General features: G+C 37.7%; 3 protein-coding genes across 5 annotated transcripts; 1 reads left to right on the top strand and 2 right to left on the bottom strand.

The window, feature by feature from the left end:
• Positions 1–5,048: 5,048 nt before the first annotated feature.
• LOC113092137 (transcription factor MafK) lies at positions 5,049–19,255 on the top strand. Its single transcript, XM_026257742.1, has 3 exons — positions 5,049–5,204; positions 13,864–13,942; positions 14,628–19,255. Exons 2-3 carry the CDS (start codon positions 13,898–13,900, stop codon positions 15,054–15,056), a joined length of 474 nt encoding a protein of 157 aa, XP_026113527.1. The 5' UTR covers positions 5,049–5,204; positions 13,864–13,897; the 3' UTR covers positions 15,057–19,255.
• A 219-nt stretch (positions 19,256–19,474) lies between these two features.
• On the bottom strand, positions 19,475–36,946 carry LOC113092134 (transmembrane protein 184A-like). The gene is made up of 9 exons (XM_026257739.1): positions 36,508–36,946; positions 34,402–34,656; positions 29,391–29,556; positions 28,145–28,235; positions 27,420–27,495; positions 26,331–26,422; positions 26,061–26,230; positions 25,251–25,448; positions 19,475–21,072 (listed from the first exon to the last, which is right to left on the bottom strand). The coding sequence occupies exons 2-9, from the start codon at positions 34,654–34,656 to the stop codon at positions 20,840–20,842; spliced, it is 1,281 nt and encodes a 426-aa protein (XP_026113524.1). The 5' UTR covers positions 36,508–36,946; the 3' UTR covers positions 19,475–20,839.
• Positions 36,947–38,277: 1,331 nt separating this feature from the next.
• On the bottom strand, positions 38,278–39,502 carry psmg3 (proteasome (prosome, macropain) assembly chaperone 3). Of its 3 annotated transcripts, none has more exons than XM_026257743.1 (3): positions 39,363–39,502; positions 38,751–38,979; positions 38,278–38,663 (listed from the first exon to the last, which is right to left on the bottom strand). In XM_026257743.1, the coding sequence occupies exons 2-3, from the start codon at positions 38,964–38,966 to the stop codon at positions 38,511–38,513; spliced, it is 369 nt and encodes a 122-aa protein (XP_026113528.1). In that variant the 5' UTR covers positions 38,967–38,979; positions 39,363–39,502; the 3' UTR covers positions 38,278–38,510. The 3 variants fall into 3 exon arrangements, with proteins under 3 accessions (XP_026113528.1, XP_026113529.1, XP_026113530.1); XM_026257744.1 differs by lacking the exon at positions 39,363–39,502 and adding an exon at positions 39,083–39,332; XM_026257745.1 differs by lacking the exon at positions 39,363–39,502 and adding an exon at positions 39,092–39,332.
• Positions 39,503–63,941: the final 24,439 nt, after the last annotated feature.

Here is a 63,941-nt window from a genome sequence, read left to right as displayed (position 1 = left end):
TATAAATTCAGTGTCACAGGGGAAATTTGAAACCTGCAAAAAAATGACCTTTTTTAAGTATTTCAGGCACTTTAAATTTAAGAAATCATCAGGATTCTTTATAGTATCAGAAATTATATAGAATATGGCTAAAGTGCCATAAAGATAGTTTAAACATATTTTCAGTCTTGGAAGATTAACGCAGGTCTGTCTAATGTTTGTCTTAAGCCAGCATGGGTTTAAGGATGTGTTTCCACTTTTTTTTTTTTTTTTTTTTACATCCACATGGTGGTTTCCCACAAGTCTCATGGGAAGCAGAATGGCAGCCCATCACTTCTTTTATGTTATTTGAGCTACATTTGTCTTTTTCTCTTTGGAGGTGTGTATATGGATGCTTTGCTGCCATAAGAATGCTCCAAAGATCAGGTGGGGGGTTCTGGTAAAGTGATATTTTTCACCTGTTTGTGAGTATTCATAATGGAGACTGATTTTCATCAAACTTTAATTAGTTTTTTTAATTACTTGAAGATATTTCACTTTGAATTAGTTTTCTTAACAGATTTCTTAACAATCTTTAGAAATGATGTTGTGCACTAATTTGTGAGAATACACACACACACACACACACACACACACACACACACACACACACAAGATTTAATGGCAAAAAAAATAGAAGAAAAGAAAAAAAAAAAACATGTTTTCAGTTGTCTTACGTTAAAATTCAATACTGATGATACAGATCATAGAATACATTAAATGCCACCCAGAATTCTGGGCATGAAAAAATAAAGATGTCAGAAGCCCAGAGTGATATCAAACCCATATGTTTTCTCGATAGTGAATGTGTTTGTGTTGAGTCACTCTCTGGTAGAAAAAGTGAAAGAATTCTGTAAATGGTAATGGTCCACATTTCTAATATATATATATATGCCCTACATATATATATATTCCCCTATATATATATATATATATATATATATATATATATATATATATATATATATATATATATATATATATATATATATATATATATATATTTAATTGATTTTATTATATATATATATATATATATATATATATATATATATATATATATATATATATATATATATATATATATATATATAATAAAATCAATTAAATATGAATAAATCATTATCCACATTATATTATATCACAATATATTACATTATATACTTTGCATTTACCCTACAGCAGGGTAATATATTATATTTAAGTGAAACTCAAACTAAAACCATAAAAGATTTTTGTTACACACACAAAACCCCAAAAAAAAAAAAATTCTAAAATTACAATTAAAATAAATTAATGTATAGAAATTGAAAGGCAACATTCCTTGTTTTCATTTGTTTATTTTAATGTATTCAAATAATTAAAACTATTAAAAAACTAATAAAAATAAACAAAAACACACAAAAATTTACTGAAACCGTAACATTAAAATGAAAACAGAAAATATAAAAATAAACACTAATTGAAAAATAAAAGTCAATTATGCTAAGATGATTTTTTAAAAACCATTGGCTATGTAGATTTATGCATACAATTAGTCAAATCATCTAGACTCTCAGTGGAACGTTAACACAGCGGTTCCCCTCCATGTGGAAGCAAGCAAGTATCCCAGAGTGCAGTCTGGACGATGGGGCGGGGCGACACGTTGGGGCGGAGCGACACGTGTCGCCCCGCCCACCTCAGCGGTTATTGGTTTATGATTAAGATGAGCTTATTGGTGTACAGATGAGTGACGATTTTACAGCTTATTGGTATAGAGAATTATGACGCTATTAGCAGGATTGGAATGCGGAAATAGACACTAAGATGAATAAACTTTTAATAAAATTAAAAAGTGAATATACATGTTGTGTTTTTGCATTTATTGTTGCATTTCCACAACATCCCGTATAAATACAAAGAGTTTTGGATTACGACGAACAGAATAAAAATAAATGGTTTACTCCCTCAATGGCTGTAGTGTAGACGCTACCTCGGCATTACTCGCTGGTTTGAAAATGACACGGCAATATTATGCGAAGTATGGTTACGTAGATAGTCATGGAGTACCTTGATTTATATATTCAAATAATATATACATACATATATATATGTGTGTGTGTGTGTGTGTGTATATATATATATATATATATATGTGTGTGTGTGTGTGTCGTGTGTGTAACAAATTGTCACCAGTCTCTGAACGTCACCAATAATATTCTGAACATTCCCTTGGCCCCTACGAAAATTTACTATGGTTCTGCTACAGTAACTATAGTAAAACTATGGTGTTTTTATAATTACAGCTCACAGTAATTAATGTGCCAACAAATATTTTTACTACAATAAATCCATGGTTACTTTTTGCAAGGAAGGAACAATACAGGTTCTAAAGAACTTGCCCAAAAACACTTGTTACTTTCTGTTATTTGTTTTCTGAACTGCACTACTGAAAACCTCATTAATCCTCACAATCCTGTCACAGCTACACTAAGAATCCATTATGAGCAATGCATAGCAAATCATGTTATCATCAAATATGAGAAACCTTAAAGAATGATAGACTGATGTAAATGACTGAAACCTGTTGTCATGCACGTGTTTTCCATAGCTTTTTTATTAAAACATTATACAGTGCAAAGTTTAACTTTAAATTACATCAATTAATAATCAAAACCAGTTGATCTCAGCCCATTCTCTATTTCCCTTCAATGAACTTAACACACAAATGTGTTTCATGCCGCAAAAAAAAAAAAAAACAGTCCTTGGAACAAAATCCTGTGTAAACAAAAGCCCAGAAGATCACCACGCCGGTCTCTTCCCTGTACCCTGGGTTAAACTTGAAAAGGGCTCTGCACTGCAAGTGTTCCCTGATGCTGTACATCCGTCTGAACTCGTTCCGGTCAGGAGACAGGAGGACAATTCTTCCAGTTGGCCACAACTTATAGTGTAAAGACAAAATACATGAAAGATAATAATAATAATACAAAAAAAGTTTAACAGCCTTCTACTACAAAATTCAATTGGAGAATGAGCATTAAACGGGGAAATCTTACTCTCTAGCCAGGCAAACTGTGCCGCTTTCCAAAAAACTTCGGAGCACATCCCTAAACCATCTGCAAACCAGAGAAAGTGTCAAATATGCAGAGTCACCCGCCGACAAAATAACTTCCCTGAGGATTTCCAGTGGAAGCTGTTGAATCAAAAACATACATAGGTTTATTTATACATGTATATAAAAGTTATTAAACATTATATAAACACTGAATACAGACAACCTTGCTTTAAACAAACTCTCATTAAAAACTCTATAGATTGTTGTCACAACTGCATACTCATTCTTTTATAATAACACTAATAAAATGTTAATATATACAGTACTGTGCAGAAGTATTAGTGTTAGTATTTTCACATTGAAAAAAAACTGTTTTAAGCCAATTATTTATATATTTTGCTGTTGTGTGTCAGTAGGATATATTAGTTTACATTTCCACACATTCATTTTGCCATTAATTGTAATAATCCAGTGAGATATTTGTATATATTTGTATGCATGATCCACATGAAGATCTTTTACATTGAATATAAATATTTCTATCTTATATGGTGAACAAAATCCACATTAGATCGCAAACAGAAGTTATTTAAAAAACTTGCTGCTGTCTGAAAATGAATTAAGCTGAAATGTTTTTAAATGTCTTTGATGCTGATGTTAACTGATAGTTATATATTAAATAATCCACAGTATTGACCAATATAGTACTTGTACATAATACCAATTTCACATCTGAACAACTATGTAGCTGTAATAACTAAAATACCTCTGCATGTACACACATATGTAATTATTAGTTCTTAATGAATGTATGTGCACAAATAACCTGCTTTGCTGGACTCTGCCTGAAGACATGGTGAATGGTGAAGTTCCTCCCCTCAGTGGTTGAGCTCTAAAAGAACAAATGTCAAGAGGTAGGTATATTGCTAGATATAGTACAGAGTAATGTTTCATGTAGCAACATTCAAACAGCTACATACATTTGCGGAGTAAAGCTGTCCAGGAGAACAGAACACCACCACCTCCTGATCATGATATCCTGAAAAATAATAATAATAATAATATACACACAAAAATCATGCATGTCTGTTCAAATAACTTGACAAATGTGATGCCATACCTCTGTAAAATCGAACCTATGAACTAAAGCCATGTACAGAGTGTACTGTTACAATCCACAAAGAACAATAAAATGAGCAATTTATAACAATTATTAACAATAATTATTCAAATTGAACGTACCATGGATAAATAAATGATCGAACATCGCATTTCATATTATAAGATATTTACACAACCACCTTTACTCACCTCAAGCAATCAACGGAATAGCGTTATTACTCTGCTGCTGTAGTTGCCACCGTTCTGTTTGTTTCAACGCAAACTGCCCCCTGCTGGCTCGGAGGAAAATGTCAAAGGCGGGGAAAACAAATATGGGCGGGGCGACACGTGTCGCTCCGCCTCGAAGTGTCGCCCCGCCCCATCGTCCAGACTGCACTCTGGGGTTACTCGAAGCAAGAGCACAGTGACAGAAGCTGTTTGCAACTGCTTATTTTCAACAACTGTAAAGCAGAGTCTTGTATGGCAGACAGAGGGCGCTTTGGATTCCCTTCACTGACATGTGCATTTTGCAGATTGTTTTCATAAATACTGACGTTACAGAAAGAGATATAAATGGGTGTACGAGTTCATATAACAGTCATGTCATACAACAACTATATTTTAGGGCACTGACCCGCAATAATGTCACCTTTTGACTTTTGACAATATCTAGCTCAAGATCATTCAACCAAGTGCTAAAATACCCTTTCGTTTCTTGTACACATAATTTGACCTACAAATGCTAAATTTTAGCATTAAGTACAGCAAACCTTCCCAAAGTATTCAGTTGTGTCTATTTCTGGCCTCCCTAGTTTCCCGCCTGACTGACGTCAGCATAAAGTTATTTTCATGAATGGAGGGGGCGGTGACGTCAGTGCTTGCGGAAGCACAGAGTGGAATGTTGATACATTGTTGTTGTTTTGTAGTTAATTTAGTTCACAGGGAAACATTTCGCTTCGGTTGCAGGACGCGAGGCAGGGCTCGACCTGTTGATTCCAGGACACCCCTCAGACACTCTGCGCGTCCCGGACACAGATTCCCCGTTCACAAGGTACAGTGCGCGAGCTTTTCTGGGAAATGTTTTGAAATTCCTCTCGAAATTGCTGGTGTTCTCACGATGACGGAGACGATTTCAGCCTGTCCGTGATATTTGTGTAGTCGGTCGATGCGTAGCGTAATGTTTTCTTCTCTAAAATTATAAAGTTCAGTAAGCAATTGCATTCATTTTGAAGATGAAACATAAGTAGAAATGTAATACTTGAAATATTTGTGTATTAAAAACAAAAATGTATCGGTCTGGTCTGGACACGTGTTAAAGGTTGCAACTCGGAATTCAGCCTACAAATACTTGTTGGGATTTTTTTTCCTTTTATATAAAGGATCACTTTTATAAAAAAAAAAATACTACTCTTACTGACACTCTTTAATGTTGCGTAAATTGGAAGTTTGCTAAATTTTAAACGGAATACACTAAGTGTATCACATCTTTAACTAAGTAAACAACTGCGTCTTGTAACTTTTTGAAGCAACTTGGCGAGACGATCCCAACTTTTGTCTCTTTTCAAAGCGGGCATGTTTCAAAAGAATTCATATTACGACACAAGGAAATAACACGTGGTGGGCATTTAGGAATTCTGGGACAAAGGGCATATTTGTGGCTGGCGCACTATTGGAAGTTTTAAAGCGATGGAATGGAATGATTGTTATAACGATCCCGATTCATCCGAGCCGCGCGGAAAGATTCGGTTTTCTCCATAGACTCGCGCTCTTTAATCAACACGAGGGTTCAAGAACAGGGTGACGTTATGTCAGATTCTCAGTGCACGCGCACCGCGTGATGAATAGCCTATTACTTAAAGAATGCACTGTAATTATCTTCTATAAAAGACTTGCTTGCCCTTATGTCTTTGTTACAGGCGATTTTTTCGTTGCGCAGTGCAAAAACATAATAATATTCTTCATAATAAAGGAGCATGTGTCACCTTCAGCGTGTCTACTAAAACCTAGGACACTTTATTCGACTTAATAACAAGCTAGCGATTGAATATTCTCATGATTTTGTATGAAGGGCACATATGGAATGGAATGTATATGAGTTTGTGATGTGTAGGTGATTGGAAATATCTATGAACACATTGTTTAAGAATGATTGTGTCCACTGTATTCTGGCAGGTTAGCATTAGAGCAACGCCTTCACAGGAAAAATGAGTCATTACTGGATAATGTGATTCATTTCCACATTGGATGATAAAATAGCAGATCTGAATCTGATTATAATGTGATAAAACCACATCAAAGTGAAGTCCGTTCGTTGTAACTAGAAGAATGCATGTCCTGTGCTCAAAGAGTGGCTACGTGTTGGACTACAGTCGGACAGTTTAAGGACATTCAGGGTGGGAAATTAACTTTCCACCTATTACTCACAGTGGATCATTGAATAAGTACAATAACTATATATCTGATATACATGCAAAGACCCTTTAAATGGTCCAACAATGTACATTTATGTCACGTTATTCCACTTTTTTGTAATTTACCTTCAACTTCAAAAGGTGCTGTATTGTGTAGAACTTTGTACAGCCACAAACATTTGGGATTACAAAATGTTTCACGTCAATTTCGAGATCTATGAATGTACATCGATAGAAGTGATCAAGTCAAGGAAACTTATTTACAGTGCTTTTAATAATGCACATTATTTCAAAACAGCTTTAAAGAGTTTCATAATATTAATACCTAATTGTCTGTTTTTAGGAGTTTAGAGCTAGATGACAAAGTTTGATGACCTAAACAATCAAGCAGCTGAGATTTGTTATATAGTCTAATTTGTGGCATAGTGTACTGTGTGGATCAAATTGTATATACTTATAGTAGTTGTAAGTTTAAGCTTTGTTATGGAGGATTATGAATATATGAGGTTTTTTTCTCAATGTGTAACAAACAAACCCCAGATTTAAAGTGAATTGTACCTGAAGCACGTCTTAAGATTATTAATTAAGAGTGTTTACATGTAAGGCAAAATCCTTCGGGTGTAAGGTATAGAAATTCATGTGTGCTACATGGAAAGACTTCGTATAGTACGCATGAAGGTCATCAAAACAAGTATGCACACTGAAAGCATGTCTTTCATCTGTTCCTCAAAATAAAATCGAATGTGTGCATCGCCCTTTTCGTATGTAACAGCATTTGGAGACATTCTATACATCCTCCGCCACACATGTAGATGAGCAAAAATATCCACCACTGTGTAAAACAGTATCAGCATTTGGCTGGGAACGGGTGTTGATTTCACACCCTGGAACATATAAAAAGGCCACCATCCACTTGTGAGGGGCTGCTGTGTTCTAATCTGATAATTTGGCTTAGTTTTTCCAGAGTCAGCAGAAGATCAGTTGTTGAGGCTGCTAGATCAGCACCAGTCATTGCCCAGGAAGAGTTGTGTGAGCAGAGCTAAGGGGAAACTGCATCGAGTGCCTGTCATTACACCCAAACAGTTGCTAGGATCAGATTACATTTGGTTTAAGAGTGTATTGGGGAAGATGGCACAGAGAATAGAGCAACTATTAGATTCTGTGGTGACCTTTTTCCCATCTTGATCTCTATGGAAAATCATGGAGGAGGGCCACCTTGCCATGTCTCCTTATTCCTACTATATGTGGGGTTGTGTGACCTTGTCTGAGAGGTAGTCTGACTCAGAGTTGCTGAGGTATCTGTGGTGATGGCCTCCCACATCTTGCATGTTGTCTACTTGCTGCATTTAGAAACCCAGGGGAAGTGAACTGCACACACTGCACTGTCATGAGACACACACATGGGATCACTTGAAGGGGGCAGCCACTCGTGTCTTGTCACTAAGCGATGCTCTATGAGTAAACAGTTTACCCATCAGCATTATGTTAGTCGCATGGTGTCAATTTTAGTTCACGATTATTGTTGTAGCATCAAGTGTCTCACACCTCTAAAGACAGAGTAGTCTAGAATAACTGGAAAAATAAATCCTGTGGTTTAGATGGTGCATTTGGAGAACAGGAACCCTTACAGTACTCTCTGTGGTTAGGACCGTGGGTTTTGAAAGTGAATGAGACAGCGGTAGTTGGTGAGTTAATGACTCAAAATGAAACACAGGGGAACTCCAAACCCAATTCTCACGTCAAGCGCACCCGTCGCTTTCTCTCTGAGCACCACGTCTTGACCTAGTCTGCGACATTATCACCAGTCATCATGAATCAATGCCTTATTGATTTGAATGGGTTTCTGTGAGACATGCAAGGTTACTGTGTTATCACTAGAAATATTGCAGGTAAACAATGAGCCAGAGAGTGTTTTATCTGCCCATTGCCAGGATTGGGAAATATGTCATTCGTGCCAAGTTTTTAGAAATGTTGGTTTCATATGGTTTGGCTCTTAGACTATTTTTACCAGAAGTTTTAAACTGAATGCTTTATTATATATATATATATATATATATATATATATATATATATATATATATATATATAAGTATATTTATATATATATTTATATGTGTGTGTGTGTGTGTGTGTGTATAAAAAATGTTTAAAAAGTCATATAATTCAAAAATATCATTGGTTTTGGGGGTGTTTGTTCCACATGACCTTTTTTAATCTTAAAATAGTGTTGCCATGTCATAAAAAGGTCAGATTATCTGACATTTTAAGAGACTTGTTGTCATCGTGACACAGTCATGAGAGGGTCCTCTATGTGATATCATTTCCTGTTTTATTTTTCTTTCTGTTTTAACAGAAATTTTATTAGGAATAGTCTAAACATTTGAAATATTTTATATAATTTTCATATAATTTATATAAATTTAATAAAATTATATAAAATTAATAATAATAAAAGATCATGCTAAACTACTTTTCAAATATTTATTATTAAAATATTTTCTTTTCAATTATTTAATCATTTTAATAAGGCCATGCTGATATATATATATATTTTTCATTTTGCAACCCAAAATATCTAATAGAATTTTATTTCAGAAATGTAAAAAACATTTTTACATATAGAACAGGTTATTATTATTATTATTATTATTAATAAGTCACTCTATGTATAAATAGCCTTTTAATGTTTTTATAAAGTTGTATGCATGAGAAACCGGAAACAATGGCGCTGCCCCCAAGGCTACAACATCGTTGAATAAATGAACAGATCCAGAAATAAGAAAAATTAAGGTCATGCTATTGATCCGTGTATTACAGAACAAGACTTTATTGGCCTATTGGGTGTCTAGACCACAAAGCAACACCCTGCCCTTTTCTTGTTGGCCTTTTCCAGTTTCTGGATCGGACAGGACTGACTTCACCACACTGTGGTCAGGTCTGTGGAAGAGCTGTCTGGTACTTATTTCTCAAGAGCTTGAGTAACTGGATGTTTATAAGGCTATGATGTGTTGATGCCGCATTGTGCAATCACCCAGCTTGTCCTGTTTGCTGTAGACCATTAGTTAAGCGTAGATGTTTAATGGCATGAGGGTGGAGAACCCATGTTACATCAGAAATGAGTTAAGAAGAGTGAGTGTTGTTGGTTAAAACCAAGTTGGTCAAGTTACGATTTTCCAGTGCAGAACTGTGCTTGTTGTTCTTCACTTATTAACCACGTTGCACTGGCTTCCCTGTTGTACATACTGGGCGGGTTTGTCTTTGGTTAGCGCATACTTAACATTCCTTTGAATCCCTGCGTCCCCAGTTGGAAAGGAGCTTTGCTCTCGCTACCTCTCCTCCCAATCCGCAGAAAGTTCTGGCGGCCCTGCCAACCGTTCCCAAGGTTCCACGTACTTTTCCTTCCACCCCTGCGAAACAACAGGATTTTCCAGGAAACGTCAAGTCGGGAGGGTGTGATTCCCTGCCGATCGTCCTCGCTCTTACCAGTAAACAGCATGACTCAAGGCTCTGCTATGCTCTCCATTTCCTTTACATAATATCCCTGCGAATGCAGCGCTGTGGAGAAGAGTGGGCTGGGACCAAAGGAAACAGAGCTCTCCACCTCCCTGTGAAAAACCGAGAGTGGCTCGCTCGCGCAGAAACGCAGCAGCCGGCCGCCAAGCAGAGCGGCCTATCTGTTCGCTGCTTAACTAGTGGAGCAAAAGAGGAAAAACAAACAGCCAAGACAAGCCAAGCCTCCATTTATCATGGGAACACAAGCACACATGGCTTTGAAGTGGTGTTCGGCTTTGCCCTAGGCCTTGTCACAATTCTCTACCTTTCATAAGTGGTCAAAACAAGAGAATCTCACATTCTCACATGTGTTGACATGGCAATGCTGGCGTCAAATTCCATAAGAGGAGAGGTCCTTTGAGGCCTGTTTCTGAGAAAGCTCACAATCTCAAGACCCAAATATGCGGTTACCCAGCCATATTGCTCAGGGAGCCTAGAAAGAACGTCATCCCTGCATCAGCCAAAGCATGCAGTGCTGTACCAGACGTTATCCGTGCGGTCCAGAGGTTTAGTCAGTAATAATCCACCTCGTTGGGTTTATTGGGATCAGATGTCATGTAAGTAATCACTTGAAATGTAAGTTATGTGACGCCAAACTAGTTTACATCATGGTTTGTAGTTCGTGGGAAATGATTGCGATGTTTGGCGGAGCACCTTGACGCAGACAGTCCTTTCCATTGTAATCTACAACTGCCGAATCATGAGATAACTAATGTACAATAAAGGCTGACCCTTGAAGGTTGTTGATGGGCTTAATACCATGACCAACGTCCTTGTGATGCCAGTGACATGTCTGAACAGCTTCACCTTGTGATTACTGAATACTTTCAGTTCTGCATGCGCCCACATATTAAAGCAACGCAAATCAGGCATGTGATTGTGTAAGCACCGCCGTATTAATTGGACAAACCAGTATATGGTTGATGCAAAATAATATGGCAGATCTACCACAATAATCTGTCTTTGTCAGAGAGATCTGCAGTTTTATAATTGTTGTCCCTTACATCCGTCGGAAGATGTACAGTAATTGTAGCTTTACTACAGTGAGGCATAAACTATCAAATTTTTAAAAATATGGTCTTCTCAACCAAAATGCAGTGCTTGCAGAAACTTGAAGTATTAAGTAGTAAAATTTAGCGACATGACTTGTTCTATACAATTTTAATGCACATGTGCAAAGATTTTGGGCTTTCTGCTGGGATCGTACCCACAAAAAGTGTTCTTTCTGCATTATTTACCCCTAAAAGTAAATTTATAGTAGTATTGCATTAGCGTAAACATTATAGTTACTAATATAAAGTCACATGCACTTATATGCCATTACCATTTTTTTTTTCACTGTTAGCACACTGCAACAAGTGACGCTAAATATAACATGGAATGCATCTGGATATATTTAGTGGATTGCAGTCATGTAGTATAATTATTATGCATAGTGTTAAGTATGCAGTTCTCTGAATGAAAGTGGGGCCCCTTCTCATTGTGAGTGTGTGTGGAATGTCTCGGTTATCCTCACTTTACACACCCTTTGTGGCTTCCTTCACAGGGCCTTGTGTTGTAACATAAATTCATTATTATTATTTTTGTTCTCTTTTGTTTCCTGGCCTTAGAATCCACGATAAGAAGAATAGTGTTCATGTGGACTATCAAATGTTTAGCATCAAAGGCGGCGTTCAGTCTTATAATTTATGTCCAGGAAACTATGAAACCCCCGCTCTGGCCTTGGGGCATTTGGGCTTTTCCTCTCTGTGAGGGCTGAGCAGGAAAGAGGGGCCCCCTGTCAGTTCACCCCAGTTCTCAGCACAAATGGAAAAGGGGGACCATGTGCTCAAGGAATTTCAAGGAAGTTTGTGTGTGTGAGAAAGAGCTGAAAGCCTGGAGGCCCTATGAATGGAGAGGGAAGCATTTTTTTTTTTTTTTTAAATGTGACTCCATGGTCCTAGTTGGAAAGAAAGGCAGGGTCTCCCTGTCACAGCCATTTTAAAATCAGCCATGCTGAGCCAACTATCTAGGAAAACTCTTCTTGTCAGATCTCGTCTTAAGTTGTTTGTTATACAGCTTTAGATGAACATGCATGGCACATTGCAGATTTGATAATCTGTTAATTCTGATTCAATTGATTATTTCAATGAGTGCCATTGCAGTTTCACTTATGCTTGGCTTTTTCAAATATAAAGCGATATTGTTTTTTTGGCTGCCAGTTTGATTGTAGCCAAATGAGTTGAGGGGCCCTTAATGTAGCCCTCACATCAAGGGCCAGATGGAACGAATCAAGCCTTAAGTGATTTTTCTTTTCTTTCATGGTGGTATTTGGTTTCAGCTTCTCAGTTCATACCAAATCTATACTCTTTTGTCCTGTCATAACTGAAACATTTAAACCAGCAACTGATGCACGTCCGGTGTGGTTTACTAGGACTGAATCAAAAGAATGACTCAGAATTTACCAAACATGCCAAAGGCAGTGAATCTGCTCTCTGGTCAGATATACTTAATGTAACCATTACTCAAGAATTCTCACCAAGACAAGGCAATCACTTAAAATGGTTGAGGTATGCAGAGGGTTGAAGGCCAGATGACTGGACTGGAGAAATAAACAGCGCAAGTTGGAACATGGGCTTTCTGTTCTACAAAAAACAAAACTGCAAATAGTTGCAGGTGAAAGTGAAGCGATTCCACAATGATTCTTAATGAGTTGCTTGTAATATTTCCACTCAAAATTGTGTGACTGGCAACTGGAGTTTTGTGTCAGCGTGCTGTGCTAAATATAACAAGCACAGTTAAATAAGGCCATGGAACGAGCCAGGAAAGCCTAGTGTAACAGGATCCAGTCTTTCAGCCACAGTTCTAAACCTGATAAAGAACATTGTCTAAAAGATATAACTGTATAAGGGAAACTATTCCCATGTGACTGACAGCCTCCTAGAATATTCCATTTACTAAACAGAGATCTATCTATCTATCTATACATCTGTCTGTCTATCTATCAACACTTTGCATATCAGTGCCTATAGGGTGTCACTTTCTTAACACTTTAGTTTAATGTTTATCCTCCCTACGTGATATTTTGGTTTTATTCACTCCTTACATCGTTCAGAGGGTCTACTCGAATTTTTTGGTAGTTTTGAGAGTGGTACTCCTGTGTGGCGAGTTTATGAATGAAGCTTGTTTACCATTTTTTTCTGGTCACGTGGCATGCACTCCCACATCTATTAGCAGCGTGTCTCCATGGCAGCTATCTTGAACAGGGTTCACGCATTCTGACGCTCCTGACATGAACCCCGAGGAGCGCGTGTCACACGCGGGTTTTTAATGTCGTCTTCTTTCTAATTTGGTGGTGGCGGGTGTCTCGAGGCCTTGAGTTCAGATGCACAGAGGGGCCTTTTTAAAAATAGCGCAGTGGCCAAAATAGCTTTGCATGAACGGCTGAGCAGAGAGATCAGACAAAGCCTCATGCCGAGAGCTGACCTGCTTCTATTACTGCACTCTGGTAACGGTCTAGTGAGCTCCATCGTGAGAACGCGAGATCAGCAAGTAAACAGGGTAACCCTTGTCTCGCAGATATTGTGCAGAGTTGTGGTGACCTCTGCTGGTTGCTTTAGGTAGCTTCATTCAACTCAGCAGTTTTAATGCAGTTTACCTGACTGAGACTGACACGTGCAACCACAAAAAAAGTTCCTTAATAGTAAGATGCACATTTTATGCACATTTATATAATATATGTTTATTCCTTTCTTTTGTTTTCTTTAGACACATTTTTGAGGAGTTCTGACTAGCTGCTTGTATGCAGGGCATGACGACTCATTTTAAAGCAGGCAAAGCTTTAAAGGTAAGAACTTTTCCCTGTGACTATATAATATTTATTTACTTTTAATTGTCTGTGTATATTGATAATTGTAACTGTGTGGGAGATTTAGAAAAAGAGCATGCTGTTCTTCTGTTCAAAAGTTTTTTAATGTTCTTCAAAGTCTCTTATGCTCACCAAGGCTGGATTTTTATTTCTTTATTATTTCAAATACTGTAAAATCAGTATTATTGTGAAATACCTTATGGTAAAAACAACCAACTTTCTGTTGTAATATACTTTAAAGTGTAATTCATTCCTGTGATGCAAAGCTGGATTTCCAGCATCATCACTCCAGTCTTCAGTGGCACACAATCTTTCAGAAATCATACTATTGTCCTGATTTGCTGCATCAGAAACTTTTTTTTATTACCACTGTTAAAAAGAGTTGTGCTCCTTAATATTGTAGTTAACTTTTTTTCAGGACTCCTTGATTAATAGTAAACTCTAAAAAACTGAATATTTTTGAAATATAAATCTTTTGTAACATTATAGTGACCTTTATTGTCACTTTTGATGAATTGAATGCATCCTTCATGAATCTGAATAAGTATTATTATACTGTAGTGTATTTATTATCTGATTTAAAAACCTTCCTTTTGTTTCTCTGTTGAATGGCAAGGTGAAACATGATGGTAATGTGCCAGAACTCTCTCTTGTGTTGTTTCAGGTCAAGAAGGAGGTGGGTGAGAATGCCCCGGCGCTCAGTGATGACGAGCTGGTGGCCATGTCGGTGCGGGAGCTCAACCAGCACCTGCGCGGGCTGACGAAGGAAGACGTGGTCCGGCTGAAGCAGCGGCGGCGCACGCTGAAGAACCGCGGGTACGCGGCCAGCTGCCGCATCAAGCGCGTCACGCAGAAAGAGGAGCTTGAACGCCAAAAAACAGAGCTGCAACAAGAGGTGGACAAACTGGCTCGTGAAAACGCCAGCATGCGGCTGGAGCTTGACGCGCTTCGTGCCAAGTACGAGGCCCTGCAGTGCTTTGCCCGGACTGTCACACGCGGGCCTCCCGGTAAGGTGGCCACCACCAGCGTCATCACTATTGTCAAGTCTGCCAATCACAGCGCCGGCTCCGCCCCTTTTTCAGCGCACTCGTAGTGCTGATTGACAGCGCCTGCTCAGCTCCTTCTGGTCCAATCCAGCTCTGAACCTATACTGGCCCGCGGGCCACCGCTCGATCCACACTGAGAGGAAGCTCAGTGGTCAGGCTGAGGGGAGGGTGGGGGCCTTAATATGCGTAACTACAACAGGCAGCATCTTTTTTTTTTTTTTCTCACTTCTCTCTTTTTTTTTTTTTTTACACACTCACAAAACACATACATAAAAAAACACGTCTATATTGTCTGTGCACTGTGCTATAACCTCCGGCACCGGCAGGGCACATCGACCCTTCTCTCAGCTTCACCACAGGCTGAGACTTAGCAGAGATGAGCACTTGTTAAAGTGTGAGATAGTACTTGACTTAACCTGCCATGGCAGCACTGTTCGACAGCTAGGATGCCCGTGACTTATTGCATATGCACCAGAAACGAAAATGAATAATGTATCATTATAAGACGTAATTATTATTCATATTAGGCCAATATTGTAAACTTACACTACCGTTCAATAGTTTATGGACAGTACATTTTTCTTTAAAAAAATCATACTTTTATTCATCAAAGACACATTAAATTGTGACCCTGGACCACAAAACCAGTCATAAGGGTCCATTTAAAAATTGTATTTTAAATTATGAATTGAGATCATCTGAAAGTTTAATAAATAAGCTTCCCATTGGTGTTTGGGTCGTATAGAACAATATTTGATACAACTATTTGGAAATCTGAGGGTGCAAAAAGAAAAATAATTAAATATTGAGAAAATCACCTCAAAAGTTGTCTAAATTAAGTTCTTGGCAATGCATATTAGTAATCAATAATTAAGTTTTGATATATTTATGGTAGGACATTTACAAAATATCTTCATGGAACATGATCTTTACTTAATATCCTAATGATTTTTGGCTTAAAAGAATAATCAATATTTTTTTTTTATACATATAATGTATTTTGGCTATTGCTACAAATAGACCTGTGCTACTTATGACTGCTTTTGTGCTCCAGGGTCACAATTGATCATACGTATCAGTAAAGACAGTATTCATCAAAAGAATCCTGAAATTCCGGTTTTCCACAAAAATATGAATCAGCACAACCGTTTTCAACACTGATAATTGGAAGAAAGTAGTAGTTTCTTGAGCAGCAAATTAGAATGATTTCCAAAGGATCATGTGACACTGAAAATTCGGCTTTGCGTCACAGAAATCATAAAAGTATATTAAAATAGAAATGATTTTCATTTGTAATTATATTCCACTATGTGAATGTTTTTACTGTATTTTTGATCAAGTAGACTTGGTGAGCAAAAGCATAAAAAATATAACAGACCCCAAACTTTTGAATGGGAGCAGTTTTTTGACACAGTTTATGTGATGTCATCTGGCATCATGAAATACGTCGGCATAAACTCATACATTGCTACCAATCATTGTGAAAGACCAGAGGTCAGAAATCAGGTTTGACCAACACAGTCCAAAGTTGAGGATGATGTTATCGGCATCAAGGGCAAATCCTTATCCTGAAGCGTTACAATAACTGATAAACAATGCTAATTATCCAATGGGAAATGAGCCAATTCTTCTTAGTCAGCAGTTTAAACATAATAATCCCAAATGGGAAAACAGCACTTACCGTATTTTAACTGCTGAATTACAGTATAATACTATGAAGCACTTGCAAAGCAGACTGACGTATGTGAACATTCAAGACTGAAATTACAGAGTAACTGAGTTTCTAGAAAAGGGCACTTCATGGAGTTTTTTTTTTATTGTTGTATTTGTTTCATTAGAGGTTAGTTAGTATAAAGTTAATTATCCTCAAAGTGAAACGTGTTGATGATAACATCCAAGCGGCACATCTGTGTTGTCCGTTATCTCAAAGATATACCGTTTTTCATGACCTGTCTCTATACGACGCCATAAAATGGTAGGTAATCCATATTGGATATTGTGATAACAGGAGCTGTCTTGGCAAAACAAACAAAGAAAAAAATGCAGTTCAGTTATAACCTGTATATTACAGAACTGAGTTAATGTCAAAAAAGTAATGTCAAAGTTAAGCTCCCAACTTCGTATAGAGAATTCCGTCCGCTCCGAACGCATTCCCACTGCTAAGGTGCCACTGCCGGTGTTGGTGACCCTGATTAAAATGTACATAAAATGCCAATATTTGATATTTCGACACAGACACTTTGGGTAAGGAGAATCCTGGGGTCCTTGAAACCAGCTCAACCGTTCATCCCTAAAACATTAACACACCGTCCGTATTTGGATTAAACTGAAGCTGGCTGAAATCAGGATTGTCTCTTACCTAAGTGGCTATGACTGTTCGTGTGAGCCCTTCCACCACTGCAGGAAGCATTAGAGGGGTGTTGTGCTGCTTGGATGCCCACTGTTTGACCCACATCTGTCCTGTTATGCTCTAAGCATTTTTACATCTTATTTTACATTTATGTTTCTTTATCTGATGTTCCCAATTGTTTCTGTAGTTTATATGTATCCAGGACACGAAATACCTTCAGAGTGGTGTGATTTGGTTACAGTGGTTTATTTAACTGATTTAAGTTCAGATGTCCAATAGAAGAAAGCCCCACTCTCAATTCCTATGTGTCAGTACATAAACCCAACACACTATTGGTTTTACGGTGAATGGTAGTGTTCAGATGATATTGTGGATCTTTATTTTAAGCGTGCAGATTTTAAGAACCTGTAATTACAGTATTCATCATTTATTTGCCATTGTTTTTGGTCCTACAGTCAGCATTTCAGACCTCCGTTTGTGAAAGCGTCCGGTGCAGTTCTTTTAAATGTGACCACAGATGGTTGGCAGATCCTCTTTTCTGGAATCATGGGTTTTAAATTGCTGTCTATATTTTCCCTTTAGGCCACAAAAGCATTTTAGGGTGAAATAACTCTGGAATTTTTCATTCGTCATGTTGTGGCCAATTTTTGTTGTTCCTCTAAGACTTAATACGTTACATAATATTAGAATTTATCAGAGTTAACCCTTGGTAGGAAGTGCGATGTGTCACTTCTTCTTTATGGAAATAGTATTTTTATTGTTTGAGAAACTGACAAAACAGCTCATTCTGTGCTTTACACTGACATCTGGTGGCGATTTGTTCTTTTCTGTTTTTCCAAAATGCTGTGATCGAATGCGGATGACACCAAGAGCCATCATTTCTTCTGACTAGTGAGGCGTTGCTGTTTTGCTTTGTGTTCATTTCAGCTGCCACCAAAGCCATAACCCATCAGTGCGCTTTCTTTAAAGCTCACTTCGTTTCTATTCTTTTATTAATATTTTTTTTAGTGTGAGTTAAATAAAACTACACCCTCTAGTAACTAGATTGTGATGCCCTAATTCAGACTAATGAGAACCCAACATGCCATCACAAAACTATTCTGTAATTTTAAAGGGATGCCAGTGGTTTTGGCCAGTTCGTTGAAGTTATTTGTGTAGATTTAATTAGATCAAAAACGAAATCAGTACCGACAGAGGCATTTCAGGTCATCTTGTGACTGAGGCCTGTAGATATTTCTCTATTTTGAAGCAGTTTTGTACAGTAAATGTTCCTCCCGACACAGTTAGATGGTGAAAATGGTCTTTAAACTAAGTGGGTACTTTTTCTGTCTTTTTTTAATTCTATATATGCTGTATGTGGCCTTTTGGGCGGAATAGGATAAATTATTCTATATTTTACATATGAATATATCTATTTTTTAAAGTATATATACTATGTGCTCAGTCAGTCTTTAAAAGCTATTTACGCCATACCATGAACGCACATAGGAATTCTAACCAATGCTCTTTAAAACACACTTGCCTATAAAAATCTTAGTGAGACTCCATGACATATAAAGTATGCTGCTCCAAATTATTACTTTATATTCGTCAACGTTAAGATGAAACTGTAAGGTATTGGGGGAAGTAGTCATGTCATTTGTAGTTAAAGTAGTGCCTTTAACATTGAGCTTGTCATCATTTAAGTACTGTATGAATGGGTGTGGTTGTTTGTAAAATCTTATTTCCATGTGCAGCCACAGATTTGCCTGTTTGATAGGTTTAGTAGGAGTAATTGTGCTATATATAACATAGCGGTTGTAAATACGGACACCATAAAAAGGCAGCAAAAAAAGGTTTAGATTAATCATTAATCTGCTTGTATCACATTGATCTTTGATATTTATTTTGTTTTTGTTTTTTATTTTCAACATCTAAATTATTTTGTTTACATTCTTCTGTGTCCTTTTTAATGAACTACCCTCATGTACAAATTAAATCATTCTTCTTTTTTTTCTCCTTTCTGGCTAAATTTGAGGTGGTAAATTATTCCTGTACAAAGTCTGCAGTGTTTATTTTGTACTTTTAAATAAAGCTTTTCCCATGTAACTAACCTTGTTTGATTCACAAGTCTTGTGAGAGAGAAAAAAAAGAATTTATTTAATATGAGAACAGATTTTGTCCTCAAAACCAACTGCACAAGTAGCTAAAATATCAGTATCTGTTTAGAGATCATTTCTGATTCACACTATATATTAAACACTATCACTTCATTATCCACAACTGTAAGGCAGCAATCATTGGCACAAGTCATACTCGCATAATGCTGCTTCTTAACATTCATTTTACAAAGATGACAGACATGGCTACAATTTAGACAGAACAAGTCAACTTATTTTGTCTATAAAGTGAAGACAGCAACTTTGTATCACAAAACATAGGTAGTTTCATTTTGAAGCCATCTTTGATGATAGTATTTGCAAAACGTGATCCAATGAACTACAAGAGTAGATTAAGAAATACATCAACAAACATTTAGAAAACAATTCTCGATCAAGACAATACATGGCGCCTTCAGAAACTTTAAAAGACAGGACTTTCAAATCTTTTAACTGAATTACTTTTAACTCACTTACTTTGTGGTAAGTTGTAGTAGTAAATAAATATTCCAATAGCTTTGTCTGATAATTACCTAAATTATATTTCATGTCGGACTGTTTACAAACAATTTAGGCACACCACCTTTGAACGGCAAACAGTAGAGAACTAAACAACATAATTTAACATTAACAAATTAACACCTGTGCCATTATAAACTTGTCACAGGTTAAAGCTTTAACCAACCAACTAATAATGCTGAATACAAACGATTTAAAATTAAAATACACCATGACGGCTGAGACTTGCATTTTTTTGCATCAGCTCTCACACTCTTTGAAGGCCTGGTGTGAAAATTAATGAACCTCCAAATCAAGTGGAGGCAGTGCTCAGAGTGGCATGATTGATACAAAGGTTTCAAAGAGCAGCAGACAACAGTTTGAAGTGCGATCTCCAAAGCCAGGGCATCTCTGAGAGCCAGTTCAGTTCATCCTGAGACCCAGCAGAGGGCTGCTGAGCAAATACTTCAAACGACCAGATGCAAGAATGGCTCCCTAAAGCGTTGGTCTCTGGTTCATTCCATCTGAACAGCTCCCTGTGCCTCATGTTTATCGGCCATGCCTCAGAACAGGTCGGAGAAGAGAAGGGGACTCTTCATTACGAGACTACTACGGAGTATCAGAAGAAAGGATGAGCTCCAGGACTACGAAGAGGAAAACAAAACAACCCCAGCTCGACACGGTCTACTTGTCAGGAAACAGTTCAGATCACTTTATTGAGCTCTCTTTAAAAAATGTAAATAAAAAAAATCAGGAGCGATTTACATGATTAGGGTCCTCAAAGTTCTTCAGAGTCGGATTCGTTTCGGATTAAATAAATAGACCGATCAGGACAGACGGGGCACTAGAACTCATCATCCGTGTCGATCAGCATCACTTTATCAGATTTCTTGGAACTCTTGGAGGTGCTGGTCCCTGGTTTGCCATTCATGTTGGGTTGCACCACTTCCTGGGTGGACTGCTGTGTGTACTGTTGGTAAGCTGGAGAGAAGTTGTGGATCGCATCCTGAACCATGTCTCCATGGTTAATGGTCTCCTTCAGGCCACTGGATATGCTGTGCATAGGTGCTACATTCTCTACAAAAACAAAATGAAACAACAGATTAAAGCGTCAAATATCACATGACATATTTCCGATGACATCAGAGACTTGAGCAAATACGAATGTTTTTGTACTACCAGGACTGGGAAAGGCAAGAAACTTGAGATTGATGCAACCAAAAGGCAAAGGAGGTAACAGGTACAGTAGTTTCACACACAGCCTCGTTATTAAAACGCATGACATTATAACAATATAAAGAGGTCAACATTTGAGCCCCTGTCTAATGTAAAGGTGTGTACTCCTGTGGGACCTGGCCAGTACGGGTCAAGTTTTGAATAAGGAGAAAAAAAAATATTCATCTTTGAGCAGAAAGCAAGAGAAAGAAATTACTTGTGGGACTCAAAAACTTAAGCCCTAATCAGACAGGACTAGTTTTCCAGGGCATCATTTTGACTTTCTGAACCTGAATTGGCAGCAACACAACTGACACATTCAAGGCCCAGAAAGGTAGAAAGGACATAGTTAAAATATTCCTTGCAACAGTTCAATTGTAATGTTATGAAGCTACAGAAATACTTTTAGTGCGCAAAGAAAACAAAATAACTTTATTCAACAATTCTTCTCTGCTGTGTCAGTCTTTGCCATGCTTTCACAAGAGTACCACGATGCATGCATGTGGTGCTGCTGGTGCAGGAGCCGGCGTTCTGGCGTAGAACCCAGATGCGCTGAGGCTTGTTTACAAAGAGAGGAGTGCACACGCACGCCTTGTGGTACTGTCATGAAAGTGACAGTACCACATGAACCGGAGTTCACTGAAAGAACTGAATGTTTCTCTTTGTAGTGTATTTTCTAGGTTAGATAACTTGAAAAGTAAAGTAAACTTGAAAAAGTAAAAAGTAATTAATAATCTGATTACTTTTTAAATGCAGTAATCATTCAAATGTAATCAAATTAAAATTTTAAAGAAGTAAATAGTAATTTGTAGTGAATCACTTTTTTTTGAGTACCGTATTTTCCGGACTATAAGTCACACTTTTTTTCCATAGTTTGGCTGGTCCTGCGACTTATAGTCAGGTGCGACTTATTTATCAAAATTAATTTGACATGAACCAAGAGAAATGAACCAAGAGAAAACATTACCGTCTCCAGTCGCTAGAGGGCGCTCTATGCTGCTCAGTGCTCCTGTAGTCTACACTGAAGACATAGAGTGCCCTCTCGTGGCTGTAGACGGTAATGTTTTCTCTTGGTTCTAAATAAATGTGACTTATAGTCCAATGCGACTTAAAATTTTTTTTCCTCATCATGACGTATTTTTGGACTGATGCGACTTATACTCAGGTGCGACTAATAGTCCGGAAAATATGGTAATTTACCCAACACTGCTGAATAAAAATCATTACTGTTGTTTTCATTGCATACAAAAAGTATTCTCGTAGCTTCATAAAATCAAGGTTGAACCACTGATTTCACACTGACTATTTTAACAAAGTCCTTGCTAACTCATCCCAAATATCTGTGTTCGAAAACGAACAACGGTCTTATGGTTTTGGAACAACATATGAAGGTGAGTTATTAATGACAGAATTTTCATTTTTGGGTGAACTATACCTTAAATCCTGACCAAATCTGCCAAGACTGTGTTTTCCCCTCACACAACCTCTATAATAATTCCAGAGCAAAATACCTACTTGCCATTATCCTCACTCTTGTGAGCACATCACCACGGGCACCGCCAAGGTCCAATCCAGCTGTTCGCAAAATAGAAACCAGGATGAAAACACTAGCAATGTGGTGCTCTCCGCTCCACTGATGTGGTTGCCAAATCACTCTTCCGCTTCATTTATCTACTACAGGCTGGAGAGGCCAGGAAAGAAATTCAAAATCCCACTGTTCCCAGATTTGTCTCAGCTGTGGATGCATTAAACGAGGTTACAGTGTACAGCCTGATGCACTGCAGAATGATGAGTTCTAGCTAACTGCATCTTGCCTTGTGGCTGATGGATGAGAGCTTGGATAAAGGTGACGGCAGGCTGCCACAAGAGGGGTGCATGTTTCTGACCTCCAATTCGAGAAATACTTGAACTGTGCTTGTAGGTCTCCAGCTGCTGGCTTGAGAACTACTGTGTGTTAACAGATAGACGTTTTGGGATGTTTCTGCCCTCATGGGTGGAGGGTGAAAACTCAGGATGAGAAAACTGTCCTGAACGTCTTCACAGCTGGGCCGCTTGGGAGAAAAGGCCATCCTAGAAGGTTGCTCTGCCTAACAGGCTTCACGACAGTCGTGACCTTTTTTCACCAGTGAAAGGTTATGAAACCAGCAGTGACTTCACCCTTTGAGCTCGGTGTTAAACTATGGAAAATACCACCATGCCTCCATATGCCAGTAAGGGGAAGGGTTCTTAACACATGTGTAGGTTTTCTCACATATCCATGCCAACAACTGTTAAGCAGTGTGCTTCAAAAACGCTTTCTGTGAAAAAGGAATTCTTTCTTAGAATATTAACATTCGAACTGACACAAGGCTTGAAACATGCATATCTGACTGACAGTCGAGTTATATTTCACGGAGGCCTCTTGAAGTCAGAACTCAAATCTAATGCAGCTCTTAACATTCAGCAGCTGAACTGACATTACAGCTTAAATCGGTGGAAATTGAAACAGAACTATTCTTCACCACCTCGAAAAGCACAAGCGGCAGATTATGACTAATCCGTTAAGAGTGAAGAGGCTTTTGTAGGCCTGAGGATATGATCAGAATGATATACAAGCATACTGCTTTCTGCACAGCACATACTTTTAAAGTTAAAATAAAGAGAAGTATGTAAATGTGTATGATATGCAATATTAAATGTTTCCATCTGTATTGTTAAAGGAGTTAAAGGAGTAGTTCATAAAAGCATGAGAATTCCGTCATAAGGCCTGTTAACACCTGGTCACTTGTTTTTTTGTTTTTTTTTGGAGGGCATTTACAAAAGGTCTTTTCAAAACGGCATAGTTATCGGATCATAAAGTGACAAGAATGTAAACAGGCAACGACTCATGTTTGTTCCCAGCCTGTATGACTTGGTTAAAGAAGGGATTTTACAAGTGACGTCATTTACCCTGTCATTTAAGTCCTAACCATCATTTGGAGAGTTTTTAGCAAATTACTTAAATCTAAGTCCTTTTGTTGCACAGAGCAAACGTATGGTTTGGGAAGACTTAGAATATAGTGCAGTAGACATTTGGATTACTTTCAAGGAATAGTTTTTTTATTTTTTTTTCGCTGATAATGGTCCCTGTTACTTTCATTGCGTTAGAAAGAGCTGCAAAAACATTCTTTTAAATTTCTCCTATTATGTTCTGTGCACTATGGGTGTTGTAATTTACAGCAGTTGATGATAACCGTGATATTTAATAAAAGGAGTTATTGATTTCATGTTAGGATTACAATAAATATTCCAGTGGCAGTAACTGGCAGTTTGTCTGGTTGACACCTACACAGTAGGTGGTGTTATTGAAACTTAACACTGGTTGCCACTTAACATTAAATGTCAAAAAAGGAGTGATTAACAACAACAGTGTTACAACTGCCACACAAAATAATGTCAGAGGAGGTCACAGACTCTTGTGAGTGTGATTCTCTCAAAATCAAGTCTTCTGAGTGATATTAAGTGGGGGGAAAAAAGAAGAAAACATAAGAAGAATTTGACTGATAGCATTTTTGTCCCTCCAAAATTTCTACAGGTATTGTGGTGATATGAATTCTTTAAGCCACAATAATTGTGTAGTGAAAATCTGATATCATGACACCTATGCTACGAACAAACAACATAAGCACGAATGTCAGAATTGTCACTATTCTTTGAAATTGTCGTCAGTTTGACCTTATTATACTGCAACTGAAATTCCCAAAAGAAAGTTTTGCTACCAGAAAACACCTACTGAAAATTTAATTTCCTATTTTTTCAAGTGAAACGGCATCATTCGACCTGCCACAGGTCTGAGTTTCTCAGCACACAGGAGTTATGATGATGATCTGAGTCTATGAAGGGAGCTTTCCAGCAGTCCTCTGAACCGTGAGTCATAACCCTCCTGAGGAGGAAAACTTCAGGTTGCCTCATAAAAGCTTGCTGTGGCATGTTTCTAAGATCCTCTAAACTTTTGCTCTAAAATAACAAGTTAAAAAGTTCTGCTTTGTTTTTCCGAAGTGTCACATTCATGAGCATCTAACCTGGTGCTTCACTCTTCTTCTCGCGGTACACACTGGAGGTGAAGGCGTAGCGGAGGGCGATGGAGGCGAAGAACATTTCGATGGAGATGATGAAGTTCTGCCAACCAGCTGCCACTGAACCAGCCCCCACTTCATGACCATCAATGACCAGAGCTTTCGGGATCACACCACATCGCTCCAGAATGGCCAATAACATACCTAAATAAAGACAAACCAAAACATTTGCAGTGAGAACCTTGACTCTAAGTTTCTGTCTCTTCCACAACGATATAAAAAGAAAATGTTTCATGTGTCAATGAACAGCTTGAGATGAATACTGAACAGTCGAATTTCTAATAGCAATTACAATTATGGATGCCACAATTACGTAACTGTTCAAAGTGGCCATTAATCATCCACTTATGTTATTCTACATACTCAAGATGCATTTTTTTTCTTTCTACATGTTTTCTTAAGGGTTTTTCCATTGGTTTAGATTTAGCATAACATCATAATAGCATTCATATTTGTACTTTTTTATAATTTGAAGAAGAAATCAATCAAATGTATATTTTACATTTGGGACTTAATACTATAGTAAACCACACACACACACACACAAAAAATCAGTTAGTGTTTTCCGCCTATTTCATGTAAAAAAATTAAATATGGCATGCAGTTGCATCAAACAATGGCATAAACACCTTTCAGTGTAAATAGTGATAATCGTAATTAATAATCGTAATTACAACTTCAAGGAAATAATTGACAATTATGATTTTTGTCTTAATCATGCAGCCCTAACTGAACATATAACACAATGTAACCAACCTTGCCAGAATGAGAGGAAGATGACAGATTTGATGGTGAGGAATTTGAGCACAGGCTCAAAAGGTCTCAGAAGGTCACTGGTGGCGAAGTAGAAGAGGAATAGGGCATACAGAGCCAAACTGACAGAGATGTTGTAGATGATGGTGATGTAAAGGTAACCTCCCGTTACACTATATGAAAAGACACACGACAGAGTCAAACAGGTCATGTAAAAAGTCGGATGTTATTATGGAACGTTGATATGAGATGATTGATCACTGGATGGCTCACTTAAAATCTCCATCGTGATATTTGCCGAAAGCCTGCAGAAGGATGGTGATGACAGCCATGATGGGCTTCACGACACAGAACTGAAGTGTGGCCTAGATAATGTAACAGAAGCAGATGAGTAACAGTGATGGTTTAGTTTGTACGCCGGTTCCATTTAGTTAACATATATAGTCTGAGTGATAGAGAACTTCCAGTCCTCATCATTTTCAAAGGCATGGTAATGTCGCATGCTTATTTTTGACAGGAAGTGCTTATTTCTTACATAATCAACACATAGTTTGACATGACTGACAAATCCACTCATTGAGAATGACACAAAGGAGAATTTTCCCCCAATCTCGCTACGTGCAAGCCGGAATCGACTGCTTGAAACATCAACGTGGAATTCAAGTTTTAAATCGAAGCTGTCTGGGAGAAAAGCCGTCGCAAAATAATCAAAGCACGCTCCGTCTCCACTACAGTCTGGCATAGCGCGAGTTGATGCTTTGAAAAGTCCTACATGTAGGTGTCTGGTCAGACAGATCTATGAGATTTGAAATTCTACTTGCTATTAAAAAAGTTCAAATGACATTCTTTTTTGGGCACGGGGCTCTCAAATCCAATTTTCATCAGTAAGTGCGAGCGGGTTCCTCAGCTGCCGCGCAGACAGCATCAGGCTGGCGGCAATAGCTATTTTCTGCGTTTATTATCGAGTGACTTGCACCTGCTTCCTACTGTTTTTAATCCTGCTTTAACCATTGGAGCACAACAGTACACAGATAACAGCTGCCACTTCATGACAATTCAGGTAGAAAGGGTAGATATAGGTCGAGGAGAAAAAAAGTCAAAGAAATTCAGACCCTCTTATTAACATATTCATATCATTTACATGTAGCCATTTGTACTTAAAACAGAATCGAATAGGAGACATCATAAAATCCTAAAATGTTCAGCTGATTTCCAGATTTTACATTTCAGGTTGTCAGTTTGGTCTAACACTTATAAGCAAATTAATTTAGGGTTTTTAGAATGTTTAAACAAAGAAATGTTATGACATACATTGATGTTAAGGAAAAGTGATTTTAATATGAAAGAAAATCGGCAGCAAACCTGCTTGCAGAATCTCAGGAAGCCAATTGAGTAACTCATTCCTACCAAACAGCATGTCCCATACAGGCAACTAGACCTGTTAAAGGAAAATGAAAAGTAACATTTGAAAGTTGATGCTATTCTTGAGGGTACATGAAATCATCTTTCAAAGAAAAAAAAAAGTTATTTTGCACAAACACTTTAGACATTTTGTTTCTTAACCTAGAGATTAGCATGTATTCTCGAACACATTGAATCATGGTGGTCATGTGAGTGATGACGACCATCATTCTTCCAGGGGCTTCATGAGAATAGAGTTTAATTATGATCTGTGCATGTTAATGAACATTTTGCCAATGTTGAATGCACTTATTTGTTAACATGCACACCAAAGAAATAAATGTAACCATGCACAGAATGCAACCAATGTGTTTCCACAATTCACATGTGCATATACTGGCTCTATAGTTTTAAAGTTTGGCACTATCGGTCCAACATGCTGCATTTATATTCCCTTTATTGTAGGACTTCCTTCTCCAAGCTGGATTTATGTGATGCTGTCTAAATGAGTTACAGAGTGGCTGCATACATATTAAATTGGTAGCATAATTTAATTGTCTACAATTTGGGACAGCCTTTACAACAGAGACACACTTATCATGCCTTAAAATGCTGCTTATTAGGTTCATTAACTTCACAGTTGTTTAAAAAAAAAAAAAAGAAAAAGAAAATGTAAAGACACTCACTGAATAGGCTTTCCTCTTATTTCTGACATGATGGCACTTTCTCCTCCAAGGTACTCAAAGGACAGACTCAGGAAGTTGTATATCACAAATGCTAGAATGATAAAAGAAAGAAAAAACAGCCAAGTCAATCATATATGAGAGCCTAACGCAAACATGTTGCTGAATTTGCAGTGAGAGTTTTAAATAAGCAGACAAAAAAAAAACAAACAAACAAAAAAATCCTGTCACTTTGTGCAGAAAATAGCTCAAGATTGAGGAGTTTATGTCTAGGAAATCCATCTTAACATGAGAGGTCTATTTAAAGACAGATTAGACGGTTTGATCTCATTGTCTCTCATTGTGTGCAACCATTACTTGTGGTAGGATTTTCCTGATGGTCTCTATGACTTGACCACTTTGAAAATCACAATTAGATTACATGACCTATATTTTATTAAGGGAAATTCTTGCAAACCCCCAAACTTTTAAAGGGTAGTTTATTACAGACAACAAAATAATCACTGTAAACTTCATAGCACACTAATTTATATAAAAGTATTATTCCATACAGTACAAAGATATGGAAGCATATGGGTAGCATTATTCAATTTGGGATGTAATATGCAAAATGACAATGCAATATGTAAATTCATTTTAATTTTGCCACTTATAAAGCATTAAAATTAATATTCATTTAACATATTAAAACTGGTGTAGGAAATGGCAAATGAAAATTATGTAATTTAATTTTCATTTCGCACCAAACGTTGCACAAATGTACTGGAAAATGTAAATGTAAATACAGAAATGCATTTCCATTTTACATATTGCATTGTCATTTTGCATATTACATCCCAAATTGAATAATGCTACCCATATGCTTCCATACAAAGATGGATTGTGCCAAACAAAAAATGTTCCCATGTAACTTGAATAACGCAGGAAGAACTGTGTTTCAAATCTTCACTGTCTAGGAGTAGTGGGATAGGCCCGAAAAGATGATAACAGAGACATTTGGCCGCCCTCCTTTCTGGCTGCAACATGACAAACTGGTTTGTTCAGTTACAATGAGCATTTCTCTGTTTCCCCTCTGTGAAACCTGCCACCCCACACCTGTAAAGCAGGCTCTCCTCCCTCACTGCAGGCCAGACTTCCAAACAACAAAAACACACGTCATTCCTCCACTGTGATCTCTGCAGCGAATAATATCATGCCTCGGGGGTTAGGAGGGAATGTAAGAGCAGAGAACAGCTCAGATTTACCGTACCTTCATAACAGTCACGAACAGAGTCGAAATACACATAATACTGGTCATTACTGATGAACAGCAGGCTGAGCCAGGAGTCGAAAGCATAGATGGGGACGATGAAAAGGATGCGGATGATGTAGCGCTGCTCATTTGGCACCGTGTACGACTTTAGGTGCAGGTATATCTATAAAGACAAAGATTTTGTTTAGCAAGAAGCTCGACTACAAAAATTTAGACAGCAAAAACAGTCAAATGCAAATGATTAGTGAGTGCAGTGGATCAATACACTGCAGTGCAAACCAAAAAAATGACAAGAACAAGTATCATTCTTAAACACTAGTATGAGGAAAAGTGAGGTGGACGAACAGGAACTTGAAGGCAGTAGTACCAGTGACGTTGAAGAACAGTAAACGGGTAACTGTAGAGGTCTATAACACTTCATAGAACAAATCTATGTTTAACCAAACTGACGCTGACAGGATATTAACAGCTATATACTTCATATAGCTATAACATCACTAGCTGTTAACACATAATACATGCATTTTCTTGGCAGTATATTAGCTACAGCGTCATCGTCTTTTTTTAAGGTTCAATACCACCACCTAATATGATTTTGAAGTGCTTATGTAGGAATTTTTGCCCATTTATTCATAGCATTTCTGAGGTCAGGCTGTGATGTTGGACAAGGCGGCCTGGATCGTAAACTCAGTTCCAGTTCATCCCAGATGTTTGATATAGTTGTGGTCAATTTTTTCCACACCAAACTCACCTAACCGTGTCTTTTTGGACCTTGCTTTGTGCACTGTGGCACAGTCATGCTGAAATAGAAAAGGGCTTTCGTCAAATTGTTCCCACAAAGTCAGAAGCAATGCATTGTCCAAAATGTCTTGGTTTGCTGAAGCACTGATTTCCCTTCACTGGAACTAAGCAGCCCCATACAGTTGGCACAATACAGAAAACAGGTAACATTCTCCTGGCATTGGCCAAACCCAGACTCAGCCATCAGACTGCCAAACAGATTAATCATAGGACAGGTTCCCACTGCTCCAGAGTCCAGTGGCAGTGTGCTTTATGCATGTTTCACATCGCAAGCTTGAGCTTCACATCAACATAACTACATCATCACTGCAGCTGCAGACTTGAGAGGGCATTCACACTGGAAGTGTTTGTACAGCATCAGTATCAAAACTACATATTTCTTTACACAGACAACTATACATTTGCATTTACAAGCTGGTCATTTATAAACTTGAAAGTTTTAAAGTCTTGATAGTTTAACATGGGGATTTGCATGTTAAGACGGGGATTCACATGTAAATGGTACTCAATAAAAACAGCTCTGATCATGTCGTTTCAACAAACTGAACAATTAAAAACAAGTTTAAATGGGTAAATATTCTATACATATTTATATTATATTTTTGATTCTTAATTTTCTTCACTGACATACTCCAATTGTTGTTCAAACACATTAGACATGCTTATTTTGTGATTTTTTTGTTGTTGCATGAAATCATACTTATTTTTACCACCAAAAGTGTGCGGTCATTTTAATTGTGCACGAACAGCACAGCAAAAAATAGACTAGGCGTCAAGACTATCCCATCAGTGCTGCTCCTTGTGAATGCACTTATTTGTTAACATGCACGCCAAAGAAATAAATGTAACCATGCACAGAATGCAACCAATGTGTTTCCACAATTCACATGTGCATATACTGGCTCTATAGTTTTAAAGTTTGGCACTATCGGTATTTTAACATATCTTTGAAAAATACTATGGAGGGCATGTGCGTGTCCTTGCAGTCCCTTTGAACTTCACAATATTACTGAGGGGGCTCAATATTTGCTGGGTTCTTTAAACTCTTGGACACTCAATCATTTGAAATCAGATTATTTGAGTCCTTCATTCCACGGGTGGAGGCTTGATGTATTTGTGGGCTCTCAGAAAAGCAAGGGGAGCTGCTCTCTGAACTGATGTCCTCCATTTCACCTAGCCTGCAGGGGAAATAAGTTCATAGTCTCCGCGACTCCATAATGCGGGGCTGACAGTGAGAGAGAGCCGTGCTCACAATAATGGCTCTGGCCATTGTGTGTCTGCTGGCTGTCGCAGAGATGCAGTCAAAGCTAATTACAACCTGTCTGTAGCAGAGAGGAACTACCGGCGGAGCTGTGAGGCACCCAAAAACCAAGGCCGGTGAATCACAAGGTGTAGCACCAACTTTAAAACCGTAAAGCTTTTGAAAACTACGGAGCTGAGAAAAGCCCGACACAAGAGCGCTGCTGGCGCCTTGTCATTGCAATATATAACAATTCACTTAAGAAGGTTTGGCCCAGAAGGTGCTTATGTTCTAAATAGCTGGCCTTCAAAGACTCCTTTGATATCCCTGGCACTGATGGGAAAGTTTTGCAGGCAAATCAGTAACTTCAGAACAGTGTTGGTTTAGGAGCGCAATCTAAATTTCTGCCTTTAGTATGCAGCGCGCGAGAAAAGTTCCGCCGGGAGAATCTTTTGTAGCGAAACCGAGAAAGGCAGTGAAATACTAAAACAATCCTGAAGGCTCCTTTAATCTCCTCAGGATTTACATACGTTGCCTCGCGCAACCCTCCGCGGGCGGCTGTTTGCGAAGCCGCGGATGAGGTGGCGGTAGATGAGTCGTTCTGCTGCTACTCTGAGGGACAAAAACCAGGCTGTTTTGACTTGATTATGGCTTGAAGAGGAAAACCACTACACAGGGACTCATTTCCAGGCTCCATACAGCATCCCGACGTTGTTTGGCCGCTTCAAAACTGTCAGCTTCTCCGAGGTATTGGCTTTTGAATGGCACACAAGACGCTTTGGAGGCAATCAAATCATAGTCCTCTGGGCACACTGCGGGCGCTGCAATTCAGAGCTGAAGAAATACCTTTCCTGACCTCTGCTCTCCATCAGTACGATCCCAGTAGTTCAATTACATAACAGATGCTTGAGAAACATATTCTTATATTAAATTTCTTCATGGGTCAACTAGGCTGCAATGAAAAGGGATTCAAACTATACCAGCAAGAGCAGGGAAATTAGATTTCAGCCTTTTCTGAAACCGAACAATGTGGGCAAATATAATTGGTAATTCGACACACAAGATGGGTATATTCACACTGTGGCGGCACTTCACCTGACAATTACTTTTACACAAAACTCATCCACCACCAGCCGGTTTCATCTTGCTGTAGGCAACACAGTGAACTCATTCATATGCCACAGAAATGGAGATTCACGTATGAAGTGCGCTTTTAGCTGTAATGAACAGCAAAATGTAAAGGACAGGGAAATACTCCAGCGAATTAGAACTGCTCAGCATCTACATATCTATAAAGAAACGGCCAAACCTTTGCAAGAAGACTTATTGAGCAGTCTGGTGTCTGAGAAGCTGCCCTTATCTCTCTCTTTTATTGATACAGCTGGTGTAAAGGTTAGTGACTGATGGTCTTTCATCAAGCACAAAAGAACTTCCTCTATAAACAAAAGGCTGGGCTCACAAATATTGCTCCCGCTGTACTTTCTGCTTCAAACCTGTGAGCATAAAATACCAGTCAACAGTTTGGACACACTATTTCCACATATTAAAATAGTTACAGTAATCATAATATACTGTAAGTCAAAAAACTATGAATATTAAAAAAAAAACAATTTGAATATTAAACATGAATGGGAGTATGTTAAATAAAAAAAGTTAAATCAAAACCTACATTTGTACTTTTAAACAGATTTGAAACTCACCCATTTACAATAAATAAATAATTCGCTATATTTACTGAAATAAAAGTTCAAAAGTTTTGAGTCAGTAAAAGTGACAGTAAAGATATTTATAATGTTAAGGCAACATATCACAGTAATATTTTTCAAAAAAATATTAAGCAGCATCGTTTACAGTATATTAAAACAGATTGTTACGTTTCACAATATTAACATTTTTAACTGTATTTTTTTTTTAAGAAGCATATTTGAGCATAAGCGTGATCATAAGAGCACCCCCCCAAAAAAACAAATATTTAACCAACCCTAAACTTTTGAATGTTAGTGTAGATTGGCTCAATTTATTTAACACTAGTTTCAAGAAAAGCATTATTCGCTTTTTTTTTTTTCAGTTGTATCCAAATCTTTTACTGTTAGTGTATTAGACACTGTTTACAGATTTATTTAAACTGCATCGGCAAACATTAACACACCAACAAATACTGCCAAACACTAGTACACACACAAAGACCAAGTGAAACACAAGCTTTGTCACAGCTTTGAGACAATCATTTCCTTAAAAAGCGTTCCCGTGGTGCACATGGCAGATGGCACATGTATTATTGGTTAAATATCCTCTCATTAGATCACCAGGGTACACTAAAGCCATACTGTGTGTTTACACAGCACTCTTATCAGCTCTGGGAACAGGCACCACTCTGCTCTGTAGCTCACTTTGATTGGTCAAGGACGGTAACAGCACTCTAAATGAATCATTTAGAGCAAAGGAAACATGGATGACGGTCCAGAACAAACATGCAGGTATTTATTGATCTCTGATGATCGATAACCAGTGGAGGGTTAGTAATTACTGCAGTGAGTCTTTAATGACATTGTGGCAAAGATTAACCTTCTAAAATAACACAGTATTATCAAGATCTGCAGATGATAATGAGCCTGTGGTCAGGTACGAGGGGGGAGACAGCATGGCAAAGCTCTTGTTTTCTCTGCCTGGGTTATTTGCTTTTATTTGCCTGTGCTCTGAATGAACCGCGGCTATTAGAGCTTCCAGTTTTCCCCAGGCCACAAAACCAGTCCATTCAATGCTAAGATTTGTTTTTCTCGTCTAATGGCCCTATACTTGCTTTACTCCATACTGGTTTATAAAGCAGCAGTGATGCATTCTTTTGCCAAATAAGAAACTCTGTGGTCTAGAAATTGTGCTGGATGTGTGAGTGCCTGGCTGTAAAAGGATTACTATGAATTAGTTGTCCTCTAGTGAGTGACAGTTAGTTCCTCTAAATGAGCCTACCTGATGACAGGTGATGATGAGCGCAGACCAAACGAAAATCCCTGACAAGGCTTGGGCCGTGCGGGTGTTGAGGAAGAGCTGGTCGTCCCCCACTACTTCAGTCCCATTACTTGATCTGATCACGGTCATGTTAGACATATAGGTTATGTTTGACAGCATTGAGAAGGACGACAAAGGGACTGAATTATCCATGGTTTTATCTGAATCCACTGACAGAGTGCTGAAATTTGTCGCAGTGGACCCGGACTCATTCATCTGTGTGAAACAAATAACAAATAAAATTAAAAACTTAAATACTTTTTCAAAATCAAATAAAAGCCATTTGATATCATATAAGTTATAGCCTGAATATTTATTATCTCTTTCATTTACACCTTTGTTCATACATTATTTTTCAAATCCTTCAGAACTAATGATCCTTCAGAAATCATGACATGGTGCTCAAGAATGAATAAACTAAATAACAATATTATATATATATATATATATATATATATATATATATATATATATATATATATATATATATATATATTTATTTATATATTTTAGGGGTGTAACGGTACATGTATTCGTACCGGACCGTTTCGGTACAGGGCTTTCGGCATGGTGCACGTGTGTATTGAATGACCGAATGCAATATTTTGTGTGCGGAACATAGGCACATTTTTGTGTTTCCAAACGTAAATATGTGGCGAAGTCACGCCCTACAGCGGCACACTGGCTGCGTGGCGTGAGCATGGCGTTTCTGCAGCGTGTCAGTTGCGTGACAGCTGCTTCGTGTTTTCTGTGTCTTTACACACCAGAATCGTGCCTGACGCGGCGCTGGCACGCTGCTGCTACTGTAGATGACATAGAGGGAGGCTGCCGACAGACCAGGATCTTGTCTTCACGACAACAATATCTATACTTCATGTTGAGCATAAATGTAAAGCCTACTGATAAAGGACACCGTTAACAGTATTGACGGCAAAATAGACTGTTTGACAGGTGCAATATACAAGTGTGTCACCGGCCTAAAGTTTTCAAAATTCATTACACGAGTGTGAACATCACTACAACTAGGAAAAAAATTATTGTAATTCAAACTCAGCTCCCGTCGGCATTTAAACAGACCTTTGCTCTTAATTCCGATCGGTCCAACGCAATAACGAAATCTGAGCAGGTCTAAAAACTGAAACTGTTGATGCTGCACTTTACACTTTGGAAAAGTTATTTTTTTAAATATGAGCAGGCCTACAAGCTGGGATTGGTAATGCTGCACTGTAATCATAGTTATTTTTTTATATTTTTCATTATATTTTATTATATGATATTGTTTTGAGACTGAGAGTATTTTATTTAGTGGAGAACTTTGCAGCAGTATTTTATTTCTTATTCTTATTTATTTTATATATATATTTTATTAAAAAGTATTAAAAAAAGTGTAAACAAATTGTTAAAAAAAGTTTATAGTAATAAACAACCTGCAGTTTAATATTTGAATTTCTTTCCCGATTAACTTTTTGTGGAAACTGATACATTTTCACTTCAGATTTCAAAATAACAATTTATTTTAAATAAAAATATATTTGTAATATTACATGTCACTTTTAATCAATTTAATGCTATTAATTTTATTGAAAAAGAGAAAATTTAAACCTAATCTGTTTATCCATGTTTATCTATCAATTGCACTATATGTTTCAATAAACAGAACAAAGACTTCATATATATATATATATATATATATATATATATATATATATATATATATATATAATAAATTATGGTAATGTTTGGTTTAATATATATATATATATATATATAAACAAAACATTACCATAATTACTTTTTTTTTTAACAATAAACGGTGTTTCATTTAGAAGTACAATCCACAGTCTTTATGTTGTTTGAAGGAAATGTCATGTCAATTTATTATACAATTTGTAAACGCAGCGTCAGAATACATAATTAATACATAGCATATGCTAGTGTAGTATTTTTAAGCAAATATGCCCTTTTTACAGTAAAAGACTTAAAAAGCTAAGTAGGAATCATTTCAATCAAACCTATTACTGAAACAGAAGGTAAGATCTGTTCATAGATATTTTCTGAAACACTTACCCTGCTTCAGTGTCGACACCTGTAAGAGTTTAGTGCGATCAAACTCGAGTAACTTCACCGTAAACGTCGCTTGACTCTGAACATCGCACTGGGACTAAAATAATAAATACACTGCATACATTAGTGATTCAAAACAGATAAATTTACGACTTGTAGCCATAGGTGGATATGGCCCGAGCGACGACAGCGATGATGAGTCAAGCGCACTTCCTCGTTTAACACTTGACAGGTCTGATGGACAGTCAGTTCGCTGGAAACTGCCCAAACACTAATTAATCAATGTACAAAATACTGAAGCGAAGAAAACTATCCACGATTATCTTCCTATAGGCTTTTCCCAGTTCCAGACCAACAATCTATTCGCTCCGTGTCAAATTAGGGCAGGTGTATGTACGTCGCAACACAACCACACACCCAGGTCACGTGACCTTGACATTAGTCTTTGGTCACGTGACAGGACCGGCAGGGAAGAGCACCTGTCGCTCAAAGCTGCTGCGTTCTTCTTGCTTGACACGTGCAGTCTTAGTCAATACACTTCAGTTGATTTTAATAGATCTAACTAAATTTTGCATACTGACATCAGTAATACAGTATTATTTCAGGTCATTTTGAGATATAAGAGGGCCATGAAGAGATTACCTTAATTCACACTATTAGGGATTCAAAATAAAAATAGTTTCTTCTCCAACAGTATGGTGCCTCAGTTAGTTTTAGAGAGTAAAGAACTCCATTCATTTTGTCTTAGAGCTAGAGGAATTGATTTTAAGGATAACTTAAAAAGCTTTAAATACTGTGAGCTATAAAGTCCATGGTATATGCCTATGTTAAAGCCATAAACCTGCATTATTTAAACATATATATAATGTTTAACAAAATATTTTTTGGCAACACATTACATTACCCAGAATTCTGCAAAGAAATCTCCACCCATCGGAAAATCACAACAAAGCTCTCAATAGAATTCTTTAGCGCACAACCATTTCAGTATTACACTGTCAGCCTCCATATACTCTTTAAACACTGCAATAAACATTACATTTTTCATGTATCTTAAAAAAAAAAAAAAACTCCATTATTTTAAAACAAATTACACTTCATGTGATTGTGGTTCTTTCCCTCATTAAAGTTAAGTACTCATTTTTATTTTATTTTTCTTAACCAGGGTTTTGTCCGATTTTCAAATACATCTTTGCTTTCGGGGACCTTTAATTGTCAAGGTTTCTTTGTTCTGTTTTACTTTATTTCCTTGTCCCATAGTTCAACCACAGAGAGACACAAAAAAATGAAGCACTATTAAAAATACACATACACAGATAATAATAATAAAATAATAATTACAAACATTTAAAATAAATGTAATGGAGTACATAAAAGAATGTAAAAAAATCTGTCATTAATTACGCTGTATTACGCTATTAACAAGCAAGCTCTGTGGTAATCTAATTTTTGCCCACAAAAAGTATTCTCAGAGCTTCAAGACATTACGATTGAACCACTGAAGTCACCCTGACTATTTTAATGATGTCCTTACTTCCTTTCTGGGCCTTGAATGTTTCAGTTTGTTGCTCTTGCTATGGAGGCTCAGAAAGCTCTTGGATTTAATAAAAAAAATAAATAAAAAAAATCTTAATTTGTGTTCCGAAGATGAAAAAAGGTTATACAGGTTTGGAACGACACGAGAGTAAGTAATTAATGACATAACTTTAATTTATTTGGGTGAACTATCACCTCAAGTAGAGATAAAGACGACACTCAAATAAGCACCAAAAATGAAAGGTAAGAAAATATTATTTTAATCTCAGGGCATCTAAAAGACATCTATTATATAGAGGCAAACAGAATTGATCATGAACAGTACTCATTTTCAACATAAAAATTCAAGCTTTTCAAACTGTGTGTGATAGCAGCTGCACTTGCGATCATTCTGACAAGATTTACGCTGTACAAACTGTGCAGATACATCATTTGTCCTCATCCAGAAATAGTGCTGTTTGACTTCCTGTTTACCAAACCTGGCAGGCTTTGATCATATCTTTAATGTTTTTCATAGTTTCAGCGCTGTTGTCTTTAAGTGAAAGGCCCAGCAGGACCGGTCGGTTGCCTGATTCCTGTGAGACAAACGTTGCAACATTCTTGGCATAGACATGTGTAAGAGTCTGCAAAGGAGAAAAAAGGGACAAGGTGAAATATAAACATGATTTTATCTGTCATATGGATTGTCCAAGAAAAACTAACTTCATTACCTCATCTTTTCCCAGCAGTACTCTGGTGCTGAACAAGGGTAGGCTGATCTCACCAGACCTCGTGTCAGGTGTTATGGACACAAGAGTCCCAATTTTACCATACTGTGTCAAAACTATAAAAATGTAGTTGCTGAACTCCGTGCAGACAACTTGAGTTGCGTTTCCGTTTATTGTTTTTTCCGTCTGTCTAGATCGGATGACGGGTTGAGGAGCCATTATTTACTTACACCTGAAAATAAATAAAAGTAACGTTAATAAACGTGCAGCATAATAATACCCAGATAAAAATCTCACGACTAAAACATTTGAAAGGAAGGAAAACGGAGTATTACATTAATTACTTTAAGTGCAAGGCAAACGAAAGACAACAAGGAAGCTCATTCATTCAGCTCTGTGTTTTTTAGCAGAAGCAGGTAGCTGCAACGACAGTAGGCCGCATGAGATCGCCGACGACTAGCTGATCAAAAGCGGACAAACGACACAGGAAACACCGAGGCTTCAGAGACTTACGCGGAGCAGTAGATCAAACAACCGTGCTATACGCAGCAGACTTATGCTATGCAAATATACACGGTTTAAACAAATACCATATAAGTAATACGCATTTCTCACCGCTATTTTAAAGTCGTAAATGATCCTCTTAAATCGAATGTGAATCCGTTTTCAAACATCATTCAGCGTATAAAAACAAGAGATCAGGGATGCGTCTCTCCTAAAGCAATGACAAGCGAAAAGATGCGAGCTGCACGGAGACGCTCTGTCTACAGTGATAACTTTTGTTTAAGATTGTATATTTTTTAAATAATAAAAAAAAATCATTAAATAGTAGGTATATGACATAATTTGTACTTTTATTATTGTCAGGACATTAAAAATGACAATACACGTCTTTTCTTTCTTTTTCTTTCATTTTATTTTAAAGAAAATTAATACTAAGCAATAAGTGTCAGTAAAAATATATAATGTAAAAAACTATATATATATATATATATATATATATATATATATATATATATATATATATATATATATATATATATATATATCAGACATATGTTTTTGTTTTCTATGATAGAATTATGAAAAATGTATCACAGTTTCCACAAAAATATTAAGCAGCACAACGCCGTGCGTGAGATGTTCATTATTTGAGCAAATCATGTTTTCTGAAGGATCACGTGACAGCGAAGCCTGGAGTAATGATGCTGAACATTGAGCTTTAACATCCATAACATGAATTAATTACATTTAAAATATATTCAAATATAAAAAAATTTGTTGTTGTTGTTGTTGTTGTTTTTGTTTTAATATTTCACAGTATAACTGTTTTTTTTAATTATTGTATTTCATTCTAATAAATTCAGTCATTGTACACAGGGCCGGATTAAGACCTTACTGGGCCCTGGGGCTATGATTTACTATCATATATATATGTGTGTGTGTGTGTGTGTGTGCGTGTGTGTGTGTGTGTGTGTAGTTATTATTATGTAAAGTTATTTTTCATATTGAAACTGATGGGAATGCACAACATGGTAAATTGAACTTGGTAAATACTATTCTTATATACAGGCACTGGACTAAAAATACTTTCATCAGTCATCGCTTCCAAAATGAATTCAACAGGTCATCTTGTTAATGCTATTAATTAATTACAGCAATAAAAGAAAATTTCATCATGAACAAGAACATGAATAACAGTATCACATAAACAGAATACAGAACACAGAAATTCCAAAATTAAATTTCCCTTACATTCAACTTCCAAAATGCATTAATCTTAACCATTTTACATTCATTTAGTTGACCAGTGCTATGTGCTGTAATTAATAAAAACATAAATGGCATTAATGAAAACCCTAACACTGAAAAGTAATGCAATATCGAGTTAATAATCGAATATTATTCATCTAATGAACACGATATAGCATAGTTTGTCAGTGATGTGTATTAAATGCATCTGAACAATTTCCATCTGAAAGCACGTGATGGACACTATTAATAACCGAACCGGCTTTACTGACAAGATGCGCATGACAATCTCATGCGATTGATCGTACAGCCCTTGTTTCTTGATCACAAAGTAAAGTAGATGAGGAAAACGCCTCTGGTTACTATCATAACCTCAGTTCCCTGAGAGGTGGGAATGAGACATTATGTCAGCTATGATGTGTATGGGAACTCCTCCCTTTTCCACTTTTGCTGAAATCTTATTGGCTAACACCAGCTGGGGACAGCTGGCCAATTGACGCAAAGCATGCAAATACTGACAGGTCAGCGGGCAGTATAAAATGCATGGGCCCGAGAATTACATCAGAATCAAGACTGAACGCTAGTAAAGATCAAACAGCAACCACAGCGACTAATGTAATGTCTCGTTCCCACCTCTCAGGGAACCGAGGTTACGATGGTAACTGGAAACGTTTCCTTTCAAGGCGGTAACTCAACATTACGTCAGCTATGACGTATATGGGAACTGTACTAAATCCGGTTGTGAGAGCAGTGAAGATAAGCCCTGAACGGGGTCAATCATACGCACCCATAAGCAAGACAGTTCTAGTCAATAGAGTACTTGCATCTCATGGGCAGAACAAGACCAATGAAACATCTGCTCCGACCCTAACAAAATGTACATATCTTCATACAATGAACATGAAGGCTGCACTGAAAAGGGCAGACACAACACAATGAGAACTCAAGCACGAGAGTAAACACAGAGTCGACAGTCGCCAGGTCTGAAACAGATGCAATCATCGTTCACCGAAAACGTGTGTAAGTCTCCAATGCGCAAGAAGCAAGGCTGTCTTCAGGAAAAGCTTCTTCACCGCAGTTGAAGCTATGGGCTCAAACGGTTGTAGAGATAGAGCCTTCAAAACTAGAGCTAGATCCCACGGCAGCACGGAGGGCGGCCGAGAAGGACACAATCTCCTAGCTCCCCTGAGAAAATTGATTACCAGAGCGTGCTTACTGATCAATTGCTCCACAATTGGCCTAATACACCTTCAGCGTGGATGACAAACTCCAGTCTAAGGCTAAGGACACCAATTCCAAGCGGTTTATGTGCCACCTTCTCTGTCTTCTCAGGAAGACGGCTTGGTAACTGAGGATGGTGCGCTGGCTCTCTCGCGGTGCCAGCTCCTCCTCTGACCCTGATGTTTCCTTCCAGGCCCTGACAACTCCCTGTTTTGGGGCTTGGAGCCATGACGGCTGTCTAACCGATCCCTGAGCCTGGCGAGGTGCAGAAGAAGAGCGGGACCTCGTAGACGATGACTCGAGTGAACGACGGGGGATCACGTGGCACATCGCCTTGGCGTGCTTCTGTGTCTCGGAGAAACGCTCCATGACCTACTCCATGGCGTCACCAAAGAGGCCGGAGGGAGCATTTAAAAGCGTCTTGCGGTCACCGTCCTTTAGTTCAGCTAGGGTAAGCCACAGGTACCTATTAAGGACGACCATGAACCTCATGGAATGGCCGATGGCTTGAGCAGAGCGCTTAGTTGCCATCAGCACGAGATCAGTTGCTGCACGCAGATCCCTGATGACGTCAGCACCAACTGTGCCACCGTCAAGGGATTGAAGCAGTTTTGCCTGGAACACCTGGAGTATAGCCATGGCGTGAAGAGCAGAAACTGCCTCCCCTGCAGCTTCCGCCCACGGGTATATATACATGCATCAACTAATGTGGTTCACTCTGCTAAGGGATTGTAGGTTCGAGTCCCAGCTGTGGCGCAGCAGAAGTGTGCTGGGCCATAACCCAGAGGTCGATAGATTGAAACCATCCTCTGCTAAGAGTTTGGGAAGTCATGGTCTACTGTTTTGAAAGTTTGACTTCTAACCCTAGGGTTGTGGGTCTGAATCTCGGGCCGGCAATACCACGACTTAAGGCTGGTTCACACGGCAGGATAATTAGGCTGATTTTAGCCCAAAGCGTAAAATAATCTGATCAAATATTCCTGCCGTGTGTGGTGTGTTAAGACGAATCTCCTCTGCTCGGTAGAATGTCGGGACCGCTCCGATCTCAAATCGGGGATATCCAACATGTTGGATTTATTTGGCCCGATTTCTTCTCGTGTGTGGTGTTCCCCGAGGACAAACGATCACCCAGCCTGTGGACTGTGGCGTGTAGCAAATCAGAAAGCGAGGTGACGAGGCGGTGAGGAAGTACCGGGAAACAAAATCAAAACAGCCGGCATATATAATATAACAAATATAACAAATACAAATAAAGTCGATGGGCATAACTACATCCACAACTGCAGTCCACCAGAGTACATGGAAACGAATATATGAATGTTTATTTCAACGGTTATTAATCTGTGTAGTACGTAACAACATGTCTATGAGATAAAACAACAACTTATCTCCATATTATGATATAGCAAGTATAGTCCATGCTCGTGTTGTCTCCACCTCTTTGACCATCGCCTTTTCTTGTTTTTCTTATGTTTTTTTTCCGTTAAAAACAAAGCACAGACTATGGCCACTGCATCCTCTTCGTCCGCTATGATTGTTTACTCTAAAGTCACGTTTGATCTCGAGGTATTTTGCGAGATTTCCCGTCTGACCTGGGAATGCTCGAGAGTAAAATCGGTTCGTGTGTGATGTGTTGATATTGCCGTGTGGCTGAACACCACACACGGAACGACCAAAACTGTTAGACCCGTGATTTTTTATCGCCGTGTGTGGGGTTCTCTCAGGTTTGGAAAATCGGCCGACAACTTTAAAATCGTCACTTGTGAACCAGGCCTTAGGTGCCCTTGAGCAAGGCACTGAACCCCCAACTGCTCCCTGGGCACCGCAGCATAAATGGTTGTCCACTGCTCCGGGTGTGTGTTCACAGTTTGTGTGTGTTCACTGCTGTGTGTGCGCACTTTGGATGGGTTAAATGCAGAGCACGAATTCTGAGTATCAGCAACCATATTGGCTGAATGTCAATGTACAATTAGACTGAATAGTCTTCACTGTATAAGTTCAAAATACTTATTTTACAAAAGTGATTCACTCAAGGACAGTGAGTGGTTTTCTTTCTGATGTTTGATTTACATTATTGACACAAATGGCAACAACAGCTATAGGTCGCTTTAAAAGGAATAGTTCACCCAAAAATTAAAATTAAAATTAAATAAAAAATAATAATACACTATTGGAGGCAATGGGGACCAGAGAACATTCTTCAAAATATCTTTTGTTATGCTGAGTAGCTTAAAACGCATTTAATTGATAAGTTTACATCAAAACGATTGACATTTCTACCGGGTTATTTCCCAATCAAGCGAATATATAGAGTTTGTTCAAACACAAAAAGCCAGATATGTCCATCAAGTTAATAATCAAACTAACCTGAGTTAAAATGTGTTTTTATCTGCTCCATGTGCCCGGTCCACTTGCTGTTCCACAACTTCTACTCCATCATCAGTTTTAGTAAAATAAACTGATAGCTGGGGATTTTACTGACTATGTTTTATCTGTTTGTCTTTTACGTTTGTCTTTTTTTTTGAGCCCCTCTCTCACATGTTTTAGAATAGCTGACATTTCCAAAGATCGAAGATTGTTCTTTGCATTAAAATTTCCAGATAATGCCATAATGAAGTGAAGAGTGGAGGTGAATGCAGTCATCAGGCACAGCAGCAATCACCTGATAGATGCAGTTAGATCAAAAGTAAATACAAAATAAATGCATTTGATTGAACCAAATTGAAACATGACATTCTAATCTATTATGCTAATACATGGAATTTACAGAAAAACTCCACTAAAAAATATTGCTAATAAGTGAGTAGCTTGGTTGGGCGTTTTCTCGATTTGTGCTCCAGTCAATCTACTCCACAGCCAATCAGGGGCTCCCTCCTTGCTTGGGCCCTGGGGCTTCAGCCCCACCTAGGCCTGTTGTCAATCCGGCCCTTGATGGTGTGCATAAGATGCTTTTCATAAAAAAATAAATAAACAAAAAGCCTATTTTGTTCGTATAATGTTCCATTATCATATCGGAATAAAAAGCAATGTGTTTATAAATTATAAAACAATATGCAAAGGAGTCAGGCTTGTTGCAAGTCTGAATATTTTGATCAAGAAACAGTGCCCAGGGAATTTTATCGGACGAACAAACAGGCAAGCAAATCTATTTCAAACTGTTTTATCCTCTCTATCCTCCTGGAACAACCTGATTGTGTGTGGTTTGTCTGGATAACTTTATCTTGTGGCTGCCTCGCCCCTGTCAGTGGATCTAGTATGGATGTGTCATACATTTGCTGAGTCTAGGCCATTTGACAGTGTGTGCCATGTTCACTGAAGCTGCTCTTTGTGTTCCAGACTGTAGCTCCTCAGCAGACTTATCCTGAAGCCTTTGAGCTTTACATCTGCCTCAAAGAAGTTGCCATCTTTGCACTTTCGTCACAAGGCTGACTAGAAGTGCCAAGGCTCTCTCTCTCTCTCTCTCTCTCTCAGGTGAATGGAGAATTAGTTATGTGAAATGTCATTTAAAATGTCACCAATCCACATCAACACATTTGCTTGTTTTAGTATCGTATGTACATTGCAGTGTCAGGAATGTTTTCTTTTCAGTTGTTTTCATTGTAGTTTTATTTCTGTAACTGAAACCAGAACTAAGAGTAAAGGCCCATTTACACTAAGGAAAATAACTATCATGATAATGATGAATATATTGTTTTTAAAAAAATCATTTTATAGTGTAAAGAATAGCAGAGTCTACACCACAGCTATAGCAATAATGTCACAGATCAGCGATTTCATTGGAATCACTTTCAAAACTATTTTTCCATAAAAATAATTCTACAAACATAGAAAGCCAATCAGAATCCTACTTTAAAGAGTTCAAGGAATTGAAGTGGCAGATGACATAATTGTAGCGCATTCCTATGATGAATAAAATGTTATTGCACTCTGGTTTAGACGCTAACAGCGCTATAGTAACCTTAGTTATCAATCATGGTGTGAATGGGCCTTAAAACAGCACAGATTTTATGATCATTTTGCGATTGTTGCTTTTCAGATTGTACAATAAAATTCCGGTAAGATCTTGGGTAAAAGCACGACTGTGTGACATTAATGTTATTTTATGTTAGAATGTACAATGCACATTGTAGCATAGACTTTGATCTCTATCATCCCATTTACAATGTGTTGCACGACTGCAAAGCAAGCGTCATCTTGGGCCAGTATCATGTGAATGCAATTAATAAGCCATCACTGAACATGTCATACAATAATAATAAAAAAAAAACATCAATTGTTCTGTCATGACAGAAAAGGTCTTAAGCGATGATGGTTCTGTGATATTTTGCTATCATGTGAAGTGAAACTCGTTTGCCAAAACAAATCTCAGATGTGGCATTTTTCCTCTAAAGCACCATTAAGTAATCATTCTCAGCTGTTAGCATTAGGTAAAATGGGCACGCATGCTATAAACATGCTGTGAAGTGATTTGCTCTTCAAAGTGCTATAAAGAGGCGCCAATCAGAAGCTTTATGGGTTTTGTGCGCTCCGGAGGCAGAGGGAGAAATGAGAAAGGAGCAAGCGAAATGCCTATCATGGCCTATAAAAGAAAGGAACAAGCACATTCATTGTTCATGAACACCTCCCAAAGAAGAGGACTATCATTTTAATATCTCTTTAATGTTCTGCTGGAAATATGCATGTCTTTTGGGTTCTTTCTGTTCCCGCAGCAGGAAGATAAGTCTGATTGGCTGGCAGGATTTAATTAGTGGTACATTTTATCCTCTGTGTAAGTCCCACAGTTTGCCACATACCTACACTCTTTTGTTCAGACTCCCTTTCATTTTAGTTCTGGTTTCTAATAAGGACAGGATTATACAGACGTGATGGACATCCATTATTCAGGTTGGGAGACGTGACTTAAAATTAAGCTTTTTGTTTCATTCACGTTGCGAGTAATTATTCATATTGATTTGACACAAACATGACCACGAGAAATATAAAGCACAAATATGTATTCCTTACAGTTATATAATTGAAAGAATGGTTCAACCGAATATAAAAACAAAACAAAACAAAAATAATTTTGTGTTTTGCAAAGTTTGCTGCTTAGCTGGTGTGGTGTTCATTCACATTGTTTCTAGGTTATTGTGTGGAGTGATCAGATGAATTTTAAAAATAATTCCTTAAAGCTTCATTGGCCAAAATATTTTATTTTTATAAAAAAAAAATCCTGAGACAAAGACAAGATCCTGACACAAAATGACCAACTAACATTAATTGACTAACTATATCAGCAGTGCATGTGAAAGTGTGAATGAGTACTAGTTTAGATAAAATCACTATCCTACTAATTAGAATAAGAGCAGACAGATTGCTATAAAAAGAGGGATGAATCCAATCATTGTGTTCTTATTAGCAATGGTTACCTCCAAAGAAACATGTGCAGCCATCATTTATTTGCATCGAATGCTCTCACGTGCAAGGAAATAGCTACAAAAGAATATTGCATCTTAAAGAACCATTTACTGGATCATCAAGAACTTCAAGGATAGAGGTTCGATTGAGGTAAAGAAGACTGTAAGGATGTCAAGTGCAGGACGTCTCCTGAGGAGTCAGCTACAGAATCGTGTCTCCAGCAGTGCAGAGCTTGCTCAGGAACAGCAGCAGGTTGGTTTGAGAGCATCTGCACACACAGTGAGGCCAAGACTTTTGGACAATGGCCTGGTGTCAAGAAGAGCAGCAAAGAAGCCATTTCTCTCCAAGGAAAGAGTCAAGAACAGACTAAAATTCTGCAGGAAGTACAAGTTATTTTCTCTGATGAAGCTTCCTTCTGACTGTTTGGGACATCTGGAAAATCGATTGTTTGGACTGTGGTGTTGTGCCAACAGTGAAGCATCCTGAGACCATCCATGTGTGGGGTTGCTTTTCAACCAAGGGAGTGGGCTCTGTCATAATTCTGCCCAAAAACACTGCCATGAATAAAAAAATGGTATAAAAACATCCTGCAAGAGCAACTTCCAATGATTCATGAGCAATTTGGTGATAATTTCTGCATTTTCCATCATGATGGAGCACCATGTCACAAAGCAAGAGTGATAAAGAAGTTGCTCGAAAATCAGTACATTTAAATTTTGGATCCGTGGTCAGGCAACTGCCCAGATCTCAATCCCACATTGAACCTGTGGTCAGTCCTCAAAAGGTGAGTGGACAAGCAGAAGCCCACAAATTGTGATCAACTCTGAAAACGAATAAGGCAAGAATGGATCAACATCAGTTAGGATTTGGCTCAGAAGCTAATATCCAGCATGCCAGAGCGAACTCCAGAGGTTATGAAGAACAAGACTCAACACACTTGAAATATTGACTCCTCATAATTTTTTGCCAATAAAAGCCTTTAAATCTTAAATGTTTATCATTGTAAGTAGAAACGTTAAAACCTAATCTATAAATACTGAAGCTGCAAACTTATATATATAGTTATATATAGGTTATAATTATATATACACACACACACACACACACACACACACACACACACACTCACACACACATGAACACCCAAACATTCATATTTTAAATATATATTTTTTACTTTTAAATTTTCTTTTCATTTAGATTTATATTTGTGTATGTATTACATGTATATAATGTACTGCAATGTGCTAAACCTATATAAAAGTGTGTGTGTGTGTGTGTGTGTGTGTGTGCATGTGTGTGTTGTCTTGTTTTAGCTACTTTGTGGGGACCAAAAGACCACACAAATGTAATAAAATAAGGAAAGTTTGACTTTGTGGGGGTCTTTAAAGCGGACCTCAAAAAGACATGATCTATTATTAAAGACTATAAAATGACTAAATATACTATCATCCAAACCTACACCAAACCTAAACCTACCCCTCACAGAAACCTATCCTAGAAACCTTTGTGTTTATGTGGTTTATGAGGGCACAAATGTGTATAATAACATGGGGATTACATAAGTATAACAACGACAAGGTGATTTATGAGGACATTTTCAGTGTCCCCGACTATTTTTATTTTTTATTTTTATCATAGAAAACTGATGTGAATGAAGAAAGAACATGTGTATGTTCTGGACATCATGATATGTTTTTCATATGTGTGGACTACAGTGTCCTGTCAGAACGGTGTTGTCAGATTCAAAGGGTCTGGGTTAGGGCTCGGGGCACAGTGCAGACCAACATAGCCCTGAAAGAGTGCACTCACCAGGGGTTAATGAAAGCTGCCATGGGTCGGTTACCTCACAGAATACTTTCTGCTCGATTGATATGACAGCCCACCCCTGGCAACATTCAGCTCTGTCTGTCCTACACACCCACAGACACACATAGAACATGCAGCAGTCTGAGGCGATTATATAGGCTGAGGTCGAAACTAACACATTTACTTTCAGTTTTACTTTCTGCTTATTATTTGTTGTTATTTTAAGTTAAAGCAAGCATATAAAATATGAAAAATGTAGCTTGATTGTATCCACTGGGAATTGATTTTTGATTGCAAAGACAAATGATGATATTCTGTGTGCATTAATAAAATAAAAAGAGTTGATTTTGATGTTGTGTTGATGTTTAATATCCAACAATTTTCAGAGCTACTTCCTTCCTCTTCCTTTCAGTGTTATCGTAAATGGCCTTATGTGTATTCAAGGGCATCTACGTCACATGAAATACATCATCAGCCCTCTTTGAGAGAGACTGAATGCACCAGTTCATCCACGGCATCGGCGTCTCGGTCGCTTAGCATCTGATTCATGTTGATCTGTAAGGCTAGATTCATGATGTGAGTGGAAGTCAACAATACATGTAATGAAAATTGCTCTTCTACCATCTGGAGCCTTATGTCAGGGGCTCATTCATGAAATAAGTGTACCAACAAAGACACACACACATACACGCATTCTCAAAAGAAATGCATACTTTCCCAAACTGACCACTAGAGTGCTGTGCAGCATTACAGATAGCATTCCCATACAATTTGGAGACTTAAACACACTATATTAGTAATGTGGCCTTTTAAAAGCATGCTTCACATTATGGATTTCCCATAATGCTTATAGCGTCCTGTAAGTAATGAATCAATCTTAAATTAATGCCTGATATTTAAAGAAGTGTGAACTACTTTGAATAATAGTTCCAGAAATCTTTTTTTTTTTTTTTTTTAGATTCAGTTTAGAATATTTTTAAATATTTAAAGGACTCACCATCTCTTTATAGAAATAATGCTGAATGGCAAACCAACAGTCCTAGAAACATTAACTAATTAAGACTCATATCAACATAAAAGCAGAAAAGTTGTATTTGTTATAGAAACTTCATAGCTTAAAGGTCATGTTGCAGGGTTAATTTCTTAACGAATTTGTGCAATTTGCTTGTTGGTAATAAACATTTAAACTGTTATCCATTATATTATATGTTGTTGGGTATCACAAAATGGAATATAATACGAAAAAGTAGATACTATCTTACAGCAGTCTCCTTTCCCCCACAATGCATTGCATCACGTCACGTCACGTTGGGGAGAGAATTTACCAAAGCCCGCCTTGAGAGCATTGAGAGTGACTTGAGAGAGACGAGTAGTAGACGAGAGTATTCAGATAGCGCAGATTATAGATAAATAGATAAATGCATATATATATATATAGATATAGATAGATAGATAGACTAGATATAAAGATAGATAGACAGACAGATAGATAGAGAGATATCGACCAACAGCGATCCAAACGCACTCGCTTCCCTACAGCACAAGCTTTCCAACGCAGTTTCCATGGGACAGCACCGCCCACACAAGCACCTGCCAAACACAGCGACACACACGAGGCTACGTTTGCAACAACATTTTCACCGGAGGAAGAGATAAACGCTTAGAAACGCCCATATAGCTAGCATGATGCCTTCTATTTCTAGATGACAAAGTTTACCAGTTCTAAGACATTATGACAAAGGTTATCGGTACTTATCTTAACTAACGTCATGATCACTACACACACACACAGGGGGAAGTCGTGTCCAAATGGTTAGAGAGTCGGACTCACAATCGAAGGGTTGTGAGTTGGGGGAAGTGCATGTACAGTGCTCTCTCCACCCTCAATACCACGACTTAGGTGCCCTTGAGCAAGGCATCGAACCCCCAGCTGCTCCCCGGGTGCCGCAGCATAAATGGCTGCCCACTGCTCCGGGTGTGTGTGTGTGCACATTGGATGGGTTAAATGCAGAGCACAAATTCTGAGTATGGGTCACCATACTTGGCTGAATATCGCATCACTAGATATAAAGAAAACAAAGATTTTTCACTCGGATCTATTCAATAACAGTAAAAAATATGTGTCATTATTGTGCACTGCTGCTCGTAGACTAGCTCCATTGTTGCGATGCTAAATGATAGCAACTCACCAGGACACTTCACCAACTCTCCACTCATTCTCCTCTGACCATGCATTTAATTGGCTTTGACGGACATCAGTTCTTGGCAATTCCTCATTTGCCCTCTCACATCTGGCTGGTTCGAAATTACACAGCTGCGGGCCATCATACATGTTGGTACTTGCCACCTCTTCCTCATCCCAGTCAGTCGCTATAACGTTAGTTCTGATGCTGCGTTCCAGGCAGGTTTTTGAGCTCGTAATCACTATTTCATACCACGACTAACGACTTCATACCGTTCCAGGCAAGTTACGCCAAACTTTCTGAGCACAAGGAATTGTAGCTAGATTATTTACTTTATTGCAACGTTACATTGACCTAAAATCGTTTTTAGTATTATTCATAGGGGCTGCCATTGTTGTTTCGCGTGCTGTGTGACCTCGGAACTCGGAGAACATCGATCAAGTAAGAGACACGAGTTCACGGGTGGGAAGTCACCGCTTTGACTGCCGTTCCAGTACATTTTAATGGGTTTAAGGTTGGAAAAACACAGGTTACGGGTTGCCTGGAACGCGGCATCATACTAGGCTTAGGCTACCTTTCCTCGACTTCTCCCCAACGTGACATCATCACCGAGTTGCGTAAAAAAAAACGTTAATACCAAAAACGTAGAAAACTGGTCTTTAAGACCATTTTTGAGACATTTTAAAAATGATATACATATCTTGAGTGATTTATGTACCCATTAATTGAAAGTGGTGGTTAACCTGCAACTTGGCCTTTAATTCGTAATTAAAGACAGTTGGAGAGAACCAGTTCAGATGAACTGCTGCCAGACCGTCTTTTAAAATGCAAGTCAAAGTGTTAATGCACATATTTAAAACAAAGAGTAGCCTATTAAGATTTGCCTAAAAGCATGCCAGTTCAGCTCTGAAATGATAGAAATAATCTGTAAATTATACAGAAAATCAATTCCACAGAAAAGACCAAAGAACATCTCAAAATAATATATGGTGGCACTCCTAAAGAACAAAAATACCCATCCATCCATCCATCCATCCATCCATCCATTTATATTCTTATTTTAAATATTAATATTCCACAATATTACTATTTATAGTTTTTCTTTATCAAATAAATGCAGGTTTGTTGAGCATGTGCTTAAAAAAACTGTATATATAAATCTTTGTTGATGTAAATATGTTTTTTTTATATTACTTTTTATATTATTGTCTTTTATATGTCTACTGTCTATTGGGTGAAACACTGCATCACTGCTCCTTCTTTAACCCTCCGATCTAATGCAGTGAGTGTGTTCAGTGGTGTGAGGTGAGTGTAACTCTGGTTCAGTGGCGCTCAGGCCGGGTCTAGTGGAGGTGGATGTAGACACACTGAGGAGAGAGGCTGATTAAGAACCTCCGCAGTGAGAGAGCAGAGCAGCCTACTCCCATGCTACTGGCTGACCTTGCACAATTCAGCTCCATGAAGCCAAGTCACAGCCATCGCTCTGCAAGAAAAGCTTGCTGACCATATGGGTCATGCCTAAAAACAATGTTTTCCTTCCTGTCATGCAAAGTGCCCCCACCTACAAAAATGCAGACACAGCATTCAATGCACGAGCCCATAAACGCTCTGAGCCATAGGGAGAACAGTATCTGACATCATTATTGCCGGATTTTTGTTTGGATTCTATAGCCTCAAGGAAAAATTTATTGATTTATTTAACCTTCATGTTGCTACAAACCCATATGCTGTTATTTTTTTTTAGAAGATAAAATATAATTTTTTTTATTTAAAATATATATTTAAAATATATATATATATATATATTATAAATAAATATAAAAATATTTTTTCTTCATGCAATTACTTCTCATAGCTTAGAGGTCCACATTTAAGTTGTTATTCACAGATAATATCCAGAACTACTCTTGATCAATTTGAATTTGTGAACAAAACATTTAGCTCTTTAAGACTTGGATTTGGTAGCACTTTAATAGGATTCATTTATTAACATGAACTACATTAGACAAGATTAACTAATATAAAAAAAAATACTGTAAATTAGAAGTAGTTGTTTCTATTAACATTAGTTTGTGCATTTTTGTGACTTTGTAGCCACCTACACTAATTACAGTGGATTTTTTTCTATCGTAAAGCAATGATGCCTTTTCCCAGAATTTCGTATTCATTCACAAAACCTACAGAATCTCAAATCAGACGAAGAGAGCATGAGAATGAAATGATAACCTTTCGACGTGAGTGAACCATCAGAATGATTTTCAAAAAAGATTTTTCAAGATTAAAAGGGAAAACTTCCATAAAGATGCTTTAATTCACTGTTGAACCAACACAAGTTAATAATGAACAATTGCGATTTTAATTATACAACACTGTTTTTCACATTCTTAGTACTGAGCTAATGGGTATCTAATAACAAACAAGACCATTTTTTGTTCTGTTAATTAAGGTTTAAATAATTTAACATTATTTAATGCATTAGCTTTAATGAGCTAGAAAACAACTTTTACAGCATTTATTAACCCATGTTAGTGCTAATAACTAGATACATTATTGTTCATTAATTTATACATTTGTAAATCCAAATTGAAATGCATCAAAATATTCCTATTCAAAAATCAGACTGAATAGTTTTATCTCAAATCAGATGAATACAGTCCCTGAGATGCATCTCACTGTATTCCGTGACAGAATTTTAATTTTTGAATTCATTATTCCTTTCAGACCGAATATATATATTTGCTTCAGAATAACTTTTTGGAAAGTCTTTCCACACAGCATGAATGTTCAGGGTGAATATAAATAGATATATTGATTTGTGCACGGGGGTGTATTAGTGTGGATGGTAACAGCAGACACAACAACTTGGCTGATTAGTTTGTTGGTCAGAGTACGAGAGGAAACCAGTGGAGGTCTGAATAATCAAAGCCTGCGTCCCTGTGTGCTGTCTGCCAATAGACCCCCTCATTACTGGGATGTTGACAATCATCTACACCAACGGAGGCACTATTTCCTAGTCCTCCGAGGCCGGATCCTTTGAGTGTCATGGGGGATGGCATCACAAAACACTTGTATGATAGAGAGAGATGCTTTGTACAACAACAACAGCTTGTTTCTCCCATCCCTTTCACATGTATGAGTTTGCTGGCATATTCTGTGTACCTTCCTGCAATGTTCTTTCCTGTTCTCTTTCTCTCGTGGCACTAATTACATGGTTACACTAAGCTATTATTAGACATCCTCTTTGTTTACTTCATGTCGTCTTTGTGTGCGTGTGTGTTTTAGGTAGCCTTGGTTTCCAAGCGAGTACGCAATCAAGCACATTTGTACAATCACTACTTATGCAAAATAAGTTGGAGATACTATCATTGCCCAGAAGCGTAATGGATTTCAGAATCAATAGAATTCTATGATTGGACGGAATCAGTGAGTCATTATGAGATCATAATGACTCAAATCAAAATTATTTACTTAACGAGGCAGTGATTTGCACTCTTGCACACACTCTTCGTTACGAACAATGGTGTAACTTCAGAGGTGAAGCTGTTACATAATGTTTTGACAGGTTTGGAGAACTGAAAGAGACCTCACGCCATGAAAATAAATAAAGCTGTCATTAGTTCACATAATTCCTCCACTATTCAGAATGGAGCTAGTTTGATTAACTTTGTGACAGCCGCTGTCAGCTTGCCCATCTCGTTAAATTTAAATGATCCCTACAATGCTTTTGTTATTCGCTATTCAATTGAAATATAATTAAACATTTAATGTGATTCATATGGACCCCTGAAGTAACCTGCCATGGCTTTGTTCTATTATTGATCAATTAGACAGTAATTTAATCAGGACGTTTATTTATGTTTATAATGGGAAGATTTATCCGGATGCTTTGTAAGACGCTGAGAAGGTGGCATGATTTAATGGAACCGTTTCATATCCATTATGACCAGTGCTTTGTTCTAATTTAAAACAGAGACATGAGACTTTTAAATTTACTTTCATTATTATTACCTGCGCCGTTAGGGGACTTTACTATTATGAGCATATATGCAGCGAGGGAACTAAAGCATGACGACATTCTGCACACTATAAACTGACGGGGTGTCACGCGGTGTATTCATACAGAAAATGACACCATTAAAATTGATCAAGTGTAAGAGAAAATATCAGGAGCCGTGGGGTGAACCCCACTTTCAAACAAAACCTTCATATGCAGTCTATCATACCTCCATCAAACCCCTGTTGCCATTTGACTCCTATGTGTTAGCCATATATAAATGAGCAGCTATAAATGAAACGAGTTGTGCTGATGAGATTTGGGGAATGTGAGAACTTCAGCGCAGAGTAGGCGATAATGTTTGGAGCTATGCCTTCCAACAATGACAGGGATGAGGAGTAAATTGTGGGACAGTTTGTTTAGCCATGCCTATGTCTATTTAATAAGGGCTTCTTGTTTTATTCGTGCTCAGTTGTTGTGAGAAAGCAACCTCATGAAGTATTTAACCTGCTGTTTCTCCACTGTGTAGAGTGTGCAACTACTTTATTCAACTTAGGCCCCGTCCACACGGAGACGCGTTTCTGTGAATACGCACTAATTTTTTATCGGATAGGCGTTTCGTCCACACGGATCCGTCTTTGCGTTTTCGTCTGGATGGCTAATCCGTATATTTTCTGAAACGATGACGTTATCAGCCCACGTCTCCCCCCTAGTCAGACACCTCTACGTCACGTAACAGCAACAAAAACATGAACAAACACTGAACGATTGTCTTTATATTAACTAACATTAACACTGATTAATAAATGTATTGTTCCATGTTCGTTTGTGTACCACGCGCAAGGTTTATGAGCATAGTCCAAGTCTTCTTCTCTGTTTTTAGTGTATCTCTGTGGCAGAATTACAGCGCCACATACTGGTCTGGCATGTATACTACATCATTTTGCAGTTTCGTGTGTACGCGGATATTTCTTGAGACGAGGAAAAAAAAGATTGGATTGGGGTAAGCTCCGTCTCCGTGTGGACGAGGCCTTAGGCTCTTTATAAAAAATTAACCTTGAACCTTGATAATCTTGTACCATATTGAAATAAAAATACAAAGAATAATATAATATATTCCATTCATTGTTATTAACAACATGAAGTGCATACAACATTATGTCAAGGTTTCCCGAACTAGGGTTCATGAAGGAACTGCAGAGAGTTCATGAGTTAAATGAAAGCTAATAATTACTTTAAATCATAAAACTGTAATATTAAAATTAACCATCTTAAAATAAAATAAATCAAAATAATACACATTATTTTATTGGTTTACCTGTATCTCATGTGACCATTAAACTCAACACAAACTGGTGCTTTGGCAATCTCTAGACAGAAAAGCAAAATAGAGAATAGTTAGCGTAGCAGCTTTTCATGACATTTCAAACTAGGCACAATCATGTACATTTGATCAGGTGAAACTAAAGGTTATGAGATGCATCATTTGAATGAATGGCTGAAGAGATCTATTTATACAAAGTGAAGGCTATTTCCTAGTTTAGGAGCCAAATGTGAAAATGCCCTACCACTAAAGTGGCCTTTAATGACTACACTGTGATTCTTATAATGCATAATGGTATGCATGGTTTTTCTGACATAATAAACCTGCTTGTAAGCTCACCTGAAAAGTGCTTAGTGAAGATCAAAGACTAAAATGGCTAAAATGGTTTGGTTGCTTCAGCACATGTGCTTTTACCTCACATTTGCTTTTGTTAAAAAACTTTTGGTTAGGTTTAAGGTAGGGTTAAGCGTGGAGGCATGTTAATTTCAAGAGCATTAACTCTGTAGCACTACTCATGAACATTTCATCCAAACTGCTGTGATATGTACAAAAACCAACGTAATAAACATGCCAGATTCATGTTCACCTGTTTCCGATATAGCTAAATGTAGTTTTAGCTCCACTCCTGTGGTCAAGAAGCATTGCGATATCATTTTGCAGAAATGTCACCACAGTCACATTTTTTTTTCTGACTTTTTTGACTGATAGTTTCACAAGGAGACAATTAAAGCTTTATCTCTGTCTCCAAGACCAATCCAAGGTGCTGGAGGAATCCAATGTAACTCACTGTTAGGCAGTCTCAAGGTGACTACACTTTGAATGACTTCTGATTTTTAATTGAACGCGCCGAGACATTCACAAGGCCCAGGAGAATCCACGGTCGAGGTGAGCGTGAATACGTAGCGCTATGCAAATGCCTTCATTCCCCCTCTCACGATAATTAGGATGGGTTCCCTAATTCCACAGAAGTTGTTACTGACTTGCAGTGACTTCCTCTCTAATGCAAATGCGGCACATCAGCCAGCTCATGCGAGACCAGAGATCAAAACACGTATGGACCGCTTCATGCATACTTCATAGGATCTATCCTTCCCAGATCTGCTGCTATTTAAGAGGAGATGAGCTTTTGGATTGCATCCCGTGAAGAATGCATTTCTTCAGGATCCCATTATGGAAGCTACAGTTCAGAAAGAGATTTTAATGGCAGGGTAAGCTCAGCCAACAAAAGTGAAGCTCTAAATCAATCAATGATTAAAACAACACTGCTGGCTTCTCGGTGGCTGGCTGCTTTTAATTTCTAGCCCAAACCAGCCTCAGTGCTCTTTTCAATTTTTCAGCGATCCCTCAAAGTTGCCGCTTCGCCAGCGTGTCTCCAGAGAACCGCTGCTGTTGTCTCGCTCGTCCCGCCGCCCATCGACAAAGTGGCTGGAGGGGCTTCTCCTGATGATGCTGGTGGAAAAAAGGCCCCTATTAATTACTGATGTGGTCTCAGAGCGGGGACATGACAGCAGGTAAATGAGATTCAGGAAGAACAGCTGCAGCTCCTCATCTCCTGTGCGAGCTATTCTTAGAAGATAAAGAGCAGGCCGGATGGGCACTTGCCGAACGAGCCAAAGAAATGAACAGTCTCGAAATGTCCTTGAATAATGGACCTTTCCGCACGTTAAGTGGTGTGATTCTTTTTTTATTTACATCTCTGCACATTGTGAGGAAGTGGTTGACTAGAGACAAGGACAGAGAAATTTGAGAGGAATTCGAGGAAATGTCCAAACGCAGAAATGTAGCGCATTCCATTTGATCATTTCAACACCTGAGAGCGCACCTGATGATTCCCAGAGATCTGAGTTCCCATGCAGAGGTCGCATCAAATATTCATCAGATTTCTTTGGTCTCCACCGAGGGATGAGTCAAAAGATGAATTTGTTCATAAGCAAATTCTTCTTCTTGGAGAATTCATTCAGCTCGGAAAAAAGAATCAAGTCTCAGAGTGGGACACGGGTCAAACCCTTTAAAATGATAATTGATTTATGCATATCTTGAAATGTGGCTCATTTGCTTGTAAAGTTTCTTTCCTAAACCATCCTTTGGCTGTTGATCCTTATGCTTGTGGCATAATGCATTCACATTAACGTTCCTCTCATTCATGATGAATTTGTTGCAATATATGTTTATTTTGGGAAAAAATAATGGGTTCTGCATTTTGCAGCAACAGTGATGTTTTTGTGGGTGGGCTGAGCTGAATTTGGGCATCAATCTTTCCCACTCCCTGCTAATGATGGGAGGTGCAAGGTGGATGCTGAGCGCAGGTTAGCTGAAAGGTCCCAGATTCCAGCACGGCATTATTTACCGTGGTGGGAGACACACACACATACATTATAGACATCTGAGGAAAGGTCACAGAGAAAGATGGAGAGCCGCGGTAAATTGCCTCTCCATCACATTATTGGGCTTTCATATTGCCAAGTCAGTCATGCTGGCACACGAAGGGCCCTGACCTGACTGCTTATTCTGTACACTAGTAACATTAGCCTGAATGTCTGATACATGAAATCCAAAAGCCTGAAAGCAAGAGATGAGACTTCATGGAAGCTGAGATTATTTGCTCTAGTATTTATTTGCTCTAGTATATTTGCTCTAGTTGCTGTGTTTCTTACTCTAAAACTAGGGCTTGTGTTGTTCATTATAAAATGAATAAAGTCTTCTAAATCCACCTTTTAATTAGAATTAATCTTAAATGAATTAATCTCATTTTTCAATATTTGCCTTTTTATAGACAGTGTCTATATATAAATGTCTAGTCATTACTCTAATGTCTAGTCTTTTTAATGCTCATCTGTTACAATAATGTAATGTCTTAAATTATCTTTTTTTTTGGCGTGGCTTTGCTTCACAGAAATTGATATGTTCAATTCTATTCATTGATAAACATCAAAGAGTGTCTTTGAAGTCTTTATTATTTGATTTATCATGTCCTTTATCCTTAATTTTGTTCTCTAAGCAAATATGGATATGGAAGTCTAATTAAAATTAAAGACTCTCTTTGAAATATTATTTGTTCATAAAATCCTTTTATAGCTGGGTTTATAAAATAATGTGGTCATTTTAATTATTTGAAAAAATAATATATATATATATATATATATATATATATATATATATATATATATATATATATATATATATTAATTATTATTTAAGGAACACCTAAAATGAAATATGTTGATTATTTATTAAATATATTTGCATTCATTTTATTGTTGTATTCAGTATAAAACAATATAATTTCTATTATTAACTTTACTTTTTTAAGTAAAGATTGATTTATGTGATTAATTCTGGTAATGAATCTACATATCATTCGATTATAATTTTTTTAATCAATTAACAGCCCTAATTAAAACCCATCTGGATACATTCCCAAATTACATCACCTGAAATACTTGCATGCAACAGAATGGAGAGAGATGACAGAATCAATTGAAAATTTGATAGAGTAAGTCCCTAAAAGGGCCTGGAGTCATATGTAACCGAACAGAGCGATTTATCACCACTGGCTTTTATGTCCATTGTTTACAATCCTTGGGTCCTGATTGAAATAAAGTGCAGGGAATGTTTTCCCAGGACATGTAATTTCAGAGATGAATGACCTGTCCTCATTTGCTCCCTGAGATCAAGATCCATAGTGCATTGAAGTTCTTAGTGACCATTACAGAGAAAAATTCGGAAACACTGGAAATGTCGGAAACTGTGGGATTTCACCTCGGGCACCGTCTGACAAAAGACTGTGACTAACTTTAAATCCGACTCTGTGTGAGCCTTAATGACTTGACAGAAATTAATTTCACCGACCACGCCGCACTCCATTGATGAACCTGCTAATGGAACGCCTCAACTCCATTCTCATTTATTCCTTCATCCAAATTGACTCAGCCAACTGCTGATTCAGTAACTTCCATATATCCGTGAAATCTTAAGAGCGAGTGTCGGAATAAAGGCATCTATTTATCATCCTCCATAAAGACATTTCACAGATGTCATGCTCTACCAAAAGCCTGGTTTAACGCCACAGTCTAATCACACATGTTCAGACGACATCTATGAAGATGTAGGAGACGGGGTTTTGGATGTTAAACAGTGTTTTGGATTTGCTTGGCCCATGTTTATCTAACGGTAAATTATTTACAGCCGAGTGCCCTGAAATCCCATATTCCAGATGTAGCCGTGCATCATTTCCATATATGAACTCATTGAAAGAGCACAATCTTTCCATTGGGACGGCGTAAAATTGTGTTACTCAGCAAATCAGCCTCTCTCCATCCGGCAGCTGGAGTAAATTAACAACACAACATCAGCTCAGAGCGGGATTGAAAAGGCTTGCCGTGGAGCTCAAAAGGATCAGGACATCTGTACGTGAGCGTGTTTGATGGGCCGCCGGGGTCCGTGTGGCAGACCTGTGCCGTGTTTGCTTTAGTCAGGGGTCTGTTTTGGAAAGATTCTCTGCTAAGCTGAACACAGCGAGCTGTGGTTTTCTCAAGTGTGCTTAGTGTCCAAGGCATGTCTGACAGAAGGAGGATAAATCTGTCAATTTAATGTGCCCACTGAGCAGGAACATTATGTTTGACTTCACCTGTTCTTATCTGGCCCACAGAGCCATCACGATTTTTCAGGCTCTAATTTACTTCCTCTCAAAGGTGGGTCGAATGTTGCTTGTTGCTCGAACGAAGAAAACCACAAACGGCAGTTTATCGTTACGTGCCACTTTAGACAGATATGTACAAAGTGATTGAATTTGGAGTGCGTCCTTTATGCCATTTTTAAAAATGCAATAAATGCTTTCAGCGGGCCACAGAGGTTTCACTGTATGTTCCACCTCCACTATCAGTCTTCCATTATTTCTGTTTACTGGATTCTCTCTCTGCTGGGAACCCTTGTGGCCTCTGGCTAAAGAATCTAGTTTGGCTCCAGACAACACCCACTGAAAAGCAAGGGTGTTGATTTCCGGCTTGAAATTTGTTGCGTTGCTGTTGTATGACTTGCTGTCTCAATCTCTGTCTTTTTTTGTTTGTCTGTGGACAAGAATGTCCTTATCTTTAGCAAAAATTAGCAGCATTTATCTTTTGCTTCTCAGATGGAGAATAATATGCTTTATAATTCCTGCAGTGTGCACATGTACATGGATGATTCTCCAACTAAGCGGCACTTTTAGCATGTGGATTTTTTAAATAAATAACGTCCAACAGTGGAGGTATATGCATGATGTAAGAACAGTTTTTTGTCCCATTTATATTTCTAGAGGTCAATAATTAATCAAGTTACTTTTTCACCAAATTTTGTGTTTAGTAGCATTTTGTGATCAATTTACTGTTTAGTATTTTGTGTTGTAAATACGTTTTACACAATTTTGCACAATTTGACTAAATTAAAGCTCAACTGGAAAAAACACAAATAGTCTGTTGATAAAAAAAAAAAACTTTCTTCACACATCTTGTATGGAAGCAAATAAACTTTTGGTAGAAGTTAAAAAAATTTGTAAAAATTGTTGGTCATTAGCGATGTTGTTGCACTGCAGGGTAGTCAGAATTTGTGTTAAAACATAAACATATATAAATAGATTTCACAAAATATGTATTGATATTTATTTATTTGTTTTTTATTAATATATATAAACACACACAGATTTGAAGTTTAAGTTTGTAGCACAGCACAATTTATACAAAACTATCAAAAAAAAAAAAAAAAGTTAGGTTTTCAACTTTCCAAGATTATTTTAATGTGACATATAACAGAGAGAGAAATCTACAAGAAAAAAGAAATCTCTTGGTTTTAACAAAATTCAACCCCTGGGACATTAAAGTGCCTGCAGTTGAAGAACAACTCCCACATGTTGTTGTATAAACCTCAACTGCAAATCCCTGATGTTCATTTTGTTTGTGTGTGTGTGTATAAGATAAATTGTAGGATGACATAGTGCAGACCTGCATCTCTCATGTTTTGTTCATCATTGTTCTTATGAATCATCAATCTCAGAGCCAGTAATTATGGAATTCCATTTCACTCATATGGCAATAATACATAGATACAATTGCATTTGACCCATAGATGTAACATCTCCAAATTCTGCCTTTATCACCACTGTGCCCATAAACAACCTGACTATTCATACAAGATTGAATGTACAGACCTATAGGCTACAGTAGATAGGAAATGTGTGTTTGTTCTTGTTAAAATATCTAGGAAACAAATTTCTCATAATAAAATCTGTAAATCCTACATTGTAAGACACTTCATTGTACTAACTGGGTTATAATAAAATATAAATTATAAAATATAATATAAATTAATTAATATATTATAATTTCCTATAATAAAATAAAACAAAAAGTTAATAACATCAGTGTGGATGTCAGAGGGATGTGAGCATCTTGAATTTCTCAAAGAAGCGTGAAGTCCAGCAAAATACCATAACACTGCATGTTAGTGGATGCACATTACAAGTGGAGGAGCATTTTATTTTGGGATTTAAAAAATTTGATCTGATCTGTACAGCACTAATATCTTCCCTCCCACGTTTTTGGCTTCTAGCAGGTAAAGAGACAGTTTTTTTCATGAGCAGACCGTTTATCCTATTTCTATGGTGCAGACAGATAGCAGCCGAAGTGAGAGGGGGCGGAAAAATAAAGCACAGGGAGCCGCTCAGAGAAAGTTGCTTGATAGGTCACAATTCATTTTCTATGAGAGGGCCGAGTGAAACAGAGAGCGGGCGCAATCCTGTGAAACTGTCCAGATTATGGCGCTTGTTTCTGATGTGTGCGGAGGCAGCCGCACATACAGTCCATGCCAGGATCCGCCACTGCTCAGAGCAAACACTTTCAGTTTTCATTTACAGTATTTATCTATTCTTTAGTGCATTTGGATATCACAACAGTTAGTAAAATCCAATACGTTAATATGGTAACAGCCGTGATATTCGAACAGTTAACTACTAGCTAAAAATAGCAGCTAATATGCCAATAATAATAATAACAATAATTAAATGCATCTATTATCATCATATAAGAATATTTATTATTATGATTATTTGTCTTTGCTTGCTATCTGCTATTTCTAGCTAGTAGCTGTCCTCACTTTAATTTATTTTAATTAACATATAATTTTGTGTGTGTGTGTGTGTGTGTGTAATCAAAGGGATTATTCACTCCACATGGAAAATTCTGTCATTATGTTTTTCCAAACCCGTAACTAGGAGCATGACCGTTATGAGACATAAGGGAAATGTGAAATGAGATCTAAATTTTTTCTATAGTAACGTTTAATGCTAGTGATCAAGCATGCTATCGCCATGAATAATTCTTCAGCTGCAGTCCTCATCTGTAACCGAAAAGACAACATAGCCGAGAGGAAACCATCAGTAATGTTTATTATATTTCGCAATGTCTGCACATCACCTACTGCTCTCCTACTTCTAATAAAACCTGCCCACTGGTAATGGATGATTTTTTTTTCTTCCTTTCTGA

Source organism: Carassius auratus, unplaced genomic scaffold, assembly GCF_003368295.1.
Source record: "Carassius auratus strain Wakin unplaced genomic scaffold, ASM336829v1 scaf_tig00214480, whole genome shotgun sequence".
In the NCBI taxonomy this organism is placed as follows: Eukaryota; Metazoa; Chordata; class Actinopteri; order Cypriniformes; family Cyprinidae; genus Carassius; species Carassius auratus.
The sequence above is the reverse complement of the archived record's forward strand: the minus strand, read 5'-3'. Positions and strand labels throughout refer to the sequence as shown.

What these genes read in the sequence shown, in the direction of transcription:
- psmg3 (XM_026257743.1), bottom strand. Translation starts at nt 38,966, where the DNA reads ATGGCTCCTCAACCCGTCATCCGATCTAGACAGACGGAAAAAACAATA. An exon ending in TACTGCTGGGAAAAGATGAG is followed by an intron (nt 38,664 to 38,750) that starts GTAATGAAGTTA and finishes TCTCCTTTGCAG; the next exon opens with ACTCTTACACATGTCTATGC.
- LOC113092137 (XM_026257742.1), top strand. Translation starts at nt 13,898, where the DNA reads ATGCAGGGCATGACGACTCATTTTAAAGCAGGCAAAGCTTTAAAG. An exon ending in AAGCAGGCAAAGCTTTAAAG is followed by an intron (nt 13,943 to 14,627) that starts GTAAGAACTTTT and finishes GTGTTGTTTCAG; the next exon opens with GTCAAGAAGGAGGTGGGTGA.
- LOC113092134 (XM_026257739.1), bottom strand. Translation starts at nt 34,656, where the DNA reads ATGAATGAGTCCGGGTCCACTGCGACAAATTTCAGCACTCTGTCAGTG. An exon ending in TGTTCGTGACTGTTATGAAG is followed by an intron (nt 28,236 to 29,390) that starts GTACGGTAAATC and finishes TTATCATTCTAG; the next exon opens with CATTTGTGATATACAACTTC. An exon ending in GAAGAAGAGTGAAGCACCAG is followed by an intron (nt 21,073 to 25,250) that starts GTTAGATGCTCA and finishes TTGTTTTTGTAG; the next exon opens with AGAATGTAGCACCTATGCAC.